At 43.4% G+C, this 57,339-nt stretch overlaps 1 protein-coding gene across 1 annotated transcript; it reads left to right on the top strand.

Annotated features, from left to right (window-relative positions):
* Positions 1-24,065: 24,065 nt before the first annotated feature.
* LARP6 (La ribonucleoprotein 6, translational regulator) lies at positions 24,066-46,926 on the top strand. The gene is made up of 3 exons (XM_052646861.1): positions 24,066-24,296; positions 39,893-40,103; positions 45,369-46,926. Exons 1-3 carry the CDS (start codon positions 24,097-24,099, stop codon positions 46,434-46,436), a joined length of 1,479 nt encoding a protein of 492 aa, XP_052502821.1. The 5' UTR covers positions 24,066-24,096; the 3' UTR covers positions 46,437-46,926.
* Positions 46,927-57,339: the final 10,413 nt, after the last annotated feature.

Here is a 57,339-nt window from a genome sequence, read left to right as displayed (position 1 = left end):
CTATTTACTTTTTACATACATATTTTTGATTATCAAATTTTCTTTTATTATTGGATGAGTTTATTGGGGGGTTATATTTACCTCAATGACTTCCATATTATTCTTCATTTATTTATTTAATAAATACTTACTAAACATACTTGTGCCAGACAGTTGCCATAGACACTAAGGATACATTGGTGAATAACACAGACAAAGATTCTGCCCTCTTGGTGCTGAGCTTTTAGTGAGGAGCCAGATAAGAAACAAGGAAATAAGTGAGTAATCTCAGATAGTGATTACTGCTTTGAAGAAAATCAGCAGAGTAAGATGGTACAGCATCATTCAGGTGGGGGAGAGCATTTACTCTTTCAGGTAGTGTAGTCAGTAAAGGCCTCTGTGAAGATACAATATATGATCAGAGACCTGAATGATCAGAAGAAAGTGAAAGTCGTTCAGTTGTGTCCAACTCTTTGTGACCTCATGGACTATACAGTCCCTGGAATTCTCCAGGCAAGAATACTGGAGTGTGTAGCCTTTCCCTTCTCCAGGAGATCTTCCCAACCCAGGGATCAAACTCAGGTCTCCTGCATTGCAGCAGATTCTTTACCAGCTGAGCCACCAGGGAAGCCCAAGAGTACTGGAGTGGGTAGCCTATCCCTTCTCCAGCATATCTTCCTGACCCAGGAGTTGAACCAGGGTCTCCGGCATTGCAGGGGGATTCTTTACCAACTGAGCTCTCAGGAACAGCACATGCTCTGGAATTTGAGGAATAGCAAGACAGCTAAGGTGTCACTGGAGAAAATGAACTAGGCAGAGAATGATTAGAGATGAGATTGGAGTGGTATATAGGACCATACCACCTAAGACATTTAAGGTCACAAGCGTTTTATTCTGGGCTTAAATTCTGTTTTGAATGTATTCTTTGAGCTGGCTTAGCTAGTATTTATTTCTTATTCTTAAAAAACTTGATTAGATACACATGTAAAAACATTAGACCTAGGTGAGAGAAGAAAGAAATGGCAAGTGTGAGTATAAAATTTGATCAGTCAAAAATAAGCCTCTAGGAATTCTGGAAAGATGGTAGTGGTGAACGGGGTCATTTCTTTAAATCTCCCCAAATTTCTCCATGAAAGCAAATAGCGTAGTTCCTACTCTGTTAGTAGCAAAAAACCTTGTACCAGATTAACCCTCCCATGGATGACATGTAAATTTGGGGAAGAAACATACCAGACAGCTCTGGAGGCGGGGACTAGGGAGCATCTAAAGCAAGTAGGACCATGAAGTCAGTCTTCAAGAGTTGAGTTGCCCTAGGGGAGATGTCCTCTACGTGCCTTTCCACCTGGCTACGCTCCCTGTTCCACACTGTGAAAGGCAGTAGAACTCAGGCAGAAAACTGCAGCCTTACTGGCTTGAGGAGTCAAAGGTGAAAACTAAGGACTATCAGAATGAAAAGTAATAGTCATGGAAAATAAGAAGCCACTCAGGAGGGGGAACCAAAATCTGCTTACAAATTCTACCCAGATCCTTGACTAATCACTTTTATGTTTAATGGAGAGACCTCAAGGGACCCAGCAAAAAGCAGCAGTTGGAAGCCTTACTTTAGTTGCTATCCATCATAGTGGGAACAGGGAGTTTGATTCCAGCCAAGTCAACTGGCTATTTGGACAAAATCCATCATGCTTTGGAAGCAGAAAACAGAATTTATCATCCAAAATATCCTGTGCAAAATTTAGAATTATTATTTATGCAGAGAAATTGGAAAGCATGACTCATAATCAAGACAAAAATAATTGATAGACACCAACCCCAAGATAACCAGTTGTGATTACCAGGCAAGAACTTTAAAGGAGCTATTATAAATATGTTTAAATAGGAAAATATAGCAGTATGGAAAGAAGAGTTAGGGAATCTCTGCAGAGAAAAGGAAGCTATAAAAAAAGGGCCAAATGAAAGTTCTAGAACTGAAAACAGATTATCAAAACTGACACAAAAAGAAACAGAAAATCTGACTATCTTTACAGTTATTAAAGAAATTGAATTTATAATTATCCTTCCTTTCACAAAGAAAAGTCTAGGCCCAGATGACTTCACTTATAAATTCTATCAAACCCATAAGAAAAAATGCCAATGTTACACAGCTCTTTCAAGAGAAATGGACTGTTAAACACTTGATTTCATGTTTTGAGTTTAACTCATCACTCTATTACCAAAACTAGGCAAAAATAAATAAATAAATAAAAGAAATTACAGGCCAACATCCCCTGTGGAATAGATGCAAATATATTTAACTTTTAGCAAACATATCCCGCAATATATTATAAGACTAATATAATATGTCCAAGTATAGTTTAGCTCAGCAATGCAAGGTTATCTTTACATTTAAAAAAATCAATGAATGTAAGGACTTCCCTGGCACTCCAGTGGCTAAGACTCCCAGTGCAGGGGGCCCAGGTTCAATCCCTGCTTGGGGAACTATATCCCATATATTACAACTAAGAGTTCGCATATACCACAATGAAGATTGAAGATTCTGTGTGCTGCAACTAAGACCCAGAGCAGCCAACTGAATAAATAAATACTTAAAAAAAAAAAAAATCAGTGAATGTAATTCACCACATTGAGAGAATAAAGGATACAAATCATATCATCTCATTAGATTTAGAAAGAATATTTGACCTCAACATCCATTCATGATTAAAAAAAAATAAAGGAAACTTTTTAGTAAAATAGGAATAGGAGGGAACTTAATTTCTCAATCTGATGAATGGCAGCTGTGAAGTATACACTAATAATATCATAGCTAATGTTCAGGGGCTGAAAGCTTTATTCTTAAGATCAGGAACAAGGCAAAGATATCCATTCTTCAATATTCCTATTTAACATTCTGCTAAAGATCCTAATCAGTTCAGTAAAGATAAAAAGAAAGAAAATACATAGATGTTTAAAAGGAAGATAAAAATCTGTTTCTTTCTATAGATGACATGATCATATACATAGAAATGCCTATAGGATCTATCAGAAAGCTACTAAAGCCAATAAGTGAGTTAATAGTCAAAGTACAAAAATCACTATTTCTATATAGTAGCAATAAGTAATTATGGAGAATGAAATTTTAGAAATCCATACCACTTACATAAGAATTCCCTGGCAGTCAAGTGATTAGGACTTCATGTTTCCATTGCAGGAAGCCTGGTTTCAGTCCCTGGGGAACTAAGATCCCACAAGTCACATGGCAGAGCCAAAAAAAAAATCCATACCACTTACAATATGGAAGTGCAAAGTATTTAGAGTAACCAAGGGTTGGAGAGAGAAAGAGCAAGTGAAATTCTCATACATGGCTGTTGAGAACATAAAGTGTCACAACACTTTGGAAAACAGTTTGGCAAACTTTCATGAAAGTAACATACCCAAATCATTCGACCACATAATTTCATTCCTTGGTATCTGTCCAAGAGACATTAAAATACATAGTCACACAAAGACTTTTACACAGATATTCTTAAAAGTCAAAACCTGAAAACAACCCAAATGCTCATCAACAGGTAAATGGATAAACAAATAGTATTATATTGAAACAACGAAATTCTCTCAGCAAAGAAAAAAAGCAGATGAACAAACATACATGTAATACCATGAATGAATTTTGAAAACATGGTGGTTGGTGGTTTAGTCGCTAATTCATGTCCGACTCTTGCGACCCCGTGGACTGCCGGGCTCCTCTGTCCTGCTGAGAGAAAAAATTCAGACTCAAAAAAGAGTACACACTCAGTATTTCTGTTTATGTGAAAGTTTAGAAAAGAGAGAAACAAACCTGTATTCATAGAAAGGAAGTAAGTGGTTGTCTAGGACTGGGGCGGGGAGGACACTACCTCAAAGGGGCAGAAGCAAGTGTTTGGGGGCTATGCAAGCCTTTTATATTATGATGTGTTGAACGGCACATTGGTACACACAGTTGCAACTGTGTAAGTCACACCTTTGTGAAGCTGACTGAAGAAAAAAGCAACACATGCTAATTACCAAATGACCAACACAAACAATAAATTCAATGAATCCAAAGTAGGCTTCACAGAACAGGTAAAACTCGAATGACCCTTTGAGGAGAAATAGGATATAGATATGTTCTATGTTTTAAAAAGAAATGGAAAGCAAAGACAAAGTCAACACTGGCATGAATGCAGAAAAGGATGGGCTAGAGCAGGGTTTCCCAATCGCAGGTCTGGAGATCACTACCAGTGGGTGGCCTGTGAGGAGCCTGTGTCACACAGCAGGAGGTCAGCAGCGGGTAATTCAACAAAACTCATCTGCCACTTCCTTTCAGCTTGCATTACAGCCTGAACAATAGCTTCTCCCCGCCCCCGGCCTACCCCACCACCCCCATTAGTGGGAAATTGTCTTCCATGAAACCACTCACAGGTGGAGAAAGGTTGAGGATCTCCTCTAAAAGGGTTGAAAGAAAGTGAAAGTGAAGTCGCTCAGTCGTGTCCTACTCTTTGTGACCCCATGGACTGTAGCCTACCAGGCTCCTCAGTCCATGGAATTTTCCAGGCAAGAGTACTGGAGTGGGTTGCCATTTCCTTCTCCTTCTCTGGGTTGGGGGTCTTCCCAACCCAGGGATCGAACCCGGGTCTCCTGCACTGCACCCAGACGCTATTACATTGAAAGCAGAGGCTCTTACAATGAGATTCCTAGAATGTGGGAGGAGAAAGCTAGAAGCAGAATGTTGCCAAAACAAGGAGATTAATCCTTATCCTTTGAGCTCTGAATGACCTTTTGCAATTTTTTAATGGGAAAGTATGTTAGGCAAATGAATCTGGAATATGGTGTGAAAAGAACTGACCGAGAGAATTGGCTTCCACTGTAGCAGAGGAGGGTTCAATCCCTGATGGGGAACTAGGATCCAGCATGCTTCAGCCTGCACTGCTCCTCCCCAGCCCCACAAAAAAAACAGAGAGAGAATTGGCTAGGGTTAAGATGACAGACTTCCATAATGGTCTTGGCTTGAGAAGATAAAAGACTGAACTAGAGTAGGGGAAGGTAAAGAACGGAGGCAACAAGAAAGAAGAATTGATTGGACACAGTGATTAATTTAGACACTGGATTGGTGAGCAAGGAGAGACTTGTACACCATGACTGAGTTTTTAAGCCTGAGTACATAAAAACAGCAGTGTAATTAGTAAAAATAAGAAGGAGCCAGTTTGTGGAGAAAGATAGTGATTTCAGTTTTAGGAATCAGTTGTCCGAGAGACCTACCATGACCTTACTCTTACTCTCCCTTAAGGCTGGATGAAATGTCATTGCATCTAGCAAAGCATGTCATGCTTAACCCACCAGAGCATTTATCACTTTGTTGTAAATGACTGTTTACCAGTATCCCCCCCCAGTCTCCATCTTGAATGTGAGGATTGTCTTTCATTAGTATTTCCATGTGCCAAGCACTGTTCTAAAGGTCTAAGGGGTTTGCAGATGTGCTTGGCATGCTTATAAGTTATCTGCTAATAAATGTTGAATTTGAGAGAATAATGGAGCGGGAAAGCAGATGCCTTTCTCAGGCAATTAAGAGTGGTGAGGCATGGAGATGTAGCCTTGGGAGACATTTACAGAAAAGTAATACTTGAGCCATGATGTAGAATCCCTAAAGGAGAGCTTATAACACTCCCGTGGCATTTAATGTCTTCATTACTTACCTAGCGAAACTGCTCCAAAATAGGAAGCAGAAGAGACCAAGAAAATTGTACAAGCCTGCGTTATCTATTAATCAACAACTTCTGAGTATTCTGGAACTGGCTCTTGAGATACTGGCAAAACAAAATCAAACAAACAGAAAGACCCCAACTCTGGCTGGTGTTTGATGCTTGCCTCTTCCCTTTCTGTGCCAAGAGTAATGAAGCAGTGACGTTGAGAAAGTAGGAGAAAAATTCTAGGAAGATGGCAGCAGCCTGAATGCACCTATCCTGGCTGAATACAGAAACTTGGATGCAGGCTGCACCACTTATCAGCTATATGAGCTTAGACAAGTTACTTCATCTCCCGGGGCCTCACCCTTCTCGTCTGAGAAACTGTGATTTTAGTACAGACATCCTATTTTTGTTGAGAGGGTTAAGTAAGTTACAATATGCAAAACTTTCAGAAACAGTGCTTGACAGAGGGTAAGAACTGCGTAACTCTTAGCTAGAAACGGGGATGTGCGGTGGTTAAGAGGATGGACCTTGTAGCTCACTATCTGGACTTGAATCCTGGCACGGCCGCTTACCAGGCATGTTACTTGACCTTTCTGTACCGTGTTTCCTTATCTGTAAAGTAGGACTGTTATTAATACCTTTATCATGGGCTTGTTGTGAAAATTAAATGAACATCAACTGCTGAGAAGAGTGCCCAACACAGAATAAACATTATGTCGGTGTTAATTGTAACTTCCATCAACTCTGTACCCCTTAGATCTTGATTCTCAAGCCTGTCTTCAGTTACGTCCAGACTCTTCAGTGGCCTCTCATCAGTCCATAGGACTATTGAAGGTTTTCAAATAAGGTCACACAGTGACACTAGATGGGGTTGCTGAGCTAAAGCACCTAAGAAAGGCTGGGCAGTCATTATCAGAACTTTGGAGTTGAGTGAGACTTTAGGGATGATCCAGTCTGCTCTTTTCATCTTGCAGATTAAGAAACTAAAGATCAGGGAAGTTATCTGATGTAACCCCAGCCTGAAATGTTCTCAACAATCCAGTCTCTTCATTTCTGGTAAACCCCATCCAATTTCTTATCAGAAATGGTGGAGAATGAAGCTGGATATGTTTACAAATGTGACTTCTTCTCTAAAATAATTTGATCAAGCCCAAATGATACTGAAATCTCCAAAGAGGTGGGACCAGGCTGCTGTCATTCACTGACTGCTCTGTCTGGCATATAGTAGATTCTCAGTTAATATTTGTTGTATGAATAATAGGGATCTACCATGTTTTAAAGCTCTAGAGATTTTAGATCTTCTTCAGTATCTGTTCCATGCTGTCTGAAGTGGATTCCCTTGACATACATGTCTATTCTTCTCTGTCTAGCTTCCATGAAGATGTCAGAGCTGAAAAGAACTTTGGAAAAACCATCCAGCCAAAATCCCTCATCTTGTCAACGAGAAAACTAAACGAGGTGATTTGTCTGGGGTCAGCTAACTGACTGATCAGTGGCAGAGCAGAGATTAGAATTTTCCCTAACTCATAATCTTTAATAAAAATTCAAACTGCTTTAAGAGACCATCAGATTTTTTCCCCACCTGTCCTTTTAAATGTTCCCGAAACTTTCCTCTAGGTAACAGATGACTCCAGCTTATTATTAATTTTGAAAAACAAATGTTTTTGTAACTTCCCTCTGGGAGCAAGCTTACCTTTCATATTCTTTTTTTCCTGCTGATTCCATTCAAACTACTAACCTGCCCTATCACAGCTACTCACCCATCTACCCTTTGTCCCTTCTGGGTCTTAATCCCGGCCCTTGAAGAAACAGTAGGTCCTCTTTCCACTGGTGTGAGTAAGGATGGGTCTTCAGATATTTCTAGGAGGCTGTCCCTGCCTTGTTATTAATAGTTTCAGAACAGACGGATTCCAGACATCTAGAACACCTCCAGGATTGTTCTAAGATGGTTCTATTCAGGGTCTCAAAAGTTATGTTGGACTGTGTGATAACATAACCCAGGGCGTCCCTAAACAGAGTGTGCCCTAGCTGGACTAAATGACATTCAGGTATTTTTGCTACCATCACCTAGGAAATGAAGAATTTCTATATCCAAGAACAGTTTCCCTGATATCCCAACAATTTGTATATAAGTTCTAAGGAGCAGTTTATTTCTTTACCAACCCTATAATAGATTTTTCAAGTGACCATAAATTCTTCTACTGTCATCAAGAGGTAAAATTTATTTGTCCACTCCTTGAATCTGGCTTGGCTATATGACTCACTTTCACCAATAGGACATTAGCAAAAGTTATGCACACTGAAGTTCTGAAAATGCCTGAGTATCAAGCTTTGTCTTCCTCCTGTGCTTGGAAACCTAATATCACTATATGAATGAGCCCAGGCTGGCCTGCTGGAGGATGAGAGGCCATGTGTAGAAGAAATCAGACTCTTACAAGAGCCTTGGAAATGTCTTCAGAAATAAGGTCCCCTTTCACTCTAGGCATAGATCCACACCATGGTTTCAGATCAAAATTACTCTCCTCATGGGCATGAGATCTCTCTTAGATTCTAATTATGGAACTTCCCTGGTCTAGATTTCCTCTTTTATTAAAGTGACAATAATTTTCTCCTTTTTGACAATGTTTTCATCCTTTTAGACTACACACACTTTTGGAAACTCTAAACTGTATCACAACTTGATCTCCAACATCTTCCCAGGCTTCTTAGCCACTATTCTGGATCCCTAAACCAGACCACTCAGGAAGTTACTTCTAAGTATTCATCCTCTGGGTTAACCTCGTAGCACAATGTGAATGTTTTTTCACTGATTCAACAAACTGAGGATAAAATCAATCATGACAGAAGCAGGCCTCCCTTTAAAGACCTTACAGCATTTCTAAAAATTCTTTAAACCAATTCCAATCATGTTTTAGTTCGAATTTGATTCCCAGTGGGGAACAGGATAAAACGATGACCTTGAGAGGGATAAGAATTACCTAATAGGCTTATTCAGAATAGTTCTGTCCTGAGCTGTTTTACTGTTCGGAGTTGATGCAACTTCACGCGAATCTGCTGCTGCTAAGTCGCTTCAGTCGTGTCCGACTCTGTGCGACCCCAAGACGGCAGCCCACCAGGCTCCCCCATCCCTGAGATTCTCCAGGCAAGAACACTGGAGTGGGTTGCCATTTCCTTCTCCAATGCATGAAAGCGAAAAGTGAAAGTGAAGTCGCTCAATCGTGTCCGACTCTTAGCGAACCCATGGACTGCAGCCTACCAGGCTCCTCCATCCATGGGATTTTCCAGGCAAGAGTACTGGAGTGGGTTGCCATTGCCTTCTTCGTCACGCAAATCTGACGTGTCACCAAAAAGTGGTAACCAACTATCTGGCATTCACTCATTTCTAAAAATGAAAAACCACAGTGGAGTTAGCACGACACTGCGGGAGGATTTTTATGACAAAGTGTGGGATGCTCTGCAACAGTCCCAATTCAATTTGCTGATGACTCACCCGTCCAATTTTCAAGTCTATAAATCAATGGGGAAAACCACGCCCTGCATCTTTGATTCAGCATCAGTCTTTGCTGTTGGAATCCTCAGAGAGTTGCTGGGGGAAATGACAGGGCTTTGCTCTGCATACAAGAATTTTGCCTGGACACATTCCAAACTTAATAAGCTGTCCCCTGGATTTTGAAACAAACTAAAAGAAACCAAGACAATCTCTCAGTTTCTAAAGCTCAACCTGTCAAAAATAGGAAGGTTTGGGGCTGAGTTTCCTCAACTAGGAAACATTTCAGTAAATAATTTTTTTCTACCTGCAGCTCAGTGTTTTAATTTTAATAATATTTTCTTATTGTTAAAGGGACAATGTATGAGTGTAGGAGATTAAGAATAAACAAATAGGCAAGAATAAACAAAAGTCACCTATTAATTTAAGAGCCTGCCTAAGCATGGGTGGGGAAAGGTTATAAACATTTAACTGTAACACTTTTGTCTCTGTTACATTTCCACCTTCCCAACCCAGGGAAGATCCCCTGGAGGAGGGCATGGCAACCCACTCCAGTATTCTTGTCTGGAAAATCCCATGGACAGAAGAGCCTGGCAGGCTACAGTCCATGGGGTCGCCAAGAGTCAGACAGGACTGAGTGACTGAACACACACACACACACTAATTAGCTCCAGTCAAATAAAAAGGAGGTTGTTGGAAACGTATCAGGGACAAAAGTGTTACTGTTTAATGTTTACAACCTTTCCCCACCCATGCTTTTTAAAGAGGCTTTGTGTGTGTGTGCGCATGTGCTGCTTAGCTACTGAACTTGTAGATGATAATAACCAGTAGAGCTACAAACCAGCGGCCTCTAATGACACACAACCCGACGGGGTCAGCAGTCCTGAGTCTGCATATATATCCCGCAGCTTCCTAACCACCGTTTCTGGATTTGGTAGTCCAGTTTTGTGTTGAAGACTCTGATAGGTTCACCCTGGGTCAATCACTTCTCAGGTCCAATCACCTATCACTGGAAGAGTTGGGCCACTTGCTACACATATGGCAGCCTAAAATTCCCCTTCTGTATTTGGAAGGATGAGGCGATGGCTAGGACATGTTGTTTTAGAAGATCAAGTAGGGAGGAAATGATTAATATCGATTGTGCAAATGTAATGCAATCCAGAATTCATGACTATTAACATTTCAGTGCATTTTATTACTTGATATACTATTTACAGCAGTATATATGAATTTTGTATTTGATGTACTATATATGTAGCTCTGTGCTTTGAGCTTTCATTTAATAGTATATCACAAGCCTTTCCTCTCATCATTAAAAAAATTTCCTTTGATAATACTCCATTGTATGGATATTACTGTAATTTATGAAATATTGGGTATTTGTGTGATTTTCAAGTCCCTACCACTTTCTATAAACTGCAGCAAATATTCCTATACCTTAGTCTTTGCATACATTTCTGATGAGTTCCTTAGAGATACCTAGAAGTGGGATTACTAGTTCAATACTTGTAAATATTTATTTACCGCCAATTAGTTTTTCAGAAAGTCTGTACCAAAGGGCCTCTCACCATCAATGACTAAGTGTCATCATCTCATTTTGTCACCAATTCTTACCCATTTGTAAAAAACAAAACAGAGCATGAAATTGGGCGTTGCCAGTGTGTATGATTTTTACCAATCTTTGTATTGCATTCAACTCCTCACTCAGGCTGACCAAGGTTTAAAACTGCTGCTGCTGTGTCACTTCAGCCGTGTCCGACTCTGTGCGACCCCATAGACGGCAGCCCACCAGGCTCCCCCGTCCCTGGGATTCTCCAGGCAAGAATACTGGAGTGGGGTGCCATTGCCTTCTCCAATGCATGAAAGTGAAAAGTAAAGTGAAGTCGCTCAGTTGTGTCCGACTCTTCGCGACCCAGTGGACTGCAGCCTACCAGGCTCCTCCGTCCATGGGATTTTCCAGGCAAGAGTACTGGAGTGGGGTGCCATTGCCTTCTCCAAGGTTTAAAACTAAGATTCTTAAAATATGGTCCCCAGACCAGTAGCCTCAGTCTCACCTGGAAACTGATCAGAAATGCAAATTCTCTGAGAGGCTGAATCAGAAACCCCCAGGAGATGGGAGCCAACCTGAGTTTTAACAGGTCTTCCTGGTGACTCTGATGCCCACTCACGTTTGAGAACCACCATTTGAAAGCACTGAAGTGTCCTTTCTAAGCTCTCTTGAGTGTTTTCACTTTTGAGTGCCCAAATACCCATTTTCTGGAGGAGAAGGGGACTACAGCAGATGAGATGGCTTCACCGACTCAATGGATATGAGTTTAAGCAAGGTCTGGGGGATGGTGAAGGACGGGGAAGCCTGATGTGCTGCAGTCCATGGGATCGCAAAGAGTTGGACACAACTGAGCGACTGAACAATAACAACATTTATTTACAGGGGCCAATGTGGCATAGCATGAAGGCAGGGCTTTATTTTAGAGGGCCCGGACTGTTAAGTCCTGGATGACTCCCTACTGGGTTGCATCCAAACACGTGTAATAATGACTTATTATACTGTTATAGCTTACATTTCAAGGTGAACATTTTTTCTATATCATTTAGCCCAAATGTGACACTGGAGGGAAGTTTTAAGCTAAGTTACCCCAGATGTTTCATGGTTACGCAAGAGTGCAAAACAAAACATGTTTTCCCCACTGAATGAAAACACAATATAAGTTTTCTTTAGCAGCTGTGGCTGGAGATTGCAAAATGGAATAATCTGGCCACCCTTCAGGCTATTTGTACCCCTCCCCCTCCCTCAAGGGCAAAAGATAATCTCACCAAAGAGAAGAGAAAACAGTGCTCTGAGTTCACAGCTAATATTGGGAAACAGCGCTGCTGGAGCATCTGGAACATATCAGAATAGAGGTGACAGAGAGGAGGAATACAGAGCACCTCGCCCTCGACCTCTGGATCAGACTAGTCCATTCCGAATGACTCTGAGCACCATGACCCCAATATTCATCTCAAAGCAATGCATGCCAGAATTTCAGGCAGTGTGCTGAGTGTAGTAGAGAAAATTGGGGAGATAAAAGTCTTTCCAGTGCCCTTCGAACAGCATGGCAGCCATGATGATCCTCTTCACCCAGATTTAATAATTTCCCCATTTCTAAGGCTGTTTAGACCTTAGTCCCATTGCATCTCCAAAAGAAAGCAGGGTAGTATAATGGGAAAAGTGTAGATTTGAAGTCAGATAGCATAACTCTTCACGTCTGTTGCATCCCAGCCATATGACCTTTAGAAAAAGCCACTTTTCTAAACCTCATTTTCCCTGAAAAAGGCTTCATTGGAATTTCTACAAGGATTCAGTACGGTCATTTGCACAGCAAACAGTATTTGCTCTTAAATGGTCATTCCCTTTGTCTTCTTTACTGTGCTTTGGTGTCTTAGTACTTCTGTCCCCCACTTTAGTGTGACGGACACATGAAAAGTACTCCGTAGATGCTTAAAAAACCAATCTCATCATGCATTTCAAGATTCCTTCACAGTTAGGAAGTTCTCTTTCAAGTACTCTTGTCTATCAGTCTTTAATTGATACTTCATAGCGCCCCTCACACCTCTTTTTCTGGTGAGCATCTAAACTAAGGACTCTTGCCACTAATTCATCCCTTTATGACTTAGCCTGGGTCCCACCCAGATGTTCCTCTGGAAAGGGAGAAAGAAGTGAGAAAGCATACATTGAGATGTGGTATCTCTCATTTGGACTTGCCAGTCCAGGGCGCTGTGCCTTCAAGATTCTACTTCAGATCAGCCTCCAACTGACTCAGTGCTACTTCAAGTCTGTCACCAAATCTTCAACCCAGATTTTCCCAAAGGCCAGAAATGACTTTGAGTCCATCTGAAGCTCAGACCAGGTCCAGAATTATACCACATTTCAACTGCCCTCCTAACCCTATCCCCTCTTTCTTGGCCAATCAGAGACCAATCATTTAATGGCCCTGAGGCGTTCAACTCTGGAGAAAGGGACAAGGATTGAGTAGAACTATTTTAATTTCTACTTGATTTAGTTTAATTTTCTTGCAGTGTTACTGATCTCCTTAGGACCCTCGTACATGGGCCAGTGCTGCTTAGCATTGGGTTAAGTGTCTCCAGATTCCCTAATACCCCCTATTTTTATCTGTACCCTCACTGCCTGAAGCCTCTGAGGTCTTAGAGGCTAAGATCTGCATCTGATGTTGAAGATTATTTAAATGTCCAGAATCTTACCTGGAAGACTAGGATGATTGCATGGGATGCTTGTCCAGATCTCCATGCAGGCAACATTATCTACCAACCAGGGCTGCAGTCTTAAATACTGGTTAAAATTGTCTTTGCTGGGCATTCAGAAAATATATGCTGAATTCTGCTTTCTATATTTAATTGTGGAGTATTGACATCATTAACTTATTCCTTCATTCAATAAATAGTTAATAAAACTTGCTATTTACCTGAACTATGGGAATACAGTGAGATTAGAGTAGTGAGAAAGACTTGCATGTCCCTGCCTTCAGGGAGTTTACTGTCCATTGAAAAATCAGACATGAAGCAGAGTCAAAAACATGATGAGTTTGGCAAAAGCATAAGCATAGGATGCTTATCAAACCATTTATCAATCAGGTGTGGCTGCATAATATTGGATTATTGTTTTTTAAGAGTAGGTAGGTAGGTGTAGTTGCTCAGTCATGTCTGACTGTTTGCGACCCCATGGACTGTAGGCCACCAGGTTCCTCTGTCCATGGGAGTCTCCAGGCAAGAATACTAGAGTGGATTGCCATTTCCTTCTCCAGGAGATCTTCCTGACCCAGGGATCTAACCTGGATCTTCTGCATCACAGACAGATGCTTTACCCTCTGAGCCTTTATTTTATTTGGTTGTGCCACACAGGATGCCGGATCTTCATTTCCCCAGGGATCGAAACTACCCCCTGCATTAGAAGCACAGTCTTAAATCTTAACCGCTGAACCACCAGGGAAGTCCCTGGATTATTATTATTTTTAGAGATTTAGCTTGAACCTTATAACCATTAAAGTACACATCCAAGTCTGTGCCTCCTTGCCTCTAGGGTGATCAGCTCATCCTGGTTTGCCCAGAACATTCTTGATTTGGGCAGAGAAGTTCTGGGGTCAGAGAAAACACTCAGCCCCGAGTAAACCATGACAGTCGGCTACACTTGTCCTAGGGAAACTTTGGAGCAGAGTTCTTTGGCTTTGGTTTACAAAAGCCTTAGTCTTTCAGGTTAACTGACATAAAACCTTCAAACAAGTCAATTTCAAAAAACAACAACAGCCACAATATAAAAAGGCAGAGAAAGTTTGCTAGATTAAAACTATATTCTAGAATAGTATAAGGTTAAGAATGTGTGACTCCGACTCTGGTTTTTGTTTTTAAGCATAAAAATTATTGAAATGAAACATTTGGAAATAATTTGAATACAAAGTAGATATTAGATGATTTTGTGGAAATATTGATAATTTTGTTGGGTGTGATGGAGCTGTTGTGGTTATGAAGACAAATGACTTTGTTTTTAGAAAACATAGTCTGGAGTACTTACAGTTCAGGATGTAATGATGGCAAAACATCAACAATCTTTTAATTCTGTGGAGTTTATAAGGATGATCACTTTTTCTTATTCTTTCAACCTTTCTGTATCTATGAGAATAATAAAAAGTATTGGGGAAGAAGTTAGCAACCTTTGAGCTGAATACGATTTGAGATGAGAATAACTTCTCTGGGAACTAGAAAATGATTCCTCTAGAATGAAAGCAAGAGGAGAAAGGAAGAAAATGGGTGTGTGTCAGGAGTGTTAATTGTAGGCACACCAAATCATGCCAAACCCAGCAAAGATCCCCATGCTCCAGTTTGGGCCTTGCAGCAGCAAACTTGGCATAGAGGCAGCCTAGAGAGCTTCTGACTGAGGATGATCTTGGTAGATCGATTCCTGGGGAAACAGACAACTGGTGACCAGATGACAGTGTGGAATTTTGATCCAAATCCAAGTTACAAGAAAAGCGCAAACTGAAACTGAGATTCAGTTTCCAGCCACCCAAAGAGCTATACTTTTTCCACATCTGAGTTTATGTCGTCATTCGGTCTTTAAGTCAGGTCTGATTCTTGGTGACCCCACGGACTGCAGCGCACCAGGCTTCCCTGTCCTTCACTGTCTCCTGGAGTCTACTCAAATTCATGTCCATTGAGTTGGTGATGCCATCCAACCATCTCATCCTCTGTGGCCCCCTTTTCCTCCTGCCTTCTATGTTCTATCAGGGTCTTTTCCAACAAGTCAGCTCTTCACACCAGGTGGCCAAAGTATTGGAGCTTCAGCTTTAGCATCAGCCCTTCCAATGAACATTCATGGTTGATTTCCTTTCAGTTCAGTTCAGTTCAGTTCAGTCGCTCAGTCGTGTCCAACTCTTTGCGACCCCATGAATCGCAGCACGCCAGGCCTCCCTGTCCATCACCAACTCTCAGAGCTCACTCAGACTCATCCATCGAGTCAGTGATGCCATCCAGCCATTCCCATCCTCTGTTGTCTTTAGGACTGACTGATTTGATCTCTTGCTATCCCAAGGGACTCTCAGGAGTCTTATCCAGCATTACAATTTGAAAGCATCAATTTTTTGGCCCTCAGCCTTCTTTATGGTCCAACCCTTACATCTGTACATGACTACTGGAAAACCCTAGCTTTGACTATAGAGACCTTTGTTGGAAAAGTGATGTCTCTGCTTTTTAATACACTGTCTAGGTTTGTCATAGCTTTTCTTCCAAAGAGCAAGGGTCTATTTTTTTTTTTTCTGCTGAGTTTATGGACTGCATTTAATGTCCTAGACCCTGAGCTGGTGACTCTGGAAAGGTCCATCTGAGTGAGTGACATTTTGGCTGACAGATTAGTAGGAACTGGCCTGTAGTGGGAGATGGGGGGTGCCAAATTAGCATTTCAAGCACCTGAAGCTCAAGAGAGTGTTGGTGGCTTAAGGTAAACTGAGAGAAGCTCCACGTGGTTGGAGCAGAGACCTAGGGCCAGGGTGACAGGAGATAAGGGTGGGAAGGCAGACAGGGGCCAGGATGTGCTAGAGCTTTCAGCCTCAGGGATCCCAGAGTGCTTGGTCTGGGCTACAAATGAGAAGTCACTCTGACTGGGCATTAAGTTCCTTCTGCAAAAGGGGTGATAATGAAGGAAAGCCTCATCTTCTGTATCTGTTACCCATGATTTGGGGGCTCCTTCCACCTGCCCTTTCTCACTCACTAGTGCCATTAATATGGATCCTCATTCCTGCCCCACCCCAAACATGCCCAAGAATCAGTGGGAATTCCCTGAGTGGGGGTGGGGCTCACATGTGTTCACAGGTGAGTCTACGTAGTCATCACCTGGTTGGTGTAGGTCCTCCTTCCTCTGCTGCCCAGTGTTTCTCAGCTACACAGTGCCCCCTCCCCTGTGCACAGCTGTGTCTACCAGGCACCACAGTCTCTGTCCTGCAGCTGAGGAGGGGCACAGGAGGTCCCAAAGCTGTGAAATGTTGTTCTGGCAAGCAGCAAAGAATGCCTCCCCCTTTGTGGGTATGTTCAACCAGTAGGGTTCCACAGTCATTTTCCTTCTGCCCAAATAGTTTATATTGGTTATAAGAAAACAGGTCTTCCCATTTTAATACACTGGCCCCCCAGTTTTCCATGGAACTTGAATGTGGTTATATATTATCCACAGAGCATCAACAGGGGTTTGGTAGCAGGGCTTTGGCCCATAAGCAAACACACATCAGACGCTGAGTGGTCTGCAAATCACTCTTCCTTTCAGACAGTGGCACCTTTGTTAGTGGGACAGGCTGGTGGTGCCTGGCTCCTATGTCCCTGGGATGACTCTTCTTCTGGGAGGAGCTTCCTCTTGTAGAGATTTCTGAGTCTGCTGGCTGGTTCTCTGAATGTGCCGGATCCATATGAGCCCCAGCAGAACTCATAGCTTGGGCTCCCCCTGGGACCCACACTTTTGTCTGTGTCTCCCACTGAATCAGGATGCTTGAAAGGAGACAGGATCTTACTCGCTGTTGTATCCTTGAAAGGTGGCACAGACCTGGCATGTAGAAGGTACTCAATTTATTTTTATTGAAAGACCATGCCATACACTCACCTGTGGTCACCAACTTCAGCTTGATGGAATCCACTCAGAATATTGTTTAAAAAACAGATTTCTCAGCCCTGTTCAAACATCTGATTCATTAGATCTGGGATAAAGGTCCAGGAACTTGTGTACTAGTAAAATTGCAGGTAATCCCAACACAGAAGGTTCTTGGATATCCCTGTGCCTCTACCTCAGGCAGGCCTGAAACATAGACACTATTAGCCCTTCAGCTCCTTTGTGAGCCTTAAAAACAGGCACCTTTTCCCCTTCTAGCGGTATCAAGTCCAAGGCCAGGGCAACAGCTTGGTGAGCAGAGTTTAAGCTGGAGTTTTAGTCCCTCCCTGCCCTTTACCAAGCATCCTTGTGCTGTGTACAACCTACACAACTGCTTGCAGCAGCCTGGTCAGAAGTCCGCTTCTGCTGAGAGATGGTAATTCACCTTTGAGTCATCTAGTTTCTCAGTTAACTCTATGAAACTGCTGGGATTGAACTGGGCTCTTTACTCACACCTAGAAATCAGGTGAGCCAGTAGCCAGTCTCCAGATCTTTTAAGAGAGGCCTGGGAAGGAATGTGAACTTGAATCTGACACAGAGGTTCTTATCCTTTGCCACACATTAGAATCATATTGAGAGTTTTGGGGGATTTTGATGCCTGACTCACCCCCAGAACTTAATTGAGGGAGGTACAACTTGGGCATCAGACTTTTGAAGAGCTCCCTAGGTGATACTAATGTACCAGAATCTTAGACCCAATAAGGTTCCCACCCCAATCAGGTTGAAGCTTTCACTGCTGTGTGTCTTCCTAGGAACTGGAGGACTGGGGATGCGCTCATCTTTCTGATCAGAGAACACAACTGACTCTCTTGCTCTGAGTGATCCAGCTTTGTTCTAGTTCTTCAGACTTTCCCTAATTGAATATCTCTGCTTGTGCTTTTTGGCACTTCTGCCAATCACCTTTACCCCTGACATTTCTGAATACTCTCCTAGAACTAGCCCTCTTCTCACTTCCCTCCCAGCCCAAATAAAATCCATCTATTTTTACTGTATCATACTCCCCAGCAGTTTGATAGACTAGTCTTCTACAAGGCATAATGGCAGGCAAAGTTTAAACACCATCTCTGTGAAGTTGTGCCAAAACAATTTGATAATATGCCACAAAGAAATTCATGTTAAAATAGCAATGTGTTACTTTGAAATAGTGGGACCCAGGCTTGGGGTGTGGCTCTTCTGGGGAGAGGGAACCTCAAACTTAAGGGAGTAGGAGGCAGTATCTGAGAGCCTTGGAAGCCCCCACTGTTTTTGCCATGTGCAAAAATGGCTGGACTTCCACTAGTAATGCTGGTGATGCTATTCTTGCAAAGGGATTGTGCGTGGTAAGTCGCCTCAGTCATGTCCGACTCTTTGTGACCCTATGAACTGTAGCTCCGTCTGGCTCCTCTGTCCATGGGATTCTCCAGACAAGAATTCTGCAGTGAGTTGCCATGCCCCCCTCCAGGGGATCTTCCCGACCCAGGGATGGACCCCGTGTCTCTTATGCCTCTTGCACTGGCAGGCAGGTTCTTTACCACTAGGGCCACCTGGGAAACAAAGGGATTAGGAGAAGGAATAAATAATTCAAGTGCCCCAATATAATATGAGTTCCCAGAAAGAGACCGTATTCTATCCTTTTTGAATTCTGCTTCATTCTTACCACATAATCTATATACATTTGTCATGCAACAAACGTTACTGAAAGGTCAAATTTTTAAAATTAAAACTTAACATCAATTTATTGAATGACTGCTATATCCTGAATTCTAAGCTAGTTGCATCCATAGATTATTTCATTCAATCTCAGTAAACCCTCAAGTATTGGTTAGGATACAGACTAAGCTGCTTCAACAAAGATATCTCAAAATACAGGGTTAAGCAAAGTCTGAGTTTCCTTTCCTTCTCAAATGATGGTCCAGATAAATGATTCACTAAATCAGTCTAGGGTTTGTCTCTGCCATCTTTAACATGTGGCTTCAATCCTTGAAGCCAAGGTGGTTGCTCCAGTCAATGCACACAGAAAAAAGTCCAGGGAGGCACATTTACATTTCTAGAAGGCACAACCCAGAAAGCATTTTACTCCCATCTCATTGGCCAGAATTTAGTCACATGATAAGGACAACATACAAAGCATTCTGGGAAATATAATTTCTAGTTAGGTGGTTATTGGGGATTTATATTATTTAATAAACAAAGCAGATTGATGGAAAAGGCTCTTAAAACACCTCATGTCTGTGGATGAATGTCTTAATTCTTACTGAAGCCAGAAATGAACTATAGAAAGATCCTGATTTCCTGCCCAGAGAGGTTCTGTTTCGTCAGTAAATTCAGAATCAAGTTGGCTCTAAAAGGCTACCTCAATTTATAAAGATTGTTGCATTTAGACAAAAAATACCAATTTATTGATTTACAATGGAGGAAGATATATATGCAGTAACTGGAACGTTTGTGTTTCCAACACAGGCTAAGACTTTCCTTGAATGAAAGAATTTGGAAGGCCATATCACAGTGTATACCAGCATACACTGAGCATCTCATCTGAGCCAAGTGCTGTGCTAGGCATTTTCCACAAAAACCCTGATTTAATCTGTATCTCTCGCTTGATGAGATAAGGATCATTCAGACCATTTTGCAGGTGTGAAAACAGCAGCAGGAGGTTTATGTAGCTAAGATGTGGCGAGGCTGGTGTCTGACTCCAGGTCTATTTGATAGCAGAGCAAGTACTTTTCCCACTACACTCTGCTGCTTTTCTAGTAAGTGTCAAGACATCCTTGGTGATGTTTTTATAGGCTGTGCCTCTTTGTTCAGGTTTCTGCTACAACGTTTATTGCAGTGGACACATTCTTGTTATTGAAGGCTGTCTTTTCCAGGCTTCCTCCATCTTCTGCTATTCATGGATCATGTCTTAGTCACTTTACAAAATTCAGGCCAGCACAGGGCCTGGTATTTGTTACATGCTTAAACAAATGATTAAATAAGTAAATAAAATGCCTCCAGCACCTACAGTTATTGGGAGGGTCTTTCAGAGTTAAGTTTTTGCTTTAATTTAACTTCAGGCCATCCCTATGCCTTCTCAGTGTTTTTCCTTCTGTTTTATCCTCAGAAACTATGGGAAAAAGCTATGTCCCAGTTTGAGTTTACTATAAAAATGAGCTTTCAAGATTCCAGGAGAAGGGAATGGTGCCAACTGTGAGCTGAGGTCATGATTTTGTTGAAGGAGACTTTGCTAATCATCTCAATACTGATGCAAACAGCCAGCAATGATGCTAAACACAGGCCAGGGTGGAACTGGCTTCACTCCCTGGCCACAGCCCTGTGAAGGAAGAAGCTGGAAACCAGAAGGGGCCCTTTAAAAGGCCTGGTTCCTTCATCAGTGACACAAGATGATGAGGTGTGTGGGTAGGATTAATCAAATCAAACGTGAAGTTGCCTTAAAAATTTCATGCAAGTTTTGCATTTGATTCTCTCAGTGGGAGCCTGGCAGAAAGGTTTGTACTCTTGCAGTACCCAGAGCAGAATAGGAAGAACTCAGGGCTGGACGGTGTCTTACATCCTTTCTAAATCCAAAATTCCTTTACGCAGAGTCAGAAATTAAAAATACCAGAATCGGCATAGGTAGACAATTTGGATCTAAGGGCTTCCCTGGTGGCTCAGACAGTAAAGAATCTGCCTGCAATGCAGGAGACCCAGGTTTGATCCCTGGGTAGGGAAGATCCCCTGGAGAAGGGAATGACTACCCACTTCAGTATATTTGCCTAGAGGATTCCATGAACAGAAACTGAGCTTAGTCAGTCATCAGACATGACTGATTAACACACACACACTCAAGAGCATATAAATTCAATTTATTTTTTCAAAACTCCAACCAAGTAAAACACTTCTGAGGATCAAATATACTTACCAGCTGCCAGTTTTCAAATTATAAGGGACTAGGAATTGGCATTTTCAGAGCAGTCCCCAGGGGACTCTTATGATCAGGCAATTGGAAACCCTGATATAATGTATGCATAAATTCTACATAAATTAAAACCTGGTACCAATGAAGCCATTATCATGGGTAAGGACAATAATCCCTGAAGTCTTTGCCAAACAGAACAGTTCAAAGGAGAAGATGCATATTGTTTTGTGAATTTAGGAACTAAAGTTATCAGATCAGGATGTGTGGAGCGGCTTACAAATCTCTTTCCTCTTGCTCTCCATTGCAGTTGTGTACCAGGTGTGCAGAGGTGCTATAACCACTGTAGCCCTGGAGGGACGCACAGCTGAGTAGGAGAAAGATCCTCTGAACTTTTTGCCGCTTCCAGTAGCTCAGACTGCAGGCTGTGAGCTGTTCTGGAGCAGAACACCAAGGGTCTCCCCCTTCTTTCACTTACCCATTCTAGGACCTCTTTTTTCAAAAGAGAAATCTGAAAGGATACATGCACCCCATGTATCACTGCAGCACTATTTACAGCAGCCAAGACCTGGAAACAACCTACATGTCCATCAACAGAGGATTGGACAAAGAACATGTGGTATACTCTGTCCACGGGATTCTCCAGGCAAGAATACTGGAATGGGTTGCCATTTCCTTTTCCAGGGAACCTTCTGGACCGGGGATTGAATCTAGGTCTCCAGCACTGGCAGGCAGATTCTTTATCACTCAGCCACCAGGGAAGCCTCACAAAGGAATTAAAAGAACATTAAAAAGCCATTAAAAAGAACAAAATAAAGTCATTTGCAGCAACATGGATGGACCTAGACATCATCAGCAAGGAGATCAAACCAGTCAATCCTCAGAAGTCAACCCTGAATACTCATTGGAAGAACTGATAATGCTGAAGCTGAAGCTCCAAGCATTTTGGTCATCTGATGTGAACAGTCGACTCATTGGAAAATTCCCTGATACTGGGAAAGATCGAGGGCAGAAGAAGAGGGCGTCAGAGGAAAGGATGGTTGGATGGCATCACAGATGGAATGGACATGAACTTGGGCAAACTTCGGGAGATGGTGAGGGACAAGGAGGCCTGGTGTGCTGCAGTCTATGGGGTTGCAAAGAGTCGGACACGACTGGGCAACTGAGCAACAACAGACGTTGTCATACTGAGTGAAATAAGTCAGAGAGAGGAGAAATATCATATGATGCTCCTTATATGTGGTATCTACAAAGAAATGATATGAATGAATTTACCTCCAAAATAGAAACAGACTCTCAGAGAATGAATTTATGGTTGCCTGTACACACTGCTATATTTAAAATGGATGACCAACAAGGATCTACCTACTGTATAGCACAGGGAACTCTCCCCAATATTATGTGGCAGCCTGGATGGGAGGAGAGTGTGGGGGAGAATGGATACATGTATATGTATGGCTGAGTCCCTTTGCTGCTCACCTGAAACTCACAACATTGTTAATCGGCTATACCCCAATACAGAATAAAAAGTTAAAAAAAAATAAAATTTAAAAGAGAGATCTGAAAAAGAAAGGGATGCAGATTCCAGTCAGATCTTGAGCAGCTGTTCTATTGCACCCCTGGGTCTCTCCTGAAAGTGAAAGTTGCAAAGTAGTCCACGGAATTCTCCAGGCCAGAATACTGGCCTGGGTAGCCTGAAGTGGGTAACCTTTCCCTTCTGCAGGGGATCTTCCCAAGCCAGATCAAACCCAGGTCTCCCGCATTTCTGGCAGATTCTTTACCAGCTGAACCACAGGGAAGCCCCAGGTCTCTCCTGGCCCAGCTCAGATGCCAAGAGCCTCCTGCATGGTGTTCTTTTTCAAGGATGCTGCTTTCCAAGCCCCATTTCGTGAGTCAAAAGGTATTCTTTTGAAACCCTACTGTGGCAAATTAACACAACAGATTATGCGTAAGTCACTCAATCAAGAGCTTTGTGAAAGCAGATTGAAGTTTTATGCATAGCTATGGCCCCGTCCCTAGATTCTGGGTCACATTTGAAGGGTGGAGATAAAATTCAGCGTAAGCTAAAGGTGAAAAAGTGGCAGGGTTTCGACCATACTGGCATTTCAATAGCTTCATTTATTCATTCAACAAATATTTGGATGCTTACTAGCTATGTGCAGGGCATATTCTAAGAGGCATATATAGGGCAGTGGATTTCAAACTTTCGTGAATTTCAACGTCACTTGGAGGGCTTGGTAAAACACAAAATTCTGAGTCATGCTGATAGCTTCCTAATCAGCTAAAGCTCAAGGTGTTAGTCTGTGGACCACACTCCGGGCACCACTGCACCGGAGCACCGCCAGAGCCAAGTCCCTGACTTCACAGGACGCACAGTGTAGGGTAGTTATGCCAAAGAGACCTAAGGTGGAGACTTCAGTCGTCTGTGCGAGGCAGACGGGGTGACGCGCGGGAAGCACAGCAGCCCCTTGAGCTCCTCTCTGTGCCTGCCACCCTCAGATTCACCCACAAACTGTGAAGTCAGATGTGCCGCGCCCCTCCCCTCCTCCGGGCAGCCTGGAAAGGAGCGGGCGGGAGGCGGGAGCCCCGGCACGTCCTCGCGGGCTTGGGCCGCGCAAGCCGCGGGCGCGCACTGTGAGGATCGGGGGTCTGCGGATCGGTCCCGGACAGCCCCCTGCGGGAGGCCAGCAGAGGAGCGTGCCTTCCCCTGCGCGGCCCCGCCTGCGCGGGCGCACGGGGTGGCGGCTGCGGCGCGGGGCGGGGCGCCGCGACCCCCGTCCTTCCCCGGGCCGAGCGCTCGCGCCGCCCCCGCCCCTCGTCGCATTAGCCGCCGCCCGGCTGGCTCGGCCTGTCGGCGGCGCGGGGATCCGGCCGCGCCGCAGTCCCGGCCGGCCCGCGAGCCATGGCCCAGCGCGGCGAGGAGGCTCTGCCAGGGCCCGAGACCGCGGTGCAGATCCGCGTCGCCATCCAGGAGGCCGAGGACGTGGAGGAGCCGGAGGACGAGGAGGAGGGGGCGGAGGCGCGGGGCGCCGGGGACCCGGCTCGGTACCTCAGTCCGGGCTGGGGCAGCGCCAGCGAGGAGGAGCCGAGCCGCGGGCACAGGTAGGCGCGGCCCGGGCCCGGGTGGTAGCCGCCGACCCCGAGTCCTGGCCGAAGCCGAGTTGGGGGGCCACAACTCCGCGGGCACGGCGGGTCGTCGGCCCGGGCGCGGCCCCGGGCCGTCCCGCGGAGTCGGAAGCGGCTCTGGGCGGTCGTCGGTGCCCGGGTCCGCATTCCGGGAATCCCACCAAGACTCCCGGGGCTGGCGGCGGGGATCTGAGGGGCCTGGACGTGGGCATGCTCTGGGACCCGGGGAACGTCCTTCCTGGCCAGCCTCGCCATCTTCTCTCCAGAGGAGACTCTGCTTGCCTGCTGAGTTCAACCAAAGGCCCTCCAAAAAAGCTACCCCAGCCCAGCCTTCACTTCCGGAGCCGCCCCACCTCCCCAGGAGAGTGGTCCCACCTAGCCTTCACTGCCACCGTTGCCCTGTGTGCTTCTCAGTCCGAATGGGGCTGGGGGTGGGGGTGGGCAGGCCAGGCAGAGTTGACACTTGCTGCTGGGAGATCCGAGGACAGTTGATTTCATGGTGTAGAGAGCTCACGTGCCCCGATTTGGGATCAGTTCAGGGCATGCTGCTTCATCCTGCCCTGCTGGGGGATTCCCGTTTTCATTCACCTTCTGCAGATTTCTAAGCTTGCATCATCATCTTGCTGCCTTGGCGTGGGGTTCCTGGGTAATGGGTGGTCAGTCTAGCTCAAGAAACCACCTGTCTAACCTCCCCTCTGGGCCCTCATCTCTATTATCAGCCAGAGACCTTAGTTTTGTGTCCATTAACATCCAGGCCTTTCAGGACTGTGGTTTTTGTAACTGCTGTTGAAAGGAGATGCAGTGTGGAGCATCCATAGAAATGAGGGTAGGACAGTGCTAGAACTTGTAAATTCTGGGAAATTCCACGAGGCACTTCTTAAGAGCCCTCTTTCTTCAGGGACTCAGCGCACACACTTTGAGCTGTCAGAGCTCTGCAGCATCATTCCCTGGCAGGCACATGTTTACTTCATTGGGAGAGTAATCAAGGGTTTAAGAATACAGGGGCCAGAACTATTCCCTTTCACAACCTGATGTTTTCCTAGTGGAAGAGATCTGGGTTTAAGGACTCAGAGTTTCAGGGCTGTTCTGAGGTATTCTAGGAGGAAAGTCCAGCCCAGCTGTTTAGTGCAGGAAAGCTGGGCCACAGCAGATGACACAAGAGATAAGTACATAATATCAGTACTTAACTGTAAAGTCTGATTTAATCATTCGCTCAGCTCTGTCCTGAGTTGTTGGTTTTTTTCCCCTATTTTTTTGATTGCAGCATGTGGGATCTTAGTTCCCTGAGCTGGGGTTGAACCTGGGCCCCCTGCTGTGAAAGTGCAGAGTCCTAACCACTGAACCACCACAGAAGTCCCCATGCTGAGTATTGAGAGTATAAAAATAATGAGTCACTGACATCTCACAGTCTTAAAAAGGCAGCTACCTAGTCAAAATCATTTCAGAGTTTGTGTCAAATAGCCTAGAGTGACTTATTCTGCTGCCTTTATTTGCCTATGACTGTGGCAAAGAGCTGTTACATATCCTGGGGACTGCACGTTGAGATTGTACCGTTAGCAGGGATCAAAGTGCTCCTTATTTCCCTAGGGAGCCCTAGGAGAACACGGGCCCTTCTTTCAGGGGGCAGTGGCTTCTTATCCTCACCCCTAACACTCTCCCTCCAGAGCCATCCTCTCTCCCAGCTCCAGGGGCTGGAGTGTCGAGGAGTATTCAGCCTGAACCCTCCTGCTGGCCGCTAGCATAGAGTTGCCCCCAGATGATCCCTGGGGCTCTTCAGGGTGGTGGAACTGACAGAGCCCAGTGGGCAAACACGAGAGCACAAGGAGAGTGCAGCCAAGAATAGGAACCACGCTGTCCCCTGTTTGGGCCAGCCTGGCACAGCAGCCACCACTGCCCTTTATGAATACTTCTGGGCTCCCAGAGCCTGCAGGAAAAAGCCCAGGTTCCTAAACCTGCTGGGTGAGGTAGGCATCCACCCACATCATCCCTCAACCCATTGCTTCCTTCCCTGCCTGTTTTAACAATTCCTGCTCCCCAGTGCTGAGCCCCTCCAGAGCCCTGAACATGGGGTGCTGTTTTGTGTCCATGTATCTTTGCACTCCCACCTCTGATCCCTCTGATTAATTTCTAGTCACCTTAAGACTTTACATCATCCCCACCATTCTCAGTCCCTACCCCAAAGCCGAGTTTGTGTCCTTTTTTGTGTGTTGTTTAGCACTCTGTACATACCACAGTGCTAATTTTGTCCCCCTCTTAAGAATATGAGCTCCATGAATTCAGGAACCACATCGACCTTGTTATCACTATATCCTTAGCTCCCCAGCATAGCACCTGGCACCTAGTGGGTGCTCGGTAAATATCTGTTGAATAAATGAGGGTCTCTCTCATCACAGTCACTCCAGGAAGTTAAGATAGTTGTGTGTTTCTCCTCTTCTAGAGAGTGAGGTCTTTGAAGGTAGCAACTTTGTCTTAATCTTCTTCATATCCCCAATACCTAGCCCAGTACCTGACTTATCCCTGGGGAACAGGGGAAAAATGGAATTAAGGAAAAATCTTTATAACCCCCAAATGTTCACTAGTCTTACCCCTCACCTTGCTTACTAAAAAAGTGTCTTTTCTCTTATTCTCACCTTTTTAACATAGAAAAATCAGACATAAATGTGAAAGAGAAGTAATGTGAGCATTTGTGTATCTACCATCTAAATTAAACAGTTGTTAGTATTTTGCCATATTTGTTTGATGGATATATAATGTGTGTGATTTTTCCCTAAACTATTTGGAATTATGTTGTACACAAGATTTATCCCCTAAGTACTTCACTTTGTTGCTTTCAATAATGACATTTTCCCATAAAATCATGATACTGCTATTGCAACTAAGAAAATTAACCATTTTTGTTGTTATTCAGTCCCTCAGTCATGTCTGACTCTTTGAGACCCCATGGACTGCAGCATACCAGGCTTCCCTGTCCTTCCTGTCCTTTGCTATTTCCTGGTGCTTGCTCAAACTGATGTCCATTGAGTCGGTGATGCCATCCAACCATCTCATCCTCTGTCACCCACTTCTCCTCCTGCCCTTAATCTTTCCCAGCACCAGGATCTTTTCCATTGGGTTGGCTCTTTGCATCAGGTGGCCAAAGTACTAGAGCTTCAGCTTCATAACTACCCTAAATATAATCCCTAAAATAATCTGATGGCCAAGTTCCATATTCATGTTTTCCCTAGTTGTCCCACATTACATTTTACAGCTGCTCTTTTCTTCTTCAAACCAGAACACAAGCCAGATCAAAACAGTCGCCTATTATCTCTCTTTAGAATCTTTTAATCTAGAGCATCTCCACTTTTTAAAATGGTTTCCTATTTTGGAAATAAGAGCCCAGGTGCCTTGATGACTGTTTCACTGTTTGAACTGATCTGGTTATGTTCTCATCCTCTAGCTTAACTTGCTCCTTTGTACCATGTGTTTCCCATGAGCTCAAGTTAGTGCTAAAGGATTGGTTAGATTCAGTTAAACATTTTGGCAAGAACAACTTATGGGCACTACCATGAACTTGTCCTATGATCACAGGCAGCATCCAGCATTTGTGATGCTAAATGACTTCTTGATTAAGGTGATCCCTCCATTGTGATTAACAACATCTGGGCTTCTTGTGAATTTTCTTTGAGTTTTCACCTAATGGTATTAGCATCCACTGATGATCAATGCTTACTTACTTGAGTCAGCTCATTGTAAATTACACATTGATGATTTTCTCATTTTATTATTCTTGGTACATTTATTAGCTGACATTCTTATGTAAAATAGAGCTCTCCCTGATCATCTGGGATTGAACAAGTGTTCCTCTTAAAGAGGCAAGCAGATGGGGAGGTGGGAGGGAGGTTCAAGAGGGAGGAGACATATACTTATGGCTGATTTGTGTTGTTGTATGGCAGAAACCAGCACAACATTTTAAAGCAATTATCCTGCAATTAAAAAACAAACAAACAAGAAAAAGAGGCAAGCAGAAATGAGCACTTCCTTGCCTTTTCCCCCTCAGCTTATTTCCCCCCTCATTTATTTTATTTAAAGTTTATTTAAGTTTATTTTTATTTTCTTCCAGTTTCATTGAGATATAATCGACTACAGCATTGTATAAGGTGTACAAAATAATGGTTTGACTTGCTTACATCGTGAAATGATTACCACAGTAAGTTTAGTGAATATCCATCATCTCATATAGATACAAAAATTAAAGAAATAGAAAATAATTTTTTCCTTGTGATGAGAACTCTTAGGCTTTACTTTCTTAACATGTTTCATATGTAACATACAGCAGTGTTAATTATATTTATCATGTTGTACATTAGATCTCTCGTACTTATTTATCTTATAACTGGAAGTTTATTATCTTTTGACCACCTTCATCCAATTCCCCCTTCTCTCACCCGTCCTCTGCCCCTGGTAACCACAAGTCTAATTTCTTTTTCTGACTTTGTTAGCTTGTTTTTGAAGTATAATTAACCTCCAACACTCTGTTATTCCCTGTTACACAGTGATTATAGTGATTCAATGCTTCTGAACATTTCAAAATGATCACCACTTAAGTCTAGTTATCATCTCTCACCAAACAAAAATATTACATAATTATTAACTATATTCCCCATGCTGGACATTTCATACCCGTGACTCATTTATTTTGCAGCTGAAAGTTTGTACCTCTTCATCTCCCTCACCCGTTTCTCTCCTTCTCTGCCCGCTCCCCTGCAGCCATCAGTTTGTTCTCTGAATCTGTTTTGTTCTGTTCTGTCTGTTCACTTGTTTTTTAGCTTCTACATATAAGTGAAATCATACAGTGTGTGTCGTTCTGTGTCTGACTTATTTCATTTAGCATAATACCCTCTAGTTCCATTCATGTTGCAAGTGAGAAGATTTTATTCTTTTTTTTTTTTTTTAGTGATAGAACAATATTCCTCTGTGTGTGTGTATTCCTCATCTTCTTTATCTGTTCATCTGTTTATGGATACTTAGGTTGCTTCCATATCTTGGCTATTTTAAATTATGCTGTAGTGAACATAGAGGTGGATATATCTTTTATAATTAATATTTTCATTTTCTTCAAATAAATACTCAGGAGTAGAATTGCTAGATCATATGGTAGTTCTATTTTTATTTTTTGAGGACTCTCCATCTTGTTTTCCATAGTGGCTGTACCAACTTACCTTCCCGTCAGTGGTGCACGAGGGTTCCTTTTTCTGCGTATCCTTGCCAACACTTGTTATTTGTTGTCTTTTTGATAATAGCCATTATGACAGCTGTTAGGTAATATCTTATTGTGGTTTTGATTTATATGTCCCTGTAGTGATGCTGAGCATTTTTTAATGTGCCTGTCGGCCATCTCTGTGTCTTCTTTGCTTTCTGATACTAGATATTCTAGGCTTAATTTATACTTTTGTCATGATATGTATCCATTTCCACAGGAATCCCTGTTTTTTCAAATACTAGGTGGGAGGTATTTAGAAACCAAGGCCTGGAATTAAAAGTGCTAATCTCTACTGGGGCATCATTACTTTCAAGTCCTTTCAATACAGCTAGGAAATATGTTTTTAACAAATAAGATTATATTGATAACTCCAATTCAGATTTAACATTTCAGGGTTTTTGCTTTATTTCTTTTGTTTTTTTATACTGAAAATCTGATTCTTGATAACATAACATTTACTTATTTGCATTGTCTTGCAAGAAGAAATAAGAAAGCCTTCTTCAGCGATCAATGCAAAGAAATAGAGGAAAACAACAGAATGGGAAAGACTAGAGATCTTTTCAAAAAAATTAGAGATACTAAGGGAACATTTCATGCAAAGATGGGCTCGATAAAGGACAGAAATGGTATGGACCTAACAGAAGCAGAAGATATTAAGAAGAGGTGGCAAGAATACACAGAAGAACTGTATAAAAAAGATCTTCACGACCAAGATAATCATGATGGTGTGATCACTCATCTAGAGCCAGACATCCTGGAATGTGAAGTCAAATGGGCCTTGGAAAGCATAGCTATGAACAAAGCTAGTGGAGGTGATGGAATTCCAATTGAGCTGTTTCAAATCCTGAAAGATGATGCTGTGAAAGTGCTTCACTCAATATGCCAGCAAATTTGGAAAACTCATCAGTGGCCACAGGACTGGAAAAGTTCAGTTTTCATTTTAATCCCAAAGAAAGGCAATGCCAAAGAATGCTCAAACTATTGCACAGTTGCACTCATCTCACATGCTAGTAAAGTAATGCTCAAAATTCTCCAAGGCAGGCTTTAGCAATACGTGAACCATGAATTTCCTGATGTTCAAGCTGGTTTTAGAAAAGGCAGAGGAAGCAGAGATCAAATTGCCAACATCCGCTGGATCATCAAAAAAGCAAGAGAGTTGCAGAAAACCATCTATTTCTGCTTTATTAACTATGCCAAAGCCTTTGACTGTGTGGATCACAATAAACTGTGGAAAATTCTTCAAGAGATGGAAATACCAGACCACCTGACCTGCCTCTTGAGAAATCTGTATGCAGGTCAGGAAGCAACAGTTAGAACTGGGCATGGAACAACAGACTGGTTCCAAATAGGAAAAGGAGTATGTCAAGGCTGTATATTGTCACCCTGCTTATTTAACTTATATGCAGAGTACATCATGAGAAACACTGGACTGGAAGAAGCACAAGCTGGAATCAAGATTGCCGGGAGAAATATCAATAACTTCAGATATGCAGATGACACCACCCTTATGGCAGAAAGTGAAGAGGAACTAAAAAGCCTCTTGATGAAAGTGAAAGAGGAGAGTGAAAAAGTTGGCCTAAAGCTCAACATTCAGAAAACTAAGATCATGGCATCTGGTCCATCACTTTATGAGAAATAGATGGGGAAACAGTGGCAACAGTGGCAGACTTTTTTGGAGGGGGGGGCTCCAAAATCACTGCAGATGGTGACTGCAGCCATGAAATTAAAAGACGCTTACTCCTTGGGAAAAAAGTTATGACCAACCTAGATAGTATATTCAAAAGCAGAGACATTACTTTGCCAACTAAGGTCCGTCTGGTCAAGGCTATGGTTTTTCCTGTGGTCGTGTATGAATGTGAGAGTTGGACCGTGAAGAAGGCTGAGCGCTGAAGAATTGATGCTTTTGAACTATGGTGTTGGAGAAGACTCTTGAGAGTCCCTTGGACTGCAAGGAGATCCAACCAGTCCATGTTGAAGGACATCAACCCTGGGATTTCTTTGGAAGGAATGATGCTAAAGCTGAAACTCCAGTACTTTGGCCACCTCATGCAAAGAGTTGACTCATTAGAAAGACTCTGATGCTGGGAGGGATTGGGGGCAGGAGGAGAAGGGGATGACAGAGGATGAGATGGCTGGATGGCATCACTGACTTGATGGACGTGAGTCTGAGTGAACTCCGGGAGTTGGTGATGGACAGGGAGGCCTGGCGTGCTGTGATTCGTGGGGTCGCAAAGAGTCGGACACGACTAAGCGACTGAACTGAACTGAACTGAACAGTATGTAAAAAGGATTTAAAATATAATACTAAATAGCAGTATGAATAATAAAACCACTGAGCATACTTGCCCTTCATTTAACAAACAAAAACGTCTAGGTTTCTTTCTCTGTGTGATGTTTCAGGGCCATTGCACAAGGCTCTTTTCCCTTGTTCTGGGTGATGTTAATAGAAGCTTTTATTAATGCCAATTGTGTGCCAAGGTTGTAACCATGTACCTTGTATACATTATCTCTGCTCCGCACCACAAACCATTATTTAGACATGGAGAGACATTCACTGGCTATACTTTTCCTAGGCCCTAGGAAATATGCCAGAACAGCACAGCAGAAGACAGGATTAGAGAGGAAGGAAGGTCCTGATCTCTGTAATAAATATGTAGGAAGCCATGGGCCAGCCATACATAGCACGGAGCCTTTCCATCTCCAGTGGATCTTCCCAACCCAAGGATCAAACCCACATTGCAGGCAGATTCTTTACCATCTGAGCCCCCAGGGTTGTTCCTCCAAATAATTTACAAATATAATAAATATTTCACCACTGGTCTGTGCAGCCCAGTTATCTGTTTAAAATGTATCCTTTATTTCTATGCTTTGTTTCCATTTCTAGCAGGTTTACAGTCATAATATAAGAACTCATCACCGCTCCCAATTTATAATGCTTTGTTTAAAGCAAAACAATAACGTTAAGCATAAAACTTTTTCACAGTGAAACCCACTAATGACATATTCACTAGGAACCATACTTTATCTCTAAAAGAATCCTGGTAAGTGATTTGCCCATACAAAAACAATTCATCTTACCTTGGTGATGATAAATTTCTGCTATGTTCAAGACTCTGGGTAGAATGAGGAAAATCAATATGAATCCTGCCATCCCAGAACTTAGAGCTCAGGACACTAATATATGCACACAAGTAGCTCTAATACAAGTAGACACAAGTACTTGGAGAAGCTGAAATTGTTTTCTTCCTGGGAGAGTTGTATTTGAGATGGATCTTGATGTGTGGCTAGGATTCAGACCTGAGAGAGAGGGGTATTCAAGGAGATAGGAGCTGCATGCACAAAGGCATAGAGTCCAGAAAGCTTGTGCTACTTACAGGGAACTATAAGTCTTTTATTTGCTTCAAAGGATCTGCATGAAAGTAGACAGAAGTAAATTTGGAAGCTGGCTATAGCCAGATTCTAAGTGCATCTGAATAAAGAGCTAAGGATTTGTGCTCTTATTTAATAAGAAATAGAAAAATTATTAGTATTAATGCAGAGCAGTGTATTTTATACCTGGTCTTGAAAACGTATAATAAAACACAAAATAGAAGAGACTGTAGCCCAAAAGACAACAGGAGGTGGCGGGAGCCTAGAAAGGCTGTTGTAGGCAACTGTGCAGAGGATACAACAGTGAAAAGGGATGCTGATATCTGAGAGGTAATTGAAATTCTTCCTATAGAACCGTTGCCCAGTCTCTCTGCTTGTCAGTGAGAGATAGCAAGCAACCTGCCCTTTACTTCCCAGGGAAAAAGAAACCGGATAATTTTCTAAAGGAATTGAATGAACTACGTGGTGATCTAGGGCTGCTAAGATAGAGCTGGCACCTGTTATAAGGCTCCTACTTAATGATTCCCTTCCTGCTCACTCCGAAGCAAAGTCTGCCATTTGGCATGCCCCACCCACATATGTAGAGCCAGCTACGGAAGAAAAGTAACAGGAGTATACAGCAAGAGGAGCCTCACATCTCAGGCCTTCATTCTTCAAAATGAATGGCTATGGAACCATAGTTCCATACTCCTTATATGTGGACTTCTTTCCAAGGTGTACAGTATGGAAAGGGAGAAAAAGGAGTCATTTTAGCGTGGAGTCACCTGACAAATACTTACGTCAACCAGGTGATCAGGGTCAGCATCCACAATAATCAGTCATGCTGATAGTATGTACCATGTGACGTGATAAGAATGGAAATTCACATCTGTGGTCCTCTTCCCAAAAACTCATGTCCCCGGTCTAAGCATGAGAAAAATATCAGACAAATCTGAATTGAGGGACATTCTACAATATACCTGACCAATACTCCTCAACATTGTCAAGGACATCAAAAGTGAGGAAAGTCTGAGAAAGTGTCATAGCCAAGAGAAAAGAGTCACAGTCATTAAATGTAGCATGGGATGAAATCTTGAAACAGAAAAAGGATATCCGGTAAAAACTAAGGAAATTTGAATAAAGTATGGACTTTAATTATAATGTATCAATACTAGTTCCTTAACGATACCATACTAATGCAAGATAATAATAGGAGAATTCTGGTGTTGGATATATGGGAATTCTATGCTATTTTCACCAGTTTTCTAAATTCTAATCTAAAACCATTCTAAAATAAGTTCATTTAGAAAAACTCTTTAAAAGAAAAAGATGACTTGTATACCTGTCATGTGAAGGAAATCAATGACATGAAAATTAAATGGAAAAACTGACCCCAGGGGATATAGAGGCAACACTGTTGAAACAAAGGAAACTTAAGAATGACATATACTCCCGTTAGTGCCCTGAGAGAATTTAAGATATGTATCCATGAAACAGCAACAGGACCGTGTGTAGAATAGATAGTGAATGGGAAGCTGCTGTATAGCGGAGACAGCTCAGCTCGGTGCTCTGAGATGACCTGCAAGGGTGAGTTGGGGAGAGGGTGGGAGGGAAACCCCAGAGGGAGGGGAATATGTTTAAATATGGCTGGTTCACCTTGTTCTACAGCAGAAACTAGCACAACATTGTAAAGCAATTATACTCCAATTTAAAAAAGAGAAATAAGACATACATGTAAAAACAGGATGCTGTTAAAAAGGGACAGCCTGAAGAAATAAGGAACCTTTTTAAAGACTAAATAATTACGGAAATTTTAAAATTCATTGGAAAAGGTTAGAAAATAATGTCAAAGAAATCTCTTAGCATGTCTTTGATATACATTCAAAGACAAAATATGAGCGAAAATAATAGATGTGGAGGATGAACCCAAGTAGTCAGCCAACTAACAGTATTTTAAGAAAAGAAGTGCAATCTTAGCAAATGCCTTCTCCCTGTGGTGACCAGTGTTTATGTAGTCATAATATTAATAGTAACCTACAACTGATTGACTTTTAAGTGTTTACTGACTATAGACAAAGCATGAAATAGTAGTTCTGGAAGAGACAGTAAATATTAAGAACCATGACGCTAGGAAATAAAGGCACATCTGATAAAATTTGGGAAGTTGGAAATGTAAGAAGAGATGAAGGAAAAGGAGAGATAATAATGTGCACATTGTATGTTATGAGGAATTGAGAAATATTTTTTAATGTTGGTGGAATAAGAAACAGAATTTTAAGTATATTATTTAAAAACACAGGGAAGGCTAATAGAAAAAACCAAAAATAGCATAAAATTTGACCCCCTGAAATCCTTATTTTGTATAATAGGACGTGAATAGAGAACTTTCGAAATTGCCGAGTGGTATGTAGGGCTGTGAACTCAGAGAACTATAAGGAGCTCTTTAGAAATTAAATGGTTGAACACAGGTTGCATCTAGGAAGGGGTGGAGTGGGAGATTGTTGCTTTCTCTCCAGGTTCTCTACTATTTTAATTTTTTCTATATATATGTATTACTTTAATTTTAAGAATTATTTTTTATAAGCTATTAATAGGGTCCAAAGGAAAAGTAACAAGAACAGTTGGAATGAAAAAGAGAGAACAGATGGGAGACGCTGCAGAATAAAATCAACACTTGATAACGACTCAATCTGGGGGCAAAAGAGAAGGCTGAAAAATGCATTTTAGGTTTTGAGTCTAAGCACAGAGAAGAGAGTATAGGGAAAGCGGTGGGACAATTTGGGAGGAAAGATACGTGGTTACTGCAGGATCCTTGCACAATGATTAAAAAGTTGCCAGTGTTTGTATATAAAGACTATAAACTTCTTTAATGTTAGTGAAGGATACATGGTCTTTTGTGTTCAAAGGCTGTCACAAGAACCAGGAAATAGTGCAGCAGGCTCCCATATTTAAACTAGGCCTTCCTGCTCTTCCTTGATTCCCCTTGGGAGACGCACAGTTGCTCCTGACAGCACCCGTGCCGAGGGAGGGGTCCTCTGAGTGCAAGCAGCTCACCTCTGCACTTATACAGGGATTTGTTTTATCGCCTCCCAGTACTGCCCACCTGCTCTGGGTTACTTGCTCACCAGGTGCCAATAACCCAGGAGTCCCTCCCAACACATTATGGATTATTTACTGAGAGACTGTGAAAATAAGATGAGCTGCCCATGTAGAATGTCTCCTGGTGAGCAGGCCTCGGCTTAGTCCTACCTGAGGCTGAGTTCTGCAGAAGGTGACAGTTTGATTCTGGGTATATTGATACTGAAGCAATATCAGCCTATCCACATGGAAACATCTGGCCGGCAGTTGGGAATTGAGGAGTGGACTTGAGTGAGAGCAGGATGGAGGGGTGGGAGGAGAGGCAGACGAATCAGATGACCCAACCAGCAGCTGAAGTGTGGAGATCGCCAGGGGATAAAGAACCAAGGAAAGATTCTTGGGGAATACCTGCATTTAGAAATGGGAGGAGAAAGATAAACCTGAAAGGGCAGTCAAATGGGGAGAAAAACTAGAAAAGGACAACTCATATAAGTCTGGAGGGAGACTGTCATGAAGAAGGTGACCAACTGTGTCCCATCCCATAGCTGGGGGCGGGCGACTAAGATGGAGAAAAGGCACCCGGATAGAGCAAATGAATTTTGCTCTATGGTGGATGTCCAGACATGCAGATAAGCTTGAGGAAGGCCTGGGCAATCTGACTGGATGAATTTTGTTTTCTCAGTCAAGTTGGAGGTAGAATCATCTGCAGAGAATAAAGTCTTCCCATGGGAATAGTGACCTTGGGAGGAATGGGAAGATCTAGCATAGGCACTGAGGAAACGGAGAAGGTGCATCACCTTCCTTCCATTCTGTTTTGTTTGCTGTGTTTTATTTGATTAGTGATATCATCAGCTGCTCTGGTTTGGGAGTAGGACTTCTTGGTCTGTGAGTCCTTTCGGTGGTCTGGTCACCTCTGATATTAGCCATTTGTCATAACTTTGGTCATTTTGCTCATACCCCTGAGTCCACCCAGAACTCCTCGCTGGTCATTATTGCACACATCACCACGTTTCCTGCTGCTTATTGTCACTCTTGCCAGCTGGACCTAGAATTTCCTATGCATTTGTAGTTATTTTACCTGGTATATTCAACCTCTATTTTAACTATTGTCTAGGGCATAAACTTTCTCTAAAATGAAAATTTATCTTTCCATCTTGCATTACCTTTTTCATTTCTTTGTCTCACTGATACTTTTCCTGTGGCATGTTTTGAAGACCTCTTTTCTTAGTGTTGTTTACTATCCTAGTATTTGGCTGTAAGTAGGAGAAAACCCAACTAACAAGTGAATTAAACAGAATTTTATCTTTCTCTCATAATAATAGTTCTGCAAGTAGTTAGTTATATCAGTTGGTTCAGTAACTTGGTAATGTCAGAAAACCAATAATGAAAATAAACCAGACCAAGCTGATTCTCTTGGCCTTTTCCTTATGGTAGGAAAGTTGCTGCTCTTGCTCCAACCATTACATCCACACTCAAAACAGATAAAAGGGGAAGGAACAAGACCAAGAGATGTTCACTGGTATGTTATTAGCCATAACATGACAAATGGCTGCCATGTGTAAGAGAGATGGGAAAGTGAGCATTTAGTTTTTATAGCCTCCATAGTACAGGAGGGTAAGTGAGAAAGAGTTTGCTGTTAAATGTCAGGTGAGTCAGACTGGTGTATGCCCCAGGTGCCCTTTAGGACTTCTGAAATATTCAGCTTATCTGCTTAAGTTGCACTTGACCTGTTGTCTCTAATGGGCTGCCTTAGAGTATGCTCCTAGTTTATCATCACATTTTTAAAAAGCCTTTCTAAAAAACATACTCTTAAAGTTGGTCTCTCTGTTTTTTTTACCCTTTACAAAGGTACACATTTGTCTTGTGACATCAGTAAGGTATTTTTAAAAACCACTTCCAAACTATCTACAGGCAAATAAATAAAACACTTCATTTTTAAAATCAACCAATGTCTGTTATTTAAGCTGAATATAATTTCTGAATTTGAAAAATTAAGATAGATTTATTTAGTTTTTTCCTCTCCTGCCAGGATATTTGATTTTTGTTCTTATTTTGACTCTTACACAGTTCCTTTTCTTTTTAAGGTTGTGAGCCAGTGAAAATTTTACTGAAGTTGAAGGACTTACGTGTATGAATCTTTTTTGACTATCAACTGTTACCTTCATAGATTCTTTTACTTTACGAGCCCCATTTTTAATTGGTTGATTATTTATTCGAACTCTCTAAGCCCTTTTGGAGAAGGAAATGGCAACCCACTCCAGTATTCTTGCCTGGAAAATCCCATGGACAGAGGAACCTTGCAGGCTACAGTCCATGGGGTCACAAAGAGTCGGACACGACTGAGCGACTGAGCATGCATGCGCCCACCGAGCCCTTTGGGGAGCCTGGCAAGTTCTCCCAACACACTGGAAGCGCCTTGTCTGCTTTAGAAAGACTAGGATGATTTGGGGGATTAGGCATGTGCCTCCATCCCAAGAGATGCTCTCTCTGCTCAGAACATGTTGACAGAAGTCCTGGGTCTGATGGTTAATGTTACTAGACATCAAGCTGCCACAAAGGAGAGCAGTTCTTTTTCTTTTCTCTGGAAGTGATTTTTAACCAATCCTTTGTATTGAATTATAAATACAGTGTTTATATAATATATAATTTGGTAATTAAATATACAAAAGAGAACTCAGCTTTTGATAACTTCTAATAATGGTGTCAACTATGATATGGATAACCAGAAATTCCTTAAAATATTACAAAGATTTTGTAGTCTCTTCATGAAATATTGGCCTTCTTAAAAGAGCTTTGCCCCAATACTTCTTTGCCTAGTCCTCCTTTGCTAATATTCTGGGAGAGAGGGAGAGGAAGTGTGTCCAGGTGGAGCTGCTGGGGAAGGGGATTCATTTAAAGGGGCCCCAGTGAATGAGATTGTTTCCAGATTCCATGCAGTGTCCCAACAAAATATGGAAGGTATCATCTGAGCTGACTTTGGAGACAGAAAATTTGAGTTTTAATCCTTTATCTGGCACTTACGAATGAATAAATGAATGTATCACTTACTGAGCTGTCAGGGTATCCATAGATATTTCCACAAATTAATTAATCTTCATACAGTCCTATCAAGAAAGTGATAATCGTGAATCCCGATTTACAGCTAATAAGTACTGAGGTGTGGCAGTGGAGTTCCTTGCCTAAGTTAACTCAGCTAATAAATGTTGGTGCCAGGATTCAAACTCAGGCAGCCTAACTCTAGAACCCCAGGGCTCTTAGTCACTCTGCTAAACAGTCTTGTAGAAATAGGAGTTTGTGTGGTAGAGTGGGGAGGAAAGAATAAGGAGGGTGTATGAAAAGCATGCTGTCAACGGCAGAGCAACATAAATGTTAATAGATGGTTAAACAAAAACTTGATTTCTTAGCTAGTTAGGGGCAAACTATCCCCTTGTGGCCATGTGATTCTCACCTCTGAGGAGTCCAGTTCAGATATGAGCCATTATAGTTTCCTGGAGCCGCTCTGACGAAGAGCCACAAACTGCGTGGCTTAGAAGAGCAGAAGTGTATTGCTTCAGAGTTCTGGAGGCTGGCAGTCCAAGATCAAGATGTCAGCGGGGGCTCGCTACCTCTTGAGGAGCTGGGAAGGGTCTGTGCAGGCCTGTCCCCTAACTTGTGGTGGTTGCTGGCGATCTTAGACACTCCACGACCTCTGCCTTCGTTCATCCCCACATGGTATTCTTCCTACCCTGTGAGTGGAATAGGGCCCACCCCCCAGCTCTAGTATGATCTCATCCTTTCATTACATTTGCAAGACGTTTTTCCCAAATATCATCACACTCTGGCGTATCGGGGGTTGAGACTTCCACGTAGGAAACTTGGGGAGATTAGAGTTCAACCCCTAACATTTCATGTCCCCTTCTGGTCTCAGTGGTGCCACGACGAGTGGGGGCGAGAATGAGCGTGACGACCTGGAGCAGGAGTGGCAGCCCCCGGACGAGGAGTTAATCAAGAAGCTGGTGGACCAGATCGAATTCTACTTTTCTGATGAAAACCTGGAGAAAGACGCCTTCCTGCTCAAGCACGTGAGGAGGAACAAGCTGGGATATGTGAGTGTCAAGCTGCTCACCTCCTTCAAAAAGGTGAGGCTTCATTCTCAGAAGCTGCTCTGAGGATTTCAGGGGTGCTGTGGGTTGTGGTTCTAAATATTTTTTACCCCCTTGAAACCTGATAACTAACAACTTTTTATTTCCTCTGAGCCCTGAAAAAGAGGGGAAAAATGATCAAGAGAAGGGATTTAGGATCATTATTAAGAATGTCCTCCCAGAAACTACCCTGGTGGTCCAGTGGTTAAGAATCTGCCTTCCATTACAGGGGACACAGGTTCAATTCCCGGTTGGGGAACTCAGATCCCACTCGCCATTGGGCAACTAAGCCTGTGCTCTGCAACTAAGATCCTACACAACCAAATAAATAAATGAAAAGAATGTCCTCCTACACTATTGAAAGGGTCCTGGGTACTGAGACAAATCCCAGCTGGTAGCAGTTATGACATGACATTCCTTGTTCTTAGCAAAGTTCAAGGACTCTTGCTGGGCAAGTGGGTGGCTGGGAGGATGCTTTGCCAGGACAGGGGGGCTCAGAGGCCTTGAGAGACCCCTACCAGGCCTTGTTGTTGTTCAGTCGCTAAGTTTGTCTGACTCTTTGCAACCCTGTGGACTGCAGCATACCAGGCTTCCCTGACCTTCACTGTCTCCTGGAGGTTGCACAAGTTCATATCCATTGAGTTGGTGATGCTATCTAACCATCACATCCTCTGCCGCCCCCTTCACCTTTTGCCTTCAATCTTTCCCAGCATCAGGGGCTTTTCCAATGACTTGCCTCTTCGCATCAGGTGGCCAAAGTGTTGGAGCTTCAGCTACCAAGCCTAGAAATGTATAAAATCTAAGCTTTTCATTTGTGGAATTGAGTAAATAAGAGGTTCAGGGAGCTCTGGGAGATGGGCCTTCTCCAAGACTCCAGCCACCTTTGCTGTGTAATGCCAACATCCTCATCTATTTCTCTGCTGTATAGATCCAGCAACTGGGTTGTGCCTTTCCTACTTGTTGATGAGTTGACAGGCCAGTTTGAGTAAGAACTTGGTGTCTCCCTTGGGGGAAGTGTATTTACTAGAATGGAAAAGCCCATGTGGCCTGTTGCATAAACGGGATGTATAACGAGTGGGTCCCAGCCTATGTTGCCGGTGTACTTGGTTAGAGAGCCCTGGAGGGGGCTTTCCTCCCAGAGTTCTTCTCTGCCTTGCCTGTTAGAATTCTCTGCCCTCTTCTCTTGATCTCTTTCCTTTATTCATTCACCAAATGTATTTATTCTATATGCTGAGTGCTGTGTTAGGCATAGGATATACAGAATGAATATCGCATTCTCCATGCCCTGGCAAAGTCCAGTCAGAGAGAGAGACCAGTGAAGGATCACAGTATGACCATCAATAGATCACATCAAGAGATCACCATCAATGTAATCACAATAGACCATGAACCTGCAACAGAAAGAACAAAGTACTGTTTGGAGCTAAGTGATCAGAACAGCTAACCCTGTGTGAAAGATTGAGAAGCCTTCCCAGAATTGGTGACATTGAAATAGGATCTTGGAGGATGAGTAGGAGTTTTCAAGGTATAGGAGAAGGGAAGGGGCATTTCAGGCTATGAAGGAAAGCCTACTCTGCCTCCTCACAGTACTTCTGCCCCCAGATGTGAAGGAGATTTCCCCACACTAAGCAGTTCTGCGACACCAGCTGGATCTCCTGTGGTCTGACTCAGTTCTGGCACCATCTACCTGGAGGTGGCATCAGGTCTCACAGGTTAAGGATTCTGCACCCCTCTTCAGGTGCCAATCACAAGTAGTGCATCCCCAGAATCCACAACTTCTGTCCAACCCAGCTACAAATCAGAGTTTCTGATGACCCTTTGGCTTTGATTATTTGCTACAACAGTGCACAGAACTTAGGAAAAAGCTTAATTACATTTACCAGTTTATTAAAGAATAAGGTAAAGGATACAGATGAACCTTCAGATGCAGAGACACATAGGGCAGGGTCTGGGAGGGTCCTGAATGTAGGAGTTTCTGCCCCCATGGAATTGGGCTATGACACCCTCCTGGTAGGTTAGATGTGTTCACCAGCCTAGAATCTCTCCAAACCTTTCGTGTTTGGACTTTTTATTGGGCCTTCATCAAGTCGTTACGATCAATTATAACTGCAGTTCCTGCCCCTCTCCTCTCTCTGGAGAATGGCAGGCTGGGCTGAAAGTTCCAGGCTTCGGAACATGACTGGTCTTTCTGGTGACCAGCCCCGCCCCATCCAAGAGCCCACCCAGAGTCACCTTATTAGAACAAAAGATGCTCCTGTGCTCCTGTGGTTGGTTAGTCACTGAGTCCTTTCCACCCCTTTTGGGACCCAGTGGACTGTAGCCAGGCTCCTCTATCCATGGGATTTTCCAGGCAAGAACACAGGAGTGGGTTACCATTTCCTTCTCCAGGGGATCTTCCTGACCCAGGGATCGAACCCAGGTCTCCTGCATTGCAGGCGTATTCTTTACCACTGAAGCCTCTGGGAAGCTGCTTCCTGTGCTCTTATCACTCAGAAAGTTACGAAGGTCTCAGGAACTCAGTGCTAGTACCAGGGATGAAGACCAGATAAATATATTCCTTAGTATAAATCACAGTATCACACATGTCCAGAGAACAGTGAGCAAGCCCTCACATGGAAGTTGTTTGTGGGGGACCCCAAAATGGAGCAACCAGTGGACTCATCCTGTACCTTCCTTTTTTTTCCTCCGCGGGGACTCTTAATGTGAGCCTAATTTTGTTTCATGCTTCCCACATAGCTCAGTCGGTAAAGAATCTGCCTGCAATGCAGAAGACCTGTGTTCAATTCCTGGGTTGGGTAGATACCCTGGAGAAGGACCTGGCTCCCTACTCCAGTATTCTTGCCAGGAGAATCCCAGAGACAGAGGACCCTGGCAGGCTACAGTCCTGGGGTCGCAAGAGTCGGACACAACTTAGCGACACACTTGACTTGTATTTTGTTTCACTTTTAAGCTTCTACTTAACTGAATCTGTTTAGGAGAGTTCGCTTCTGTTGAAAACTGGCTGCAGAATAGACACAGATTCCCCAACACCTCCAAAATAACATGAAGGACCTTTTTCATTCTAAAAGATTTCCTGCTAATCATAATAGGAAGCATATATGACAAAGGTAGGGGCTTCCCACAGAGAAGGCAATGGCACCCCACTCCAGTACACTTGCCTGGCAAATCCCATGGACGGAGGAGCCTGGTAGGCTGCAGTCCATGGGGTCACTAAGGGTCAGACACGACTGAGCGACTTCACTTTCACTTTTCCCTTTCATGCATTGGAGAAGGAAATGGCAACCCACTCCAGTGTTCTTGCCTGGAAAATCCCAGGGATGGGGGAGCCTGGTGGGCTGCCATCTCTGGGGTCACACAGAGTCAGACATGACTGAAGTGACTTAGCAGCAGCAGCAGCAGCAGAGGCTTCCCAGGTGGCACTAGTGGTAAAGAACCCACCTGCCAGTGCAGGAGACGTAAGAAATGCAGATTTGATCCCTGGGTCAGAAAAATCCCCTGGAGGAGGGCATGGCAACCCACTCCAGTGTTTTTGTCTGGAGAATCGCATGGACAGAGGAGCCTGGTAGGCTATGGTCCATAGGGTCGCAAAGAGTCAGACGTGACTGAAGCAACTTAACGTGCACATGCTTACAAAGATAACTAACGGCAATCACAGAATTTCAAAAAGTCTTACCAAGCTCTAGTAATTGTACAAGGATGGCAGCTGCCTGGTTCTTCTTCCCAGATTGCACCTGGACACTCCTTCTCCAGGCTCACAGACCCAGGCTTGGGATGCTCGGTCCTAACGGAGGTTTTCTAGTGGCCCTGACTCCTGGCTTTGAGCAGCAGGTGCTGGGTCCTGCTTCTCTCTGGATTGGGCATGGTCTTCCAGCAGCTTCTGCAGCCCTCTAAGGCCAGGTTGCCCTGGCCTCCCCCAACACTCCTTGCCTGGTCTTCCCCTCCTCTCCTGAGTGCTCCCTCCCTGACCAGCAACAGACAAGGCTCCCCTGTGTTTCACCCCCACAGAGCCACCGTGTGGGTGTCCCATGCCCCAGAACTGTCCCTTGGTCATTTTCTTCACGTTTTCTGGGTCCCTCGTTGACGCTGTCCGCCTGAAGTCCAACCCTTTGCCTGGATCTGCTTCTCTCTGCCCTTGGTTCATGCCACCGTGATCAGCCCTGAGTCTGTTTGTAGGTGACTCGTGATTCCCGAACCCCAAGCCCCAGTCTGGGCCATTTCACCCAGAGGCCACAGGACAGTGGACAGTACCCTCTCCACAGGAGCTTGGCAGCACCAGTTCCCACACCTGCCCTGTTTGGGAGCCCTCCCTTCTTCGTTGCAGGAAGTTTCTGTTTGAGTCAGGGTGCCTCTGCCCACTCTGCACTGGCTCAGGTTACCCACCCCACCCACCTCCGCTGGTTCTTTGGGATGACTCATTCTCCATGGCATTCCCTTTACTGGAAGTGGGCCTCTTGAAAATTACTGTTTTACAGTATAAATATAGCTTCCCTGGGCTGTAGCATTGATACACACAATTTCCACTAAAAGAAGAGGAGTGAGGGACTGTTTCATCATTCTCCTTGACACCCAAGTAGGATTTAATTCCTCGTCGAAACAGCCCACATCATTTTCAGGAGATATTGAAAGATCTTTTGACACCTTCTGTGTATTAACTGCAGAAATACCACTTCAGAGAAGGATTCGAATGTTAAAATCTCCAGATGCTGTCAAAATGGTAGCATGTAATATTTGAAATATGGATACCACATAATATTTATCAAATACTCTGTGAGCTGGACACTGCCCTAAGTTTTATATAAATGTGTATCTGGGTATAGATATGTATATATTTCTCTATTCATTTAATTCTTATGACAGTTCTATGAGGTAGGCAATATTAATATCTCCATTTTACAAATGAGAAAGTTGAGGTACTGAGAGACTGAATAAGTCTTCAGGTCTTACTGCCAGCCAGAGATGGACCTTGGAATTTCGTATCCAATAGAGTTGTTTTGGATTTAACCTCTCCACTCACACAGAATAGAATATTTCCATCACCTCAGAAAGATCTGTTGGACATGACTGCTCTAAACCATACTGTCTTGTTCATAATTATAGAAAGCGTGTTCGTTCACTCACTAGGTTTCTGAGTGCCTGCACACACCAGGTATGATTCCAGATCCTGATGTTACCGGGGTAAGGAAAGGAGGGAGGGAGATTATAGAGGGCGCCAGGAGGACAAGGACGATAGGTACCATTTCCGATTTGCTCTGTGTTCTTCAGGTGAAACACCTTACCCGGGACTGGAGGACCACAGCTCACGCCTTAAAGTACTCAGTGACCCTGGAGTTGAACGAGGACCACCGGAAGGTGAGGAGGACCACCCCTGTCCCACTCTTCCCCAATGAGAACCTCCCCAGCAAGATGCTCCTGGTCTACGACCTCTACCTGTCCCCCAAGCTGTGGGCCCTGGCCACCCCCCAGAAGAATGGAAGGGTTCAGGAGAAGGTGATGGAACACTTGCTCAAGCTCTTCGGGACCTTCGGAGTCATCTCATCAGTACGAATCCTCAAACCAGGGCGAGAGCTGCCCCCTGATATCCGCAGGATCAGCAACCGGTACAGCCAAGTGGGGACCCAAGAGTGTGCCATTGTGGAGTTCGAGGAGGTGGAAGCAGCCATCAAAGCTCACGAGTTCATGATCACAGAGTCTCAGGGCAGGGAAAGCATGAAAGCTGTCCTGATTGGCATGAAGCCACCCAAAAAGAAACCATCCAAAGAGAAGAACCAGGACGAAGAACCCACCTCGAGCATCCACCTGAGCAAGTCCCTCAACAGGAGAGTCGAGGAGCTGCAGTACGTGGGGGACGAGTCTTCCGCCAACAGCTCCTCCGACCCTGAGAGCAATCCAGCATCCCCTATGGCTGGCCGGCGACATGCCGTTGCCAACAAGCTCAGCCCCTCCAGCCACCAGAATCTCTTTCTGAGCCCCAGTGCCTCCCCGTGCTCAAGTCCTTGGAGCAGCCCCTTGGCTCAGCGCAAAGGGGTCTCCAGAAAATCCCCACTGGCCGAAGAAGGGAGGCCGAACACAAGCGCTAGTCCTGAGATCGTCCGCAAGTGCACGGACTATTCCTCGGACAGCAGCGTCACTCCCTCTGGCAGCCCCTGGGTTCGGAGGCGCCGTCAAGCCGAGATGGGGCCACAGGAGAAGAGCCCCCGAGCGAGTCCCCTGCTCTCTCGGAAGATGCAAACTGCAGATGGGCTACCTGTGGGGGTACTGAGGTTGCCCAGAGGCCCGGACAATACCAGAGGGTTCCATGGTGGACACGAGAGGAGCAGGGCCTGTGTATAAATACCTTCTAATTTTAATACCAGCTCCACTGAACATCGCCTTTGTTTTCAAGGTTCTGACAAATACCTGGCATGACATTGAATGAAATTAATATCCCCTTTGAAAGATTTTGTATACCTGTAGACCTCTTAATTTATATATTTGTAATATATATAAATTGCCTGGTATGCTCTGGTTTTAAGACCATCTTCTAGTTCAGAATACCCATTCCTCCCAGCATGACCATTATTTTGAATATGCCCAACTTGTGTGAATGGCTCTGCAGGGCTCTGGGACAGAGGCTGCCCAGAGAAGGCCTGGCAGTCGGTCTCTTCTTCAGGGCAGGATTCTTCTCTCCAGTGACTGAGCTGTCCTCAGTTGGCCATGCAGGGGCTTCCTGAATGCCCAAAGGAGTTCTGTTGTACAACAGCAACTAATTAAGCCAGTAGCATGGTGTTTTATATGACCAAATGTATGTTTCCTGTCAAGTGAATAAATAATAAAACACCTAACTGGGAGTGCTGGCTCTGAACCCATAGACTGTGCCTAAATGTGCATCTGACAAGGTGTGGGCGGTGTCATGAGGCTCCAAGGAGCTTAACAGAGACACAGTTCCTGAACGTGCCCCAGGGCTCTCCTTGGGGCTCCCGGCAGCCTGAGAGGTCAGCGGAGTTTTTGCAGATGTTGTTCAGTTGCTGTTGTGCCCGACTCTCTGTGACCTCCTGAACTGCAGCACGCCAGGCTTCCCTGTCCTTCACCATCTCCCAGAGCTTGCTCAAACTCATGTCCTTTGAGTCAATGATGCCATCCAACCATCTCATCCTCTGTCACCCCCTTCTCCCCCTGTCCTCAATCTTTCCCAGCATCAGAGTCTTTTCCAGTGAGTCAGCTCTTCGCATCAGGTAACCAAAGTATTGGAGCTATCAGTCCTTCCAATGACTATTCAGGGTAGACCACCACAATCTCTCATCACAATGAATTGTACCCAACAAAGACAGCTTAGTATAGGCCAAATTCTCTAGATGTGGTGCCCAGACCAGCAGCATTGATGTCATCTGGGAACTTGTTAAGAATGCAGATTCTCAGGCTCTACCTCAGGCTGACTGAATCAAAAACTCTGGGAGAAGCAACTATATACCAGTTAAAAAAAACTTTTAAAGATGGTGCACAGTTTTAGCTATAAGATACAGAAGTCCTGGGGATGCAATGTCCAGTCTGGTAACTGTAGTTAGTAATACCCTGTTGTATATTTGAAAGTTGTTAAGACTGTAGTAGTAGGATCAGAGCCATATTTCCTTCTTAGGAATAAAACCCATTTTTAATTTCAGAAGTGAAAGAAAAAAACGTCATAAAAATCCCTGGAAGAAGGGCTTGTAATCTGAATTTTAGCAAACCCTCCAGGTGACTCTGATGCACACTAGAATTTTAAGAGTGATTGGCATAGACAGTGGTTGTGGGACTTGAGGTCAGAGGTTCTGACTCCCATATTCCCAGCTAACTAGTTCTGTGACGTTAAGAGAGTTACTCGCCCCTCCTCGGCTCATAATATCCCTATGAAGTGCTTTGCCTTGATGTCTGTGTCTCGAGATGCAGTAGGTCCTCCATCAGTGTTAGCTCGTTTTCAATGGAAGCTGCCACAGTGTAGCAGAAAGTGTTGTGCTAGATTCCAGTGTTGGCTAATCTGCTTGCTGTTGGGGGTATTTAGGCAAGTTATCCTTAATGAAATTTGTCAACAGCTATTGAACAGCGATTGGATGCCAGGGCCTCTGCCAAGAGCTTTCCATGCTTTATCTCATTTAATCCTCCCAACCACCACACAAGAAAGAGTCACATGTTATTTCTATTTCCTACTGGAAGAAACAGAAGCTCTGTGTGGGTAACTAACTTGTCCAAGGTTTAAGGACTAGATGATTGGCGGAGCTGGCTTGAAGCTAGCAGTCTGGCTGTGGAGCCCACACTCTTCACTACCAGATGGGACTCAGCAGGTGGCACCTCACCATCCACATCCTAAAAAGAAGCAACCACAAAGGGAGCTAACATGTATTCAGCACCTTCTATGGGCTAGGCAGGCTTCCCAGATGGCACAGTCATAAAGAATCTGCCTGCCAATGAAGGAAACGCAAAAGACACAGGTTGAGTCCCTGGGTCGCAAACAGCAACCCACTCCAGTAGTCTTGCCTGGATAATGTCATGGATAGAGAAGCCTGGTGGGCTACAGACCATGGGGTTGCAAAGATTCAGACACGGCTGAAGCGCCTGAGCACAGCACAGCATGTGCTAGGCGTTTAGCTAGACACATCCTTTCATTTATCCTCTGTGTCGCCATGAAGTATTATTATATCACTTTTACTCATGAAGCTGTTGTGACAGGATAATACCTCAGGCCACTGTGAAATGGAAAAAGAGTGTATTCTTAATTACACAGCTCGATACAAATTAGCAGGTGATTGTTATCTGGTTAGTAAAAATGATGTGTCCCTAAATTTCCAGAATTCCTATTAACTGGTAAATGCCTCCAGGAATTACTCAAATTTGCTCTTTCCACCACTACGACTGAGGTGGCCCAAGACTCATATGTGGAGCTCAGGCCACCAGGCTTTCTGGACAGTGTCACACCAGGTCCTGCCCTGGGCTTCCTTCTCTTACCTTCAATCCACTCACCGTCTCCCTGGTCTTTCCCACCACCCCCTGACAATGGGACTCCTGGGCTTCACCAACTATTTCTGGCCTGGCCCCATTCCTGGTGTCCCACTCCTTTATATCCCGGCCACAGCTGCAGCCTTGTTTTAAGATTTGCTCCTGTAATCACTATTACTTTAAAAGGTAGCTACACTCTCAGCTTTTTATGTGAATACAGATGAGCTTGGCTTGCCTTCTGTGGCATTGCCCTGTGTGGCCTTATGAAAGAACTCTGGACTGGACTTCAGCCCATCTGGATTCTAGTCATGGCGTTTCCAGTCAGTAACTGTTTGACCTTGAGCAAGTCATTTCTCTTTTTTTTGAGTCATGGTTTCCCCTTCCAACTTGTAGATAATGAGACGATACTCCTTAAAAAGGCCATAAGGCCATGTATGTGAAAGTTTCTTACGAATTGAGAAGTACTTTATAGATGTTAGTCATTTCCCTGTCCTCTGATCATCTCCAAAGACGGAATTCTCCTCCTGTGCTCGGATGCTTAATTCAAGTCTCACACAGGAGTCACCTAAAGAGCTTTGCAAAACTGCCTGTGCCCACCCTGACATAGGCTGATTTAACTGGATCTGGGGTGCAGCCTGGGCATCAGTGGTTTTTAAATCTCCCTGGGTGATTCTGATGAGTGGGCAGTGTTGAGAAGAACTGCTTCATTGGAACAAGGAGAGGACTTGGGATAAATTGACAGAGTCTCAGAGACACTGATCCCTCCCCCTTAGTCAAGGTTGGGGTGGTATGGTCTCCTTCATAGCCCTCTCTGCAGCCCAGAGACCCTGAGCACCTTGCTGATGAACCTGACGTTCCTAAATTTCTGGCCAAACCTTCAGCTGGGGCATGGGCTTCCTGTTTGTGAGCATAGCAGGACTTTCTGGAATAGTTTGACCAGGGAAGTCGGCCAACAGCATTTTTACAGATGTTTCATATTTTTAATGAAAACCAGCTCCCTCTCCAAATTGGGACCTGAAGCCTGCCGTACATCAACACTTGAGGTGCTGGCTTATTTGTTCAGTTGCTCATTTGCATCGGACTCTTTGCAACCCCATGGACAGTCGCCCGCCAGGCTCCTCTGTCCATGGGATTTCCCAGGCAAGAATACTGGAGTGGGTTTCCATGCCCTCCTCCACGGGATCTTTCCAGCTCAGGGACTGCATCTGTGTTGGCAGGCAGATTCGTTACCACTGAGCCACCAGGGAAGCCCGAGGTGCTGGCAGAACATCCAGATTCCTCACACGTCCAAAACATCGCCTTGTCTGCCCTCCTCCCACCCCCACCGACCCACACACCGACACCTACTGCTCCTGACTTCCTATCTCAGCCAGTGACACCACTGTCATCTGCATCCCCCAGACTGGGGAAGAGACTCTGTGTGATGTGATAAGTGGAGCTTCTGGATTTTGACGACCTGAGTTCAGATCCTAGTCACTTTGACAACTGACTTAGCCTCTATGTGCCTCAGTTTCCTGTCCCAGGAAAAGTGGATGATAATTCCTGCCTCCGATTTGTCATAATTAAATGAGTCACTTCCCATAAAATGCAAACTATCTTGCACATGTGAAAGGAACTCAATCATGTCCAACTCTTCGCCAGCCCATGGATTGTAGCCCACCAGGCTCCTCTGTCCGTGGAATTCTCCAGGCCAAAATACTGGAGTGGGTAGCTGTTCCCTTCTCCAGGGAATCTTCCCAACCCAGAGACTGAACCCAGGTCTCCCGCATTGCAGGTGAATTCTTTACTGTCTGAGCCACCAGGGAAGCCCATAGTGAATGGGCACATAGTAAATGCTCAAAGAATGTGAGGTCATCATGTTTATACCTTCATTTTTTCCCCATATTCAACCAACAACTCAGAACTGTTAGTTCCATCCTTGAAATGTTCCTTACATGTTCTTTCCCTTCCCATGTGCTTACTTACATCCACATACCCTCCTCCCTGTCTTCAATCACCGTCTTTAATCTATCCCCCATCGTGCCACCAAACCTGTCTTACTAAAGGAGAGTTCTGTTTGCATAATTTCCCTACTTCAAAACATTGCTGGCTGCCCCTTTCCTGAATGTAGAATAAGTGCCGAACTGCCTCAAATTCCTGCCATGCTTTTCATCTTGGAGGGAAGTCTCTGATCGTTAGCTTGGTTGATCCACAGCCTGCTGGACTGTAGGGTGACCTGAGCTGCTGGCCAGCTTCACATCCAGAAACATGTCCATGCCTCTGTCTTGTTTACTATTGCATCACCCCAGGGTGTGGTGGGTTGAAAAGGCTCTGTTTAGTTTTTGCCATGCGGGACTGAACCACATGAGAGAGTACTTTTTGAAGATACATTGGTCATTGATTGTTTTTAAATCCTTTCCCTAAAATGTGAACTAGTTTTTTCCAGTAGTTTTCAGCTACATGTTCTCCTTATGAGTTGTAAACATGCTGGAAAAGCTATTAATACCTAGCAACTAATGGCAAAGCTCTAAGAAGGAAGGGGCTTCCCTGGTGGCCCAGATGGTAAAGAATCTGCCTGCTATGTGGGAGACCTGGGTTCGATGCCTGGGTTGGGAAGATCCCCTGGAGAAGGGAATGGCAACTCACTCCAGTATTCTTGCCTAGAGAATCCCATGGACAGAGGAGCCTGGTGGGCTACAGTTCATGGGGTTGCAAAGAGTCGGACATGACTGAGCAACTACTACTTTCACTTTCTAAAAAGGAAAGGATTGAAACAGCAGGGAATGTTGACTTCTTGTTTCCAACACTGATTGATACCTTCGAGTGTTCCTTCTCTTAGCAGAGAGGTAACCCTGCAGGTTTACCTGCAGCCTGAGAACTTCCTCCCTGTGGAGCATCCCTCAGGTTGAGAATCATGCTGATGGACAGTCCTTTAAATGCTGCCAATGGACTAGGGGCTATGCCAGCCACTCATTGCTCTGGGAGCTGGAATAAATGGGGTTGTGGAGGACGATTCAGGAGTGTGTATGCAGCCCCCAGATGAACTGGGCTACTTTCACTTGGACGAATTTCTTTTTGAGCAACTATCTGCATAAGAGGCGTGGTTTGGCATCAGCTATAGGATGAACATCGGAGAAGGCAATGGCACCCTACTCCAGTACTCTTGCCTGGAAAATCCCATGGACGGAGGAGCCTGGTGGGCTGCAGTCCATGGAGTCACTAAGAGTTGGACACAACTGAGCGACTTCACTTTCACTTTTCACTTTCAGGCATTGGAGAAAGAAATGGCAACCCACTCCAGTGTTTTTGCTTGGAGAATCCCAGGGACCGGGGAGCCTCTTGGGCTGCTGTCTATGGGGTCGCACAGAGTCGGACACGACTGAAGCGACTTAGCAGCAGCAGTGGCATAGGATGAACATAAGCAAGCCTGTTGTGGTGTACAGGCTTGTACACAAACTGTGACTGTACACAAACATCAGTTAAATTCGACACGCATTCCCTAAGATGGGTAAAAGTAGTAGTGAGCTGAAGTGCTTTGGATGAAAAATGAATCCTAAGTGAACCTTGCCTTTTTCTGTAACTGGAATGTGCAGTAGGTTCAGACTTGCCTTCTCACTATTGCAGTTACAGTTAATCCACCTTCAAAGATGACTTTGGGAAGGGCAATTTGTTGTAGCTGTTCACGGAGAAGCAGCCCAGAGGCAAATTCTTCTCATTCCTATACTCTCTTAGTGCCCTCTAGTGTCTAAATTGGGAAATAGCCCTGTCTAAGGGGAGCGTAACCGGGCACCTGCACAGTGTACTCATGGTTGAGAAACAAATGAAAGTCTAGCCATCTGTCAAATTATGAGGCCTGTCTCATATCTCTAAATTTCAGTTTCCTCATCTGTAAAATGAGAATGAGAATACTACAACATCACTGTTCTTGTAAGGATTAAATGGGATACTGTAATATATGGAAATTTCTATGAATAAAGAGCTCATCAGGACTTCCCTGGTGGGCCAGTGGCTAAGAATCAGCATTCCAGAGCAGGGGACATGAGTTCAATCCCTGGTCAGGGAACTAAAATCCCACATGCTGCCGGCAAGAGCCCCCAAGCCACAACTACTGAGCCTGTGTGCCCTAGAGCCTGTGCTCTGCCAGCAACTAGAGAAAAGCCAGACACCAGAATGACCAAGCACAGCCAAAAGAAAAGCAAGAACAGTTCCCCAAAATACATCCTAATTATAACTCTTGGCCGTAAACTCATCCTAACAAGAGTGGGAAAGACTTACTTATAGCACTAATCACTTTGCATTATAGCAACTGTCTTTCATCATTTCTTTGCTGGATTATGAACCACGAGGTAAGAATCGATATCTCAAAACATCTTATAGAATCTAGTCCATGGCTGGAGCTCAGGAAATTGTTGTTGAATGGATCCTCAATAAAAACTTATTTTCTCCAGTCTTAAAATTATTGTGCACTATAATATAAATTCAGTGTTTCCAAACATCCAAGCAGGGCATATAGATTCTAAGGGCTCTACATTACTTCACCATTTGACAACTTCACCTTGTCCTGAAATACTCTGACCCTGGACTCCACCTTGGAGTATCCAATCAAAGGTATGGAAAAGCATCTTTTGCGTGATTAAGTTTGGAATGGGGACTCTTGAGCTCTGAAGCACTGAGGAATCTGAAAATGAGCATGAGTCCCTAGGATTGAGGCAGGGGAACTTGGCAATGCAATAGAGACTTTTGGAAGTCAGGAGGACCAAAAGACCACCCAAGCTGCCTCTCTCGAAGGTAAAATGAGGGTGATGGTCCTAACCTGAAGCACCTGGAGCGCACATGAAAGGTCAACCCCAATTAACAAGCGCCCAGATGAATTCCATTATACAAATATCTTTGTGTCTGTAAATGTCATCTTGAGTGGCCATGGGGCAGACTTCAGAGAGAACAAATAGTAACTGTTAGGAACATGAATATTTTCTTTATCCAGAAGTGATTCTTCTAATATCACAAGTCCAGAAACCCAAAACCCAGAAGAGGAAATAAATGACACAAATATATTTGTTTTAAGCACAATAAATATGCAGAAATGTCCACTGTGTTTTCAGTTTTAACGACCTAAATTTGGAAGAGATGTGCTTATTCTGAGTTGTACAGCCCCTTCTCAAGATGGGGAAGCTGAATTTGGCATTGAGAACTGATTAGATGCTGTTAATTGCAGATTTATAGAGCACACCATCTGTTCTTTGTTTATAGCCTCAAACAATATGAGGAAGATAGAACCTGTGAAACCTAAACATCTTTGAAATCAACAACCTCACAGGGAACCTCACAGTAGGTCAAATGAAAGTGCTGGGCTTTGGTGCCTTTTACATATTGGCAGATAACCAAATCTGGGGGCCATGAAATGACCGTGAAGAGCTTCGGGAGGGCACGTAGTCCCTACATCATCACAATCCTTGCTGTCCATCCAAAGAGAAAAGAGCTGGGGTGTGTATGTGAAGGGCTGGGATCACTTTGAGACAAACAGTGAGGCCATCCTGAGATCTTTTTCTTTAAATGAAGTGTTAGTTGCTCAGTTGTGTCCAACTCTTTGTGACCCCATGGAGCCCGCCAGGCTCTTCCGTCCATGGAATTTTCCAGGCAAGAGCACTGGAGTGGGTTACCATTCCCTTCTCCAGGGAATCTTCCTGACCCAGGGACTGAACCTAGATCTCCTCATTGCAGGCAAATTCTTTACAGTCTGAGCCACCAGGAAAGCCCATTCTTTAAATAGTATCAAAAATAAAATACCTACCCACTACAACACATCACCTGTTTGGGCAATCACAATAGATGTAAGATGCTGATAAAGTTCATTGTTTTAAACTGTTTTTGGTGCTGGGAGTAAAGAAGTGAATATGGCTCAGGTGCATTCTGTGTATGTGGTGCTTGTAATTCTTCTGGGAGGAGGCAGACAATATACCAATAAATGAGACAATTTCAGATAATAGTTTTAAAAATATAACAATGTAATGGAGTAGAAAATGACAGTAGGTGAGGATGAAAGGCTGTATATTATATTTATTTTTATAATGAAAATATTTCAAGAAAGATGAAAGTAGAGTACAATGAATACTAGTACATTCCCCAGATTTAACGATTATCAGTTTTCCCCACATTTATTTCATCTGGCCATTTTCTGATTTTCTTTCATTTTTCCCTTCTTTTTTCTCCTTTCTTTCTGAAATATTTAAAAATAAATTCCAGATTTCATTCACGTCACCCCTACATTCTTCAGTATGCATCTGTAATAATTAAGGGCTACGTAAGGTGTTTTTTTTTTAACTTTTGTTGAAATAAGTTTGTAATTCATAAAAATTGTATAAATTATAAACATATGAGAGTACAACATAACCTGACATTTTAATAATAGTTATATAAATTATATATACTATTATAAAGTTATAAATTATTAAATAATTAACATTATAAAACAACATTAAAAATGAAATTATGTAATAACTATAATCTAGTCACCCAAACTTAGTAACTATTTGAATTTAGGTGCTTTTTTTAAAAAATGGAAATGTGAGTTTTCTTATTTCTCTATTAAACAGTTTATTTATTTTTGTATTTTTTATTTTTTTGGCCTTGCCACGCAGCATTTGGGATCTTAATTCCCAGACCAGGGATCTAAGCTGTGCCCCGAGCAGTGGAAGTGCAGAGTCAACCACTGGATCACCAGAGAAGTCCCTAGATGCTTTTTCTTCCATCTTTTAAAAAATATTTTTTTTTTACAATATAACATACTGTTGAAAAGTACACTTTATCATAAGGTTATAGTTTGCTGAAGAGTCCTTAAGTGAACACATCTGTGTAACTACTACTCTGGCACTTCAGGGTTTTTCTTTTGCAATTTATTTATTAAAGAAATATCTCATTGTTTTATAGTTTCCCACATACCAGACCTATTCAATCTTTCTTCTGTCTGTTCTCTAAGATGGTCATTAGATCCAGACTCTAGACCAGGGTCAGATCAGCAATGGTGCTGAGCCATAATGGAGCCTGGGGCAAAGGAGAAACCAGTGATTCTGATTCTGTCTTTATTTAAACTATTTTGTTCCTAATTATTTTGCATTAATTTCTATTTTTAAAAACCTGCATTAAAATGTTGTTTATCTTGATCACTGACTCTTTTGGCATCCCCTAGTATCAGCTCTGGCTAAAGGATTGGTTGGTCTCAGGCTCAATTTTTTTGTCAAAAATACCTCATAGCTGACTGTGCATCATGTTAAAAGTGACTTGCTTGCTGTCTGGCTGTCTCTCTCTTTGTTATGTTAAAAATGATCAGTGGAGCATAATAACTCTAACCACAACTGTTCCGTATTGCACTGGAAATCCTGGCAAGTAATAGACAGCCTATAAAAGTCATTGGAAAGATAGAAATAAGACTGTTCGGGATCACAGATGACATTATTGTTTATGTAGAAAATCCCAAGGAATCTATAAAAAACACTTCTAGAACTAAGTGTATTTAGCAAGATCAAGGTCAACACACAAAATCAACCATTTTTCTATACCTACAAATGAACAATTGGAAACTGAAATTCAAAGCATTCAAAAGGTTTTCAAAATTTCAAGAACATTAACATCTATAGTAGCATCCAAAAGAATATGATATACTCAGCTATACCTCTAACAAAACACGTGCAGGGTCTATATGGTAAAAACCACAAAACACTGATGAAAGAAATCAAAGAAAACCTTAATAAATGGGAAGACATATTCTGTTCATATATTAGAAGGTTCGTTATAGCTAAAATGTCACACTCAACCAATGGATCCATAAATTTAAGACCATCTTAAACAAATCCCAGTATGATTATTTATGGATATAGACAAGCTGTTTATAAAATTTATATGTGAATGTAGAAGCATGTAGACACACTAGAATACCCAAAACAAAGTTGAAGAAGTTGAGACTCATACTACCTGATTTTAATATATATCATATTAAAATATATATTAATATATTTAATATATATAATATAATTATCAATATATATTATTAAAATATATATGATTATATTTAGTTTAATATATATTATATATAATTTAATCACCACAGGTGGTGACTGCAGCCATGAAATTAAAAGATGCTTACTCCTTGAAAGGAAAGTTAGGACCAAACTAGATAGCATATTAAAAAGCAGAGACACAAAGTCGCCGAAAGTAGCCGAAGAGAGCCGAGCCCGACAGGACGGGAGCAGGCCGAACGCAGCCGAAGAGGAACCTAGAGGAATCGAAGATTCGTGGAGTCCGCGGGGAGGTG

The sequence above is a fragment of the Budorcas taxicolor genome, chromosome 10, assembly GCF_023091745.1.
Source record: "Budorcas taxicolor isolate Tak-1 chromosome 10, Takin1.1, whole genome shotgun sequence".
NCBI lineage: Eukaryota > Metazoa > Chordata > Mammalia > Artiodactyla > Bovidae > Budorcas > Budorcas taxicolor.
The sequence above is the reverse complement of the archived record's forward strand: the minus strand, read 5'-3'. Positions and strand labels throughout refer to the sequence as shown.

What these genes read in the sequence shown, in the direction of transcription:
- LARP6 (XM_052646861.1), top strand. Translation starts at nt 24,097, where the DNA reads ATGGCCCAGCGCGGCGAGGAGGCTCTGCCAGGGCCCGAGACCGCGGTG. An exon ending in GAGCCGAGCCGCGGGCACAG is followed by an intron (nt 24,297 to 39,892) that starts GTAGGCGCGGCC and finishes TTCTGGTCTCAG; the next exon opens with TGGTGCCACGACGAGTGGGG. An exon ending in TGCTCACCTCCTTCAAAAAG is followed by an intron (nt 40,104 to 45,368) that starts GTGAGGCTTCAT and finishes TGTGTTCTTCAG; the next exon opens with GTGAAACACCTTACCCGGGA.